Source organism: Phragmites australis, chromosome 9 (assembly GCF_958298935.1).
Source record: "Phragmites australis chromosome 9, lpPhrAust1.1, whole genome shotgun sequence".
NCBI lineage: Eukaryota > Viridiplantae > Streptophyta > Magnoliopsida > Poales > Poaceae > Phragmites > Phragmites australis.
Genome location: NC_084929.1, coordinates 6,758,420 through 6,830,239, shown reverse-complemented (window position 1 = coordinate 6,830,239; position 71,820 = coordinate 6,758,420). Strand labels below are relative to the sequence as shown.

Sequence of the window (71,820 nt, the reverse complement as noted above, 5' to 3'; positions counted from 1 at the left end):
AGCAAGATCAGATTCCTCCTAAGTCTTAGCACTTACCGCACACCCTCGAGTAGCACATCATATCTATCATACATCTTCAACCTGATGTTGTCAACTCCCATGACATGGTACCCCATGTCATCCCCCAAGTGAGCAAGACAAAGATTGCCCTCAGTGTATGAAGCGAACCATTATTTCTTAGATGTTGCATGATAGGAACTTACTGAATCTAATAGTCATACTTTATCATAAGACTTTTCACTTGATAGTAATAGAAGATCACTATCGCTCTCCGAGTTATTTTTCTTGGAAACCACAATATTTACCACACCCTTCTTTAGTTATGAACAATCTTTCCTCATATGTTCCTAATCTTTGCACTTATAGCACTCTAGCCCCTTCTTCTTTTTATTGTCAATCTCCTTGTCTCGATTACTCTTGACCAATAAACCATCTACTGATGAACCATTACCTTCATTGTTCTTCCTCCTTTGATCATAAGCAAACAACGCTACAACAATATCATCCACTTTAATTGCCTCTTTGTCCTACGTCAATGTAGTGACCAAGTGCTCATAAGACCTTGCATTGGCAAGGAACACAGAAGAATAATTGACTTGTCTTCATCATCAATTTTCACCTCCACCTTCACATGGTCAGCTACAACTTGATTGAAGATGTTTATGTGCTCAACAAGATCCACCCCCTCTTGCATCTTCAGGTCACACAATTTCTGCTTCAGATACAGATTCTGGGTCAATATTTTTGATATGAATTGATTGACCAATTTATCCCAAATCTTCTTAGTTGATGTCTCATCCATGATATGGTATATAATCTGATCGGAGAGACACAACTGGGTTGTTGTTGTCGCTTGCGCTTGCATCTCCTCCCACTTGTCATCATGTACCATAGCCAGCTTTGACTCTCGAAGAGCCTTCAGGATACATTGCAATGACAACAGATCCTTAACTCTCGTATACCACAACCCGAAATTGTCAGTCTTGTCAAACCTCATCACCATGAATTTAGACGTCATCTACCTATTGACACAAATCGCTAAATTCCTTCACTCGCGTGCACTTCATGTGTACTGAGTGCACCGCCTGTACACTATCTGTTGCTCTTGAGCCTCGTCAACAATCACGCCTCTCGCACATGATGAAACTGACCCGCTCGAGTTTCGGCCACGGTTCACCGTCAACAGTCATAAGTATCGGTTCACAAACAATCAATTACAATTTTAACGCAATCTTGTGACTTCCTTGTCTTGGTTGATTCTGTTCGGCGTGCGGCTATCTGTTCCCACTGTTCCCACTTGAATATGTGCGAACGCGCTCATCCCCAGCCAGTTCGGTCTTCAGTAGCGGCCCCCACCTGGACTCACCGAGTCCAAGTCATGCACCTATGATAGAAAAACAAAACAATCATGCATGCATAAGGACTTTTTAAATCCAACTATTGTACAATGTGGGTTTCTTCTTGTCCTCTGTGTACCTAACATGCATGCATCCCGCTTCGCACATGCAAGCACCAGTAGCCACCGGAGGAAATTCCGAACACGCACGACCGCCATCTGGACACAAGTCCTTCATGCGCTCGCCATGTCCAACCTGCCTGCTGTTACGCCAGCCTAGACGCTGGTTAGCAGTGCCAAACCGTACCTGCACGCCGAGCCCTATCTGCGCACGCAAGCCTGGACCGCACCGAGACCACCCGAACGGCATGCCGAGCTGCACCTCTGGATCGTCGTCATCCTGCGACTGATCGCCCAGATGCCTGCGTCACGGTACAGGACCGCGCACACCACGTATCCGTGACACCTCCGTGTCGTCTCCCGCTGCGTGTCATCCGTAAGTCGCAACTCTCGAACACCTTCATCAACCTCCGAATTCACCATAACATTTGTGATCGCTGTTGCTGCTCCACCTTGAGCAGCAATAGCCATTCTGATCTCAATACAGCACCTGTCAATTAGATTGTGAATCGAAACGCTCGCATACGTTCATGACATCTTTCAGCCGTTCCATGGAACCTGACCATCACATCTGACCGACCCTTATTGAATAACAGTCTTAATGCTTATTACTACAGAACTATATACTGGCCCATCACTGTCGGTTCCTCATAGACCGGCAGTGATGGGGCATCACTGCCTGTTTATTAGTCGCACGGGAAGAATCAGCCATCGTGGCTTATAAACCGGCAGTGATAAGAGTCATCATTACCGGCTGATGGATTGAGCCGATAGTGATAAGGGTCATCGTGGCTTATATTTGCTCATTTGCTTTTTCTTAATTTTTTTGGCAAGTGAACGCTGGATTTTTCCCTAACAGTAAGCAAGCTTTTAGCAGGAGCCTCTTGAGGTTAAGTAAGTTAAAATCCCTAAGGTTAATCCTATATTTAGCATTTTAACTCAAAATATTACCTGAAAAACCAAAGCTGATCTTATCCCTATAGAGACCCAGGCAAATCTTCAAAGTCGATCCTGATGAAACATAGAAATAAATTTAGAAGTCTATATAGAAATTTTAGGTATGAGCATCTTTATTTTTGATTTTTAATGAATTATAAAAATTAGCCATGGTATTTAGGTATATAGCAAGATTCAATTGTATTTTTTATATTTTATTTAATTAGCAACCTCCAATATAGAAATTTTAGGTATGAGCGTATTTATTTTTCATTTTTCCTTAATGATTCCTAGATAAGGGTTGAATAATAAAAATATGGATGGCACCAATAAATACTCATCGGAAGCGGACGCGAAAGCATACAAAAGGCGGCTCCTCCAACCCGGGCCAATTGCCGGTATAAGATGGCGAGGTAATTTATTTATCAGTGATCGCAAAATCTTCTAGATATTTTGAATTTGAATTTACAATAATGATATAATTGTAGATGGACAGAAGATGAATGTACGATGCGAGCTATGTGAGTGCGGAGTACAAGAAGGGCGTGAAGGGTTTCCTAGTAGCAGCCGCGGCGCACAAGTCAAATACACAGTCTCAATACATGTGTTGTCAATGCTTGATTGCGAAAACAAAAAGCAGTTCTCCACCACCCAGCAGATACATTCCCACTTAATGCCAAGAGGCTTTATGCATGGCTATACCTGTTGGACCGAGCACGGTGAAGCTGAGATCGTATAGGAAGGGCAATACATTGGAAGAGAAGATGAAGACATGTGCACCAATATGCCGGTCGATGAATATATCGATATGCTGCCTGCCGGAGATACGTTGGTCGATGATAATCCAGATGAGATGTTGGCTGACACCGGCATCGATAATCTGGAGTAGATGTTGCATGATGGGGTGGGCAACTTCACCAATGAAAGAGTATTTCAAAAGTTCCAGCGTATGGTAGAGGACTTTAAAACACCATTGTTTCTGTGCTGCGAGAACGAGCACACAAAGTTACGTACCGTGCTTTTACTGCTGCAATTGAAGGCAAGTAACGGGTGGTCTGATACAAGCTTCACAGAGTTGTTATTGTTCTTAAAGAAATTGCTTCCAAAGAAAAATGTGCTACCAGAAAACACGTACCAGGCAAAGCAGGTTGTTGGGGATCATCTCCTGCCATCCCCGTACCCGAAGACAACTGCGAAGTTAGTTGGAGGGGCTGCGGGACAACAGCCGTGTTGGTTGCATCTTCCATAACTGAATTGGCGTATGCGAAGACTGATCTGTCGACTGTTGGGCGAAGCCCCAATTCGCGTCCCGCGCCCTTCGCTTGGTGCGAAGACAAGACCAGGCCTTCGCCAGGAGGCGGCGAAGGCAGCTCGTCAAGAGGTCGGACGGAGAGGGTTTCGATACCCTTCGGTTGGAAAAATAGCTGGACAGTGGGCCCAATTGTCATAGGCACTGTTGTAATTATGGGATCATGCTTATTTGTACTATATTACCCCCGGATATTCCTGGAATGTAGCAGGTTAGGGGGTAATATGTGTAAACCGGGTCCGTGATCACCGGGTACGGGCTATAAATAGAGCCACAGTGTAAACATGAAGGGTAACCGAGACTGTTCTACTTCCAGTACACGTCACCGTAAGGAGCCTTCGCTAGTTTCACCCCCGAAGGCCCATCTTGTCTGGGACTTCGATCCCAACACAGGTTGTGTGCCCATTAGGGTTGAAAGTACAAAAAATACATGCATATCCAAACGATTGCATGTTGTATCATGGAGAGCATGCAGACTTGTAAGCGTGTCTCGTCTGTGGTGCAGCATGGTACAAGTGTGACGGTGATGATATAGATGGTGAAGGAAAGAAGAAAAGGCATCTTGTGAAGATGATTTAGTATTTTCCTATAATCTCCCGTTTGGAGCATTTATTCGCGAATAAAAGGCACACCGAACTGATGCGATGGCACACCGATGAGCGCAAGGATGATGGAATGCTGAGACACCCCGCTGATTCTACGTAGTGGATAAACATCGATAGGAAACATAAGAAGCCCTTTGCAGAAGATATGAAGAACATATAATTTGGGTTGAGTACGGATGGGATGAATCCATTCGGCAATATGAGTAGTAGTCATAGCACTTGCCTATGACTCTATGTATCTACAATCTTCCTCCTTGGTTGTGTATGAAGCGGAAGTACATTATGATGCTGGTGCTGATACTAGGGCCGAGGCAACCTAACAATGATATCAATGTCTACCTGAAACCATTAATAGAAGGTCTTGTAATATTGTGGAACGATGGTGTACATGTATGGGATGCATACAAACAAGATAACTTCACCCTACGCGCAATGTTGTTCGTAACAATCTAAGATTGGCTAGCCCTTGCAAACCTATCGGGCCAGACTGTCAAAGGCTACTATACATGTGTGCATTGCTTGGATGAAACAGAGAGCTTGTGGCTGAAGAATAGCCGAAAAATGGTGTACCTAGGTCATCGTAAATTTCTTCGCAAGGATCACCTGTACCGCAGTAACAAGATCACCTCCTAAGCATTGCACTGGGAGACAGGTATACGAGATGGTAAAGGGACTTAGGTTTATCCTTGGAAAGGGACGCGGGAGTACACCAGTTCCGAAATCTAATCTTAGAGCTCCTATGTTCAAAAAGAGATATATCTTTTATGACTTAGCATATTGGCCGAATTTGGTGGTTCAACATGCAATCGATGTCATGCACATTGAGAAGAACATGTGTGATAGCTTGATTGGTACGTTACTAGACATACCTGGTAAAACAAAGGATACACTCCAAGCACAAAAGGACCTAAAATGTTTGAAGCTCAAACATGATCTACATCCCGAAGAGATGGAAGAAGACGACAAATATCTTGGCCTCGCTAGCTACAATCTGAGCAAGGCAAAGAAAATTGCAATGTGCAAGTGCTTGCATAGAATCAAAGTTCCATCCGGTTACTCCACCAACATAAGAGACTAGTAAATATGAAAGACTTGAAATTAACTGGCATGAAGACTCATGATTGTCATGTGATGATGACACAGATGCTTCCAATTGCAATTAGAGGTATTCTGCCGCCGAAGGTCTGAAACCCAATTATAAAGTTGTGTTCATTCTTCAACGCGATATCACAGAAGGCCATCGATCCAACCAAGCTAGATAAGTTGTAGGAAGACGTGTTCGAAACTCTATTCTAGCTTGAGGCGTTATTCCCTCCATCATTTTTTGATATCATGGTGCATCTCATTGTTCACATTGTGAAAGAGATACGGATTCTTAGCCCCGTGTTTCTGCATTAGATGTACCCTTTCGAGAGGTTCATGGGAGTTCTTAAGAAATATGTTCATAACCAAAACCGGCCAGAAGGCTGTATGGCCGAGGGCTGGGGAACCGAGGAGGTCATTGATTTATGCGTTGACTACATGAATCTCAAATTGATTGGTGTGCATGTATCTCACTATGAGGGGAGGCTACAGGTGCAAACTCATTCTGCACTAACGACCTCGTTTCATTCACACAAGCACATTTCGCAGTTCTGCAACAATCAATTATAGTGGACCCGTATGTCGAAGAACACCAGAAGATGCTACGCACCAGAAACCCAGGGAAGTCCGATGTTTGGATCACATGAGAGCATCGAGATCATTTTGGTGCTTGGTTACGTAGATAGGTGATAGATAAGTAGATAGAGTGTGCTCAGTTGAATATGTTGGCTCATGGACCGTCAACTACAATCTTCATATTCCAAGGATATGACATAAATGGCTATACATTTTATACGAGAGCTCGGGATAATAAGAGCTCCAACCAAAATACCGGTGTCCGTATAGATGCCTAGGACTGCAATGGAAATAGGGAGACCTACTACGGATTCATAGAGGAGATCTGGGATCTCGACTATGGAGTGTTAAAGGTTCCTCTTTTCCAGTGATAATGAGTCAAACTCCTAGGTGGTGTGAAGATCGATAAGTATGGTATGACTACAGTGGACTAAAAACTCGTTGGATACAAGGAAGAACCATTCGTACTTGCGAATGATGTTATGCTAGTCTTCTATATAAAGCACCCGGCTAACAAGGAGGAGCACCACATGGTTCTTCAAGGAAAAATAAGGATTGTCGCAGTGGAGAATGTTATTGACGAGGAAGACTACAATCAATTCGATGCGCTACCTCCTTTTAGAGAGGATGTCGACCTAGGTCCCATGGAAGACACCTACGAACTTCCCTATGTACGCGATGATCACATGAAGGGAGAATCGTTAAGACAAAGTAGCTAAATTGTATTAATTACTATGTATGAATTTGTTTTAGATGCAATTATACCTTACTTTTGTTATGGAAGCTTCAATTTGTAGTGGTGACGGTGGAAGATGTCTTTATTATTGAGCATATTGATTTTTTATTTTTAATAATGAATTAGCAATTTTTAATGATTTAAAATATTTATCAATGAAATTAAGATATATAGGAAGCTACAATTATATTTTTAAATTATACTTCACTTTTGTTATGGAAGCTTCAATTTCTCTGCATGCGTGTGTGAAACTAAAACAAATTTTTTGCACCCCGCGGCACCAACACTGAAAGCGGTTTCACTGCCGGTGGACATATTGGGCCGGCAGTGAAACTACTTTCACTGCTGATGGATTTATTGAGCCGACAGTGAAAGTAGTTTCACTGCTGGTCGTCCTCCGGAGCCGGCAGTGAAGGTTCCTTTCACTGCCAGTGAGCATATTGAGCTGGCAGTGAAAGCCCTCCGCGATAAAATGGCTCGACGCCCGTGCCCTCTGATACTTAGAAAAATTTTCCCCTTCCCTCCCATGCCCTCCAACGAAATGCCTCCCGAAGCCGAGGAGCCCACATTGCTGAAGGACCATCAGCCCGAGCCTGCTGTCCCTGTCCTCCTCGACACCGTCGTCCTTCTCCCCAGGGTCGGCACCATCCTCCTCCCCAGCGCCATTCCCATCCTCCTCAACACCATCATCATCCTCCTTGGCCCGCGCTCCTCCTGACTCCAACCACCTCCTCCCTGGCCCACGCTCATCCTCGGCCCATGCTCCTCCACGACTCTGGCCGCCTCCTCCCCGACGACGACCGCCGAAGCCGTGGTGAGTAGCCATCCCCCTCCCAGCCGAGCTGTCGTAGCCAGTGCTCCGGCCGAGCCGTGTGATGCCCCTCTCTTCTTCTCTTTGTGATGCCGGCCATCATGCCACTGTGATACCCGGCCATCGTGTCGCTGTCATGTCGCATTGTGCAATAAGGTGCATTTATATATCACATTTGCTCATATTTTGCCTAAATTGATGGATATCTATCACTTTGTTCCTAGTGAGCTAGAAGGGCTTGATTATACAAACTTGAACAGAATGGAGACTAAACCAGGAAAACTAAATTATAGTGGCTTCCTTGCAGAAATTTGATGGCCTTATGGGCTTACATTGGTTTCTTTTTTCTAGTAAGTTGTGAAGATTCTTCTCTAGTTTATTGTTTTGTATGTTTTATTTGTTTTGAAATGCAGTGAGAATGGCATGTAGATATAGGACTACTGACTTGGAGTTGTGCTAGGCACACCTATTTGGATTACCAAGCTTGCCTTTATCCTGTTTGGATTTCTTTGCTGGTGCTATGCAACCTAATTATTCCTTGGGAAAGATTTATTTGTTTTCTGTGTTTTAAGCAATTGGAGCTTGACTTTTTAGTTAAGCTCAAATGTTATTTACAAGAGGTGTCAGTTTCTGCATATTGATATGATAGGATAGTGGAGGACATTGGTGCAAATTATCGAAGTCCTAATAAGGCCACACTCTCTACGGAGAAGCAAACATTTCTTTTGAAATACAATAAAATAGTGGGCAATGATGATATGGCTCGAGGCCATATTTTTTTATTACTTCTAGGACTTAAGTACTAATTACCTGTTCGGAGAGAAAGCTAGCATTCTTCTCAAGTATTGAAGTCCTAATAAGGCCATTTGCTTCCTTTCCGAATAGGTAATCAGTACTGAAGTCCTAATAAGGCCATTTGCTTGAGCCACTGTGCTGTAATGTAACATGAACACTATCTTTTCTTCGCAGTAATATTTTTTTTTGTGTTAGTGTGGTTTGTATAGTATATCATTTTTGCATATTCTCTCAAATTTAGGATTGCTATGACATGGTATGTTGTTCAGCCCTGGCATAGTTCAACTCCTGTTATGTGTTGTATTAAAAATTGCATTGTTTTCATACTTGTTTTACGTTTTTTGCAAATGATTAAATTGGAGAACTATTTACCATACATATGACTACAAAGCTCAACTGGGATGGTTATTACACATGCACCGCTACGTCTTTTCACTATCCCAGTCGAGCTTGCAGTCGTATATAATTATCTCCATAATCTGATATGGATCAATCAAATAATAGACTCTTTGTTGGATGGTGGTTGCATATGATGCTGGTGACTGATTTTGTTTTTGTTTGTTGCTTTTCTTCTTACACACCCTAATGTATAGATACTGATGCTATGCTTATCTTAGTACTGATCAATGCACTGTCATGATGAGTTTGTACGAAAAGCACTGCCCAATATATCATTTATGCCTATTATCTAAAATTTAGGACTGCTATGACATGGTATATTGTCCATTGTGACCGGAAAAGTGGAGTGTTCTCCAGTTGGGAGGAATGCCACGTACAAGTTAATGGATTCAAAGGAGCATGTTACAAAGGATACAAGTCCAAACATAAAGTTGTTGCGGCATACAACAGTCACGTCATCCAAGCCGAGCTAAAATTGGCTAACTTCAAAAATAAGAAGAAGTGATTTCACATATAAAGATGTCATAATCCTAGTTCTAGCTGTAATCATCATTATTTTGCTATGTAAGATGATGTGACTTATAAGATTAATGTGTCAATTGTTACTACCTTTATGCCTATTTTGCTACGTTAGATGTGACTTTTTTTGTTAAATGTGGTTCTAACATACTCAATTACAATATAGTATGTGTATACATTCTATCTATCGACTCCTTCATAGTTATCTCACTCTTTCGATAGCCTCTCTCTCTCCCTCATTAGCTTTATCTCTATCTCCCTCCTTTCTCAGCTCTCTATATGTAGACTACTCAATCACTCGTCGTCATCGTATGCAGAACTTTCAGGAAGGAATGGCACCACCAACTACCGATCCAGCCTAGTTACCAGAAGGAGATGTAGTGCCGCCGTCAAACATTGAAAAAGGTAGCCCCAGGCACTACCTCAACCTAGAACAAATAGACGTCTGTGGAGGCGATGAGGTAATTCATAAGTAGATGATTGCATCTGTTCTACATATTATCGTATAGGTTCTCAATAGTTTTTTTCGCTTATGTGCAGAAGCTTGATGCTCTGGAGGGTCACAACAATGAGCAATCCTAGGAGCAGCATCCCGTCCGAGGTCCCTCGAAGATGCCTACGAGACGATTTGTGATCACGGAAGTCTCACCTACAGGGGAGCCAACTGCACCTGAGAGACTTCTGGAGCCATACAAGTTAGTATGTGGGATTGTTGTTAAGGATCACATGCTCATCACCTATAGATTGTGGACTGGCGAACGAGGTGATCTGCACTCAGTTCCTGATTCGATCAACAACGACATCTTGTGGCCCAAGATATTAGAGAAGTTTGACTTCCCTGAAGGGACAGATATGAAAGTAGTTAAGTGTAAGATGCTAATAATCATGGGCACTTCATTTAAGAATTGGAAGGGCACATTGAACAATACATATGTGCAGAAAGGTACAACACCAGATTTCCACAAGTGGCCGCAACTAGAAGATCATTGGCAAGCCTTTGTGGAGTACTTGTCGTCGGAAGAAGCACAGAGGTTGAGTGCGGTGAACAAAGCGAACTCAAAGAAGAATCTCTACCCCCACAAAGTCGAAAATTGTGGGTACGTGAGGAAAGAACAGCAGTGGCAACAATAGCTAGATCAACTGCGCGAGAGAGGTGTCACGCCTGAGACAGAGGGCTGGAGCGATCGATCGACGCGCTTACTTCTTGGGAGGGATCCTTCTTACTCGTCTGATGGAATCTTATGCTTTACGATCTCCAAAGACCAGGAAGTGACACAAACTCTTGCAAAAAAACTTATGGAAGCCCACGAGCAGTCTGCACAAGGCTCTTCCAAGCCAGACAGGGATAGGGAGGAGCTCACCTTGGTCTTGGGAAACAAGGAGCACGGTAGTCGCACACAAGGCGTTGGGGTGATGGGTTGGAAATATGGATTCTCAAGCGACGCCGACAGTTACAAGAGTCAAAATATATCCCAAGCAGAGCGAGATGCAGAACGAGAGGCAGAACAAGCTAGGATGATGCAAAGGCTTGAACATGCGCTACAACGTGAGAGGGAACATACAAACGAAAAGATAGCACAAGTGGTACAACAAGCCCTCATGCATGAATGGGCCGCCATTGTGAGCGATCAAGAATGGCCTGCAGCGTCTCCTAATGTTGTGCGCTCCAGCCCCGGTGCTCGTCGGAGTAGCTATGCATCCACGGGAGTTCCAGAGCTGACCCCATCACTTATCATGTGGACCTCATTATAGCACGGACACCGTGTGAACTGCACATTGGTGCTAGGAACATTACCATCAAGGTGGCTTCTGGCATGGCTTATCCCCGTGGCTCCCATGAACATTTGCACAGACGTCCGATATCAGAGGGCTATGTCGTGGTTGAAGTAGATGAGGCAGTTTACCAAAACCATCATGTTGAGGTGGACTACCCCGTAGAGGAGGGGGCGAACACTATAGGAGAGAACGAGCACACTTTCATCGCATAGGAGAAGGCCTACATAGTGTTTCCACCAGAGACAGCTACCGAGAATCTCTACTCTCCACTACACCCCGGGCCGTTGTCGCCTCGAAGATCTCCCTCTCCTCAGCCATCTCTCAAAAGAAGTCCACCTCCTCAGCCATCACCTCGAAGAAGTCCATTGTTTAAGAAGCCAGCACCATCAATAAGCCAGCCATCAGCTCGAAAAACAAGATCAGGTTCTGCAACATCCAAGCAGACGACATCGTCTAAGAAGTCAGTGGCATCTAAGAGGTTGGCAGAACCCAAGGATATCTATTCACTCAGTGTTGAGGAAACCAAAAGGATTGAGGACGCCATTGTCATGACTCATTTCCATCCTCCACCACCTCCACCGAAGCCTGTTGTGCCTGAAGATACCATGCAATTTTTCATGAATATGGCCAAATCTAAACAGACAGGGGCGGCTTCAAGTAAGCCGTCGAGTGACTACGAACGTATCAGTAAGAATCAGGCCAAGAGTAGATCAGCTCCAATTGTTCAGGATTCTCTAAGCATTGGGGGCTTCTGGACTACTTCTGGACTATCAGTAGACGAACTAGCCCGGCTTACTGTGGGAGCGGATATTGCAAAGTTGGATGTTACATGGCCGTTTGAGTTGACCAAACCTTTGGTCAAACCAGATATAGAAAGAAACCTTACAACTCAAATGCACCGATTACATCAGTGGTACTTGGAGCAATCCAGACAGGATTTGCAAGCGTTCCCCGTAAGATACACAGATGAATATTTTCTCAATGGGGACGGCTCCTTCTTGGTGTATTTCAAGGACTTGTATGAACTGTACAAGGAAGATGCCCTCGATGTAGCTATAGTCAGAGCATGGACTCTGTAAGTGACGTATGCATATAAATCATGTTATATGATCTTGTACCTTGAAATTGTATGGCTAACTTCTCTATTTCATAGAATGGAGAACCACGCATGCAGACAACAATTTGATCGTAAAGTAGGATTCATCGATCCTGGGCTTGTGAACCAGACACTTGTAAGGGAGAGTCCAGACTTCACCGAAAACTACATATTGAAGTGTCTGCTTCACCACCTATACAAGAAATCATACTCTTACCCTACATCTATGAGTACGTGCTTGCGCGCTAGGGCGTTCTGCTTTATAGGCAACTTGATTCTAGTACTAATTTACTATGGTAACATAATATTCATGCAGCTTTCATTGGATCCTCCTTGTCATCCACCCAGACTTGAGCAAGATCGTTGTCTTGGACTCACAAAAGAGAGCTCAGACGACTTACCAAAACCTCGTCGACATGCTAAACAAGTAAGCTCGATCATTTCATCATCTCGACGATTGCATCTAAGTTTAATTGGTATTCATATTCACATACAGGGTGTACACAAGATACCGTAAAAAGAGTCTTATTCACTTTCCATTCAGGAAGGAGTATAATGTAAAAATTGACTTTTCGGTACGCATGGAATTTTCATGTCTTGCATTACCTTTTGAATAAAAGGTTCAATTCGTTCCACTAATGAATCATTTCCTCTTAAAGTGTATGAGACAGCCACCTGGCAAGAATCTCTGTGCATTTTATGTTCTGTCAGGTTCGATGATCTTGAGGTATGAAATAACATATTGATGCATTCTTTTCAATTTCTAAACATGTTCAAGGACTAATTCTTTTGATTCTTCAAACACAGCACTCCAAACTATGCACAAAAGAGTTACAACCTATAGAAATAAATGCCCTTCAAGAACAGATCACCGGGTTCTTCATGGAACATGTTATCAATCCAAACAGCGAGTTTCATCAACCAATCGTGACGTCGACCAGTGACAAACCTTCATATTATGTCGTATCTTCTAGTACAGAGTATGCGACAAGGAGGAAGTCTACCAGAGGATTAAACATCTTATATATTACCAAATGACACCATTTTAATGAAGGACATTAATTACTATGTATTAATATAGGACGTGAATTACTATATATTAATGAAGGTGTATTTCGAAGTTGGTACCGTAGGACGACTCTTCGACAGAATGGCTTTCTAACGATGATGCGAAGGAGGAGCAAGAAGCAGTGACCCGTCAGTGCGCCTAAGAGGAGGATGAGAGGCTAGCCCGTCAGTTGTGCGCTGTGGAGGAGCAAGAAGTAACATCCCGTAAGTGTGCCCAGGAGGAGGAGGTCGAGAGGGTGGCCCATCAGTGCGCTGCGGAGGAAGCCGAATGCTCAAACCGTACTAGCGTTCAGGAGTTGGACTTCGATGCCTTTGCCACGCCGACAAGCCTAGAGTTTTGGCGACGTTGTGGTCGATCAGGCGTGGTCGGGTCATCCGCTCCACCACCATCGCCCCCCCCCCCCACCCTCGTGTCCCCGCACGTACACACACCATCAGTTGTCCTCATCATGAGAGAGGTAGAGGGATACTGGACTGGCTCAACTTGACCGACTTTTCGGGGGTTACCTTTGAGAACTATTATGTATATATATGTGACATGAATTACTATGTATTAATGAAGGTGCCTTTATTATTGATTTACATTACATATGTCTCATTGTATGCATGTATTGAGTTGGAGAGAGATGAAGAGATCGAGCAGAGAGAGGGAGGACAGGGCCAGAGTAGAAGGGGGGAGGCACAACACTGCCGACTGAAACTTTCAGCCGGCAGTGATGTCTTGGGAATCACTACCGGCTGAAACCACCAGCCGACGGTGATAACTAGGGAATCACTACTGGTCGAATCCTTCAACTGGTAGTGATAACCCCTTTCACTGCCGGTCCACGGGGCCGGCAGTGATAGTCCCCGGCTATCACTGCCTGTTACCCACTGCCGGCTCCAAAACCGGGAGTGAATGGGGGTTTAGAGCCAACAATGATGTACTATTCTGTAGTACTGGCTCCACCCTGCGCCATGTGTGGCCCATGGACTGTGCGAGCTTTGCGCGGTGTGAAACATCTCATCGTGCTACTACGTGATCTTTCTCCATGGCTTTGGTACCACTTATTAGAGTATGTGGAAGCACAACCAAGATCGCAAAGGCAAACACAAATCAATGACAACACCGGAGGTACGATGTTTGTTAACAAGGTTCAACCAAAACATACATCTCCAAGGCATGACTATGGGCGCTCCTCCCCACAATTATAACATCGGCCACTCTGGGTCTCGACAGAACTGTTGTTGCCCCCTACGAACCTTTTGTTATGTTGTCATGTTCAATTATAATGGTGGTGCCCAATATTTATTGTCCCAAGAATCACTACAACAGAAATGGTCATCAGTGCCGGCTCAAAAGCGCCATCAGTAGTGGTTTTTGAACCGGCACTAATTACTCAGCACAGATAGTCATAGACTATCAGTGCCGGTTTTTAACCTGACACTGATAATAAGTATCAGTGCCGACTAACAAATAAAAATTGGCACTGATACAGAGAATATCAGTGCCAGCTTTTAGTACCAGCACAAAAATATCACATAAAGCACATGCACATATAATCATCTCAGCGCATAATGTATCACACACATACATAATTCATTCTCATCTCATCTCATTCATGCATATGTAATCATGTTATTTCACATGTCATTGACTACATATCATAACTAATAATAGTTTGCAACAAAAGCTCATAATTAACAGAAGTATACAACAAAAGGGTAAGAAACGATGCCATTCAATTTTTCTTGTTGACCGAGGACCCTAAACTACGTTTTTTGCCATTTGAAGAATTAGGTAATGAACTCCATGGGTCTTGTGAAGGGACGGCTTTGGTCGAAATACACCATTTGGAAACATGGTACCACCCGGATTCTTGAATGACTTGGTCATTGATGAATCCGCAGAGTTGTTCTTGAATTGCATTGATTGTCAGCGGTGTGAGGATGCCTGTTTCCAGCTCGAGGTCCTGCAGTTACCAGAATTGAAGAAATCAATATATTTGAACACTAGTAGGACTGAAAATTAATCGTCAATATCTATACCACTTACCTCAGCTTTGAGAATGTCACTATAATTGCTTTTGGTCCATCCATGCATGAAGTCACATACATAGTAGCCACATAAATTGTTGCCCAGGGTCTGAAGCCTACAAGGAAAGTCTGTTACGATTTTCCATTCCTTCTGGAATGAAAAGTGATGTCCTTTCCTCTTCACATAGCGCATGTACACCCTGTACGAGTGTGATTATTGACCATAACTAGACTTAGATTCAATCAATTCTAAGTTTACTAAAGCGTTAATGAAATAATTAGTTTACCATTGTAGCAAGTCTATGACAGGTTGGTATTCGGCTACTGGATTTCTTTTCCCGTTGAGGACAATGATAGTGCTGTAGTCAGTCTGGATGACAAAGAGGGCCCAGTGAAATCTACACATATGTCACCGTAGGTAATTAGTCATAAGTCCTAACGTCGTGATGCTCAAAAAGAGTAGTACAAACATGGAGGAAAACACATACCCAAAGTTGTAAGGTAAGTATGTATCGCTTTAATTGGTACGTTTGAATATAATCAAGTGCATAATCCTCGGTTTCCTGTGGCTTGGTGGCGACCATCGTCTGGTTTATCTTCATTGGGTCAAGGAATCCTACTTCGGTGATTCCCTTTTGACCGCATGTATGTATCTCCATTCTACATACATAAGAAGTTAAGACATTCGGTCTAATGACACAAGAATATATACTGTGAAATATACATGTAAGACACTTACAAAGTCCACAAACTTATGAGTTGAACGCTGAGGGTGTCTTGGTGGTACATTTGATACATTTCGTCGAAATGAATCCAGACTTTGCCGTCCCCATGAAGGAAATCACAACGTCTATATTGTAACACGAACATTTGTCTACCGGCCTTCGATTGTTCCATGTACCAAGTATGGAATCTCCGCATTTGGGTTGTTAGCTCTGAGAGGGACTCGATCTGTGGTTCGCCAAGCTTAAATTGCCATATAGTTTTTGCCTTTTCAACCTTGGACTCGTCATAAAGTGCTTCTTTTGTCAATCCAAACGACATTAGAAAGTTTCTTTCTAATTCTTCCTGTCGTTGTAGCGCTCTTTGTTCTTGTACCTTCTCAATCGACGCCTTCCTCAACTATTTTTGCCCATGATGAGCGCATAGTTAGATTTTTGTGGTGGAGGCACAGGTCTTGTCAAAGATCGAAGAAACTTGGCGACCACTACTGGATTGAAAGGAATCTTGTTTGGCTCAGTACATTTGAAGTGTGCAGTGACATAGGTGCTCACTTTCCTTCTGGTTTCCTCCTCAGTTAAATCATAAGGCAGAAGAGATGTTGGCTTCTTAGATCCTGACTGCCGCTTCTTAGCTACTGCTCGCTGCTGTGATGAAGTTGATTTCTGAGATGACATCGACTTCTGAGCTTGTGCAGGTGCTACCGGCTTCTGCAGCGGGAAAGGCGGTGGCAGTGAAGGGGTTGGAGATTTTCTTGGTGGTTGTGGAGGCGGTGGTGGAGGTGGAGATCTTCTGGGTGGCTGTGGAGGTAAAGGCGGAGGAGGCATAGATCCTCTGAGTGGCTATGGAGACGAAGGCGGAGGAGGCATAGATCCTCTAGATGCATCCGACGACTCCAAACTAGACCCAGACTTGTCTGTGTCTTTGCCAAACAAAATATCACGCTTGCTCCATAGGACGTAATGGCCTACGTTTTTCAAGAGCCTCGTTTCCCCCGCCTCTCCAGGGTAATCCAGCTTGCTTTTATGGTACTTATGTGTTACAGTGCCCACATGTTCCCTGGCGTATCCCTGTAGTATCGGACTACCGTTGAAGAGGGTACCTTCCACCCATTACTCAGCCAGACCCCTAGCGACCGTGGTGGGAACACCCAAGACTGGCACGACAAGCTTGCATGGTGTGCTTTCTGCGATGTCGTCCATGGGGTGATGGATTGAGGCTTCTCCTGGAAGCCCCATGGACACGCAACTGCTCCGGGGACCACCAAAGCTCAGCACCAAAGTATTATCTATGACGGCTAACAGCTCATGACTTGCTTGTTGCCTGGCTTGCTGCATAGCTGCTTCTATCTTCGCGTCTGTCATCTGTCTCTCCTCTGCAAGTTCTTCTTTTAGCATGGCCATCAATTCTGAAATATTTTCTATTCTTCATTTCTTGTAAGTGTCAGCGTTTTGTTCGAATCCGACCTTCCAAGGCCTCAAACCCTTACCGCATGTGCGACCAGTGTGCTCCTTGTTTCCCAGTGCCAATGTTAGCTCGTCGTTCTCCCTGTCTGCCTGGAAAGAGCCCTGGGAACACTGGGTGTCGGCATCTCTAATCTTCTGCATGACTTCTAGTTCTCGTTCGCTTTTGAAGCATAAGGTTCCATTAGGCGCAAGAGTCACCCCTCTCCCATACAGGTAGTTCTTCACTCGTGGAATCAACTCAATCATCATAGGTGTGACATCGTTTTTAGTTACATCTTCTTCCATCTTTTCCCACTGATCAAGTTTCCTAACGTACCCGCGTGAGCTGTTCTGTGAGGGTATATGTTCTTCTGGGAGTTAGTCTTGTTTGCTTCACTTATCTTTTTTGCTTCCTCCGAATCCCTGTACTCCACGAAATCATTCTAAAAATCTTTCACTATCGGATAATCATCCCAGTCCGGCGTTGGACCCTTCAAATGATAATCTCTGTACAATTTACCCTTAAAATTCTTAAAAATTCTGCCCATTATGACTAGGGCCTGATGCTTCGCTATGGCCATGTTGCATCCTTCAGGGTACTCGAACTTTTGCGTCAACTTGCCCCACATGAAATCCTTGATAGTATCAGGAACCGCCCACTTGTCACCTTGTTTGCCTTTCCAAGTTCTATAAGTGATTGCGACGTGGTCCCTTACGAGACACCCGCATGCTGTCTTGAACGGCCAGAGTACGTGTCAAGGTTTTATGGGCTCCCCGGCTGAATCGACCTCCGTGATGACAAACCGGCCTTCAGGCATCTTGTTGGGACCTCGGCCACGCCTCGATCCTTCGGACGACTAACCATCCGACGCAGAATCAGTGGTCGGACCCTCCAGAGCAGCATCAGTGGTCAGACCCTCCGGAGCAGCATCAGTGGTCGGAACCTTTGGAGCATCATCGTCAGGTTGATTAAGGTTGAGGTATGCACTTGGGCTTTCCTCCTGAGCATCAACCGCGATTGGATCCTAGTCAGAGGAGGGGCCTTGTATCAGGGAGCACGTCCGTGGGTGGTGACTAGATTTTGTACGAGCCATTCCTACATAAAAATTACATCTATTCAAATTTCTTGCAACATTGACATTAGCATAAATGCTTAAATGCATCAAGTAGATATTTCAGCATACTACTAGGATGACCAAATAAATCATATTGATTGCGCTAGTAAAATTTAAGGAAACAAAGAATAAAGTTCACAGAACAATGAAGCTATATGATTTGAGAACACTACTTCCTTGTAGTGAAATTGTATGCCTTATGTTCTAAATTATATACCTATGAGTTAGTTCAGTCGTCTATTGCCAAAGCATATGCATCAGTTAATTGCCGGTTGCTAATTTTTTTTAAATAATCACAAACTTTTTCTTTGTACATCTGCCAATACAGATGTTATCTGGACATATATGCAAGTACATGTTGTAACTAGCAGGCGCTCCGCGCTTTGCCGTGGGCGTGATGAACATAAATTGTTTCCATCTACAATACAGTCAAATACAGTCATCCATTTCTCAATATCAAGGATATTTCTTACAAAATTGGGAATAATATGAACCTCCGTACCAACACATCATAATGTAGCCCAAAAAAAAAATATTTGGCCTTTACCGGACAATCCTATCTGAACTTCAACAGCACATACATATCATAAAACAATGGGTTATCTTGTTTGTGACACCATCGCCAACAACCTCAAACATTACCATAAGGGGAACAAAAACTCCATAGCCTGTACCACCCAGAAGGCTCGCAACAATAGGAAGTACTGGCAATAGGAGCAGTTGTAATGGCAACAATATTCCGATAAGGATCTTCAACAATAAAAAAAACCCTTAGAAATGACATCATCATGCATACCAGAAATTTTTAATTCATACTCCCCTATTTTCACATTTGGTTTTATCAGAATATTCATCTTCTGCAATAATTTATGCAAATTTGCCAATGCAAAAGAAGTTACCATACTTGAGCACACAGTAGTATGTCCAGATCAAATGTGCAGGCCACATACCAATAATAACAGTAGTGTTTCCAAAGAAAACAATGGCAACCGCAACTGGGCCAATTTTCACATCTAACACGATGTACAGAACCCATGCTACACCAATTACCATCAGCTATTCAAATTAGTATCCAATGTCATGCGTCAACAGCAAAATATGTACAGACGTTACTTTTAGGCTAAAGTGAGATCCATTTCACTGATTAGGATAATGTATAGTACTAAAGTAGTGTAAGAATATTGTGACTGATAAGATGTCAACGAAATCCACTGCCATCACCTAAGGTTCACTTGTTGACTGCGGTACGAGTCTCCACTTTTTTTTAATCTACAAGCAAATTTCTAGTAACAGAGAGAGCAAATTTGCATTAGTTTACAAGCAAATCCATATTAACTCAGAGAAAAATTGTCCTAATTCATAAGCAAAATCTATAGGATTTTAGATGGCAAATTTATTTCAATTTACAAGCAATATCATACGAACTGCGAGAGCAAAAAAAATTTCAACTCACAAGCAAATTTATATGATAAAAGAGCAAATTTGATTTGATTTACAAGCAAAGTTGTACAAACTCAAAGAGAAAATTTGTTTCAAAAAACAAGCAAATATATACGAATCCAAAGAGAAAATTCATTTTACTTGACAAGCAAATTTGTACAAACTCAGATAGAACAAATCCATATATATTCATAAACAAATTGCTACAGATTGGCAAGCAAACCAAATTTAGAGAGAGATGCATAAAAATGTAGCAAAGTTGTGAGTTCCGCTCCTCAATCTTGTTGGTCGCCAGGAGGATGGGCAAGAGTTTGCTGCCCTCCATGGTCGAGCCTTTCATTGCCATCCTCAGCCAAAGAATAAACACATCATCAGGGGGCAAAATGATATCAGAAAAAACTATCAGGTATGGACACATGATCTTCCACAGGCAGTTCGGCTTTTTTTTTTTTGGCAAAAATACAAAATTAGATAACATATGTGAGCGTATTTATCAAAATAGATAATATGTAGTTGTATTCACAAATCTAGTATCCGTATTCGGCACACGATATACCGAAAATCTATTTTCGGTACACGGTGTACCGAACAAGAAATTTTCGGCACACGGTGTGCCGAATATGGCACTGTTGGCCGTATCTGGCATATGGTGTGCCAAAAATCACCTGTATTCAGCACATCGTGTGCCGAATACGGGTAATAGTGTGTATTTGGCACACGGTGTGCCGAAAATGCCTGTTTCCTGACAATTTTTTTTTGCGCGTGTTGTTATTTTATGTAATTGCCAAATATGGTCGTGGCCGGCTGTGATTTGCTTCTGTCATCTGATGCCGGCATGTTGTTATTTCATGTAATTGGCAACTTTCAACTAAATTTGAAATTATTTGCTAATTTAACTTTCATTTTATGCCCGTGAGTTGGCACTTCATGTAATTGGCAAATTTCAACAAAATTTAAAATTATTTACCGGTGTGTTGTCATTTCATGTAATTGTCAAATTTCAACAAAATTTGAAATTATTTGCTAATTTAACTGTACATTTCAAATTGCGTGAGAAAGAAAGCATGTAGTCTCTAAGGCGGTGGGCAGCCTTAACACTTAGGTATGTATGAACATGCACAACATTAACCCTTGTATCATTGAGCATCTCAAGATGGTGGTGGAAAGTGACGATGTAAATTAGCAAAAAAATGCCAGTTGTGCCAGTCAAGGCTATCAGGGTAAGATGGCTGCCGTCTCCGAGGTGGTGGTTGGAAGTTGTGAGGACGGGTACAAGGAAATCCAACATCATTTTCATGGTCATCACGGTCCTTCGGAGATGAAGGCCTCGAAGGGAGGGAGCGAGATGGCATGAAATCATCATCGTCATCATCTTGAGGTATCACGGTAGGAGCACATCCTATTTTGTTGTTGGTTGGACACCATGTCGATGTGGTGTGTGAACGTCCTCTTGTAGTGTTCGTTGAACCTTCTCCTGTATGGCTAGTGGAACGTCGAGGCATTGGTGGCATGAAATCATCGTCCGCATCGGCCTCGTCATTTTCAGGTAGAATAGTAGAGGGCGCTCTTGTACCCCTTAGGTTCGCTGATCTTCATCATCTTCTACACAAACCAGGTATCACACCCCCGCCGAAGAGCATATGCATCGCCAAGAAGTGTGGGATTTCTTTGTTGATCAACTCTACGCCTTCTGGGAACACCTAACGCAGAAGAGGAGCATTCGAATCAATAACAATAAAATAAGTAGGGTGACCAAATAGAAAATGATGAACCTATATGTGAGATGCATACTGGTCGGGTAACATCGCCATCCTTCTTTGCCTCATATAGAAACCTAGCACAGGAGGATGGTCGGCTAGTTTGCACACCCTGAGGTATATTTGGCGACGCTCATGCAAGAGGGCCCTAAGGTCGTCGGTTATTACATGTAGGAGCGGAACGGTCAACGCAGAATAGTGCGGTCTTGCATGCAATTTGGACACAGCTTAGATTAGGTTGCTCTCATTGAAGGGATCATCCTTCCTCCATGCACAACCTGCAAGGAGTTATTTAATGCTATATCGATCATTATAGGTATCCATGGATAGCCTGTACTAGAATATCCCACCATATATGTATTGATCTTTGACTGCAACGTTCTTGCTCTGCACGAAAGCACGAATCCCTGATTATTTAATAAACATTAAACATGTATTAAATATCGTAATTAATATATACAAATGCTTAATAAGTAACTCATAAATAAGTTATGTGTCCTAATTATTTGATAAAGATTATGTACATTAAATGTAATTACTTTAACACTGCAGTGCAAAAGATATAGTACAGATGAGTACACAATATAGTGAATAACACATGTGTCAGTAACAAGTGCAAGTGCACCGAACAACTGCACTGGCTCATTAACAACGACGACGCTGCACGCAATCCCCAGGAGTGTAAGCGCCTGGCAGGTGTGTGGCCCTCATCCTAGCGGCCTGCGTTGGCCCCTGCCACGTGTGCCCTTGCTCGTCATCATCATCACCGTGTGGTGTTGCACCTCCACCGAACGTGTATCCAGAACCGCTAACTGGGCCCTGCATGTACCACGATGTAGGATCCTCATACGGAAGTGTGGTTGCCGGTAGTACATGCTCCGATGGAGTCCGAAATGCCGAAGTCTCATCATGCTGGTACCACTGTAAACCCCTAGGTGCATCGAGATATTGGGGGTACTGGCCGCTTAGTAGCTCGGTGAAGCTGCCCGCCTGCAATGCAGTAGCCCAGTCAAAATCTTGTGTGCCGCTCCAGGTTGGCGTCTGCTGCGTGCAGTCAATGACGTCCTCGTGATGAGTTGATACTACTAGTGGAGGTGTCTGCGTAGTCTGAGGAGGTTGTGTCCACTGAGGGGGCTAGGAACCCAGTGTACACTACTCGGGAGCAGGAGCCTCCATGAACTCCTAAGCTTCAGCACAAGAACGTGGCACATGATGGGCTGTAGACGAAGGTGCCTCCTGTGATTGTGCCTCATGGGCACTTGACGAGCGCCTGCTGTGGGAGGCATGGGACTGGTCCGTGGTTGGTACGTCGTACCCCCTCGAACGCGGGGCACAACCACCTAGACAACGTAACGCGGACAACAAGCGAGACCCTCTCATCCTCATGTAGCCCCGAAGAGGGTTCTGATCCCTCCGCGTTGATGACCCACTTGCTTCCCCACATGCTTCCTCCACCTGTGTATGCATTTTGTACCCCACTTCAGTCTATATTTGTTGAGGGTCATGTTAGTAATACGGATGTATAACTAATGAAAATCGTTCGAAGTACAGCATCACTTACCACCACATGAAGAAGACAGGCACGATCCTCGGGGAAGGGTCTAGGGGCTGGCGGTACGATTCCGCTGAGTAAGGTGGCACGCGTGCTGAAACGGAACCACAAAAGGTACTCCCAGTACGTGTCATCGTCGTACTATCCTGCAGGAACGATGACATCCATTGCGCCTGACTCCGTCCACCTGTTTATGTGCTCCACATTAATCTCAGACCTACCATGCGTGCCTGCGTTCCCCTGTGCACTCCTCCTGTACGTGACAAAAACAGTTATAATTTCGTAACATGGATCACATAATGTAATAATGGTACGTACAATAACACACTTACTCGTGCGCCCGACCAGCGTCTCGTGAGGGAGGTACTGGCACCAACTGTCGGTGATCGAACTGCCTCTGTACACGCTCAGGAGAATACACTTCCACATTGTTCATGTACAACAAGAAGCATCTGGTCATCCATAAGTCCGAGTCATAAAAACAAGACGATGAGATGAGGCCTCCGGTCGCAATTTCGGCCACTCATTCCATACGCCATGGATCCCATTGCATGAGATCGGTGCTAAGGACGTCCAGGTCACTGATCACTCGGAAGTAGTTACCATGGTCTTGCTGGTGAGTGCATCTCAGCCTGGCATGAATCCACCGATACCCCATCGTAGGCCTCATATCATCAGCAACGCTATTGGAGATGGGGACTGGATAGTAAGTCTTGCTCACCCACGGTCGACAAACCGGGAGGTACTCCCAGCTCCAGAGCTGTAAAAGGTGTAGGCAGCCAGAAAAAGAGCTCATCTTCTTTGACCGCTGGGTTACGGCACACAATCCTTTGTACGTAGCAACCAACACAGCAGATCTCTAACTGTAAGATGTCGACTCGTAGGGACGTAATGCGACCTGACCCGCTAACCACACAATATGAGGAAGTACATAATCGTCTGTCGTGTTGCAGAACATGATGTCTCCCAGCAAGATGTACAAGTACACCTCGTAATGGTGCATAATTGTAGCCTCATCCGCATTCAGTGGGCAAGGACCAAACTGTGGTAGCCCATGAATCCATAACATGGAGAGCCCAACATCCTTCATGTCATATTGCACACCAAACCTACAAGATGCAGAGACTCAATGAAGCATCCATAACACTAGAACATATGAAGTGCATTACGTAACAAACAATTACCTGGCATGAATATAACTCTTCCACTGCTCCTTTGCTAGTCGTGAAAGTACTAACGGGGTGCCCCTGATCGGCAGCCCGGTCAACATGGTCACATCCCGCAAAGTTACGGTCATCTCTCCACAAGGAAAGTGGAACGTGTCCGTCTCAGGATGCCAGCGGTCGACGAGGCCTGTGAGCAGTGACACCTCGATCGGCGGGAGGGGAGTCCTGCCACCGCCCTCCATGGGAGCTCCGACCATCATGAGAGCGAATGGTAGTAGCCCTGCCTGTGCAAGTGGCTCATGGAATCGAGGATCTAACTCCTTAATCTTGCGCACACTCCTGGAACGCAACGAGACCAACTGCAAAGGTATCAAATACATTTATTGAGTAAGTACCAAGTTATCAGGGTAATTGAAAATCACGTATTATCATTGTACTTGTTGCCCTGCGAAAATCATCCTTCCCTTGTGGTTCTCATCATACCATAGCTGAAGAAGCTCGGGAAGATGAATGTGAGCCATGCCAATGATTTCAAGCCACATGGTTCAATAAAAAAAACAACTAATAGGTGCCTAACAAATTACAATACAAACCATGTCTGTGATTAACTTTATAAAACAAACTAAATTGCAACAAATCTAATACATTCCAGTTCGATCACAGCCTGATAGTTTAACGCCGGGACGGACAAGTCCTCCTGTCATGGCCAGATTGTTTGCATATTTTGCACTTACGTAGGCCATCAACAGCATCTGCTGCATCCATGTCACCTTGTAACCTCGTGGCTCTAGGCCTCCCAAGATCCGTGCGTCGTGCTCTGGGATAAGGTACCCACTTAGGTCCCTCGATTGCTTTGTAGCTGCTTCCAATGTTGAAGGAACGCATCTTTGGAAGCCATATTCTCCTCAATGCATCGATCGTGAAGTAGGGTGATATGTATTGTGATCTGTCATTGTCGTCCATGTCCCTGCAAGTGGCGAAGACATGGGAGCACGAGATATGGTGCAGTTTTGGCTTATTGCATGTGCACTTCACCTCGTGAGGACCAATTTGATATTGTTGCACGATGTCCCCTGCACTATACCCTGAAGTGTACCGGCTGCGACACATGACCTCGAATTCATTGTTGACCTGGTCGTAGATCCTAGTCCGATGAAATTGTGTCTTATTCCTCCTTCTGGATATGATTTCCTCCACCTTAGGTGCAAACCGCATGCTGCACTCAATTGTAGCTATACCACGGTCTTGAAAGTAGTCATCCATTCTATAGAATATGAGCTCAATGATGGCACACAACGGGAGGCCGCGTACACCCTTTAGGACATTGTTGAACGCCTCTGCTATGTTCGTTGTCATGATCATATACCTAATATGGGAGACAACAATTTTAGATGTGATATATGCATAACCAAGAGTAAAATACAATCATTGAAACGCTATGTTCTAACCTGGCACCGTGAGTGTCATGGATTAAGGCCCAACGCCCCGCCGGCTTTCCCGCTATCCATTGGCTAAACGTAGCACGTGAACGGCTAATGATGGTTTAGCCCCCCCCCCCCCCCCACCATTTGTGTCCGCGGATGGTCCTCCTATGCTTCCTGCTCTATCGTCATCTTGTGAGTGGTCTCATTTAACTCTCACCATATCTCGTTGAACTTCGCCTGCTGGTTCTAAAGACACAACCCTTTGAACCTCTTTACAGGACCCTTGTTGCGGTACCTTGAGTACAGGTTTGCACCTAAGTGTCGCATGCATCACCTTCTCTCCACATCAGGCCATGCAATGGAGTAGTTTGTGCTATCATGCAGCATGTCCAACGCATGCAAGAGGCCCTTGTTGCGGTCTGAGATGATGCAAACATGTTCCCTATTGCCAACAACACGTGTCCTCACCAAGGTGAGGAACCACAGCCAACTTTCATTGTTCTCACTCTCAACCATTGCATACGCGAGAGGAATGATCTGATTGTTTGCATCCACTACCATCGCTGTCATAAGGTTACCATGGTACTTGCCGCTAAGAAATGTGGCATCCACACATACAACCAGTTTACAATGTCTGAAAGCTTCAATGCATTGGACAAAGGACCAGAAAAACCTAATGAGGTATCGGTCAATCCTGCTACATGACACATCCTCCAGCCTGATCGGTTCATCCGCCATGGCCCACTAGGTCCCTGGATTCGTCATGGCAATCTTCTGCAGCAGCCTCGGGGCATAGTTGTAAGACTCTTTGAAACTTCCAAACAACATCTTCAATGCCTTCTGCTTCACTCACCACACGATGTGATAATTGATCAGCATATCCGTCTTAGTCTGCACCTCCTCCATAATGGATTTTGGCGACAAACATATGTTCGTGCTAACAAGGGTGATGAGGAGTTAGGCTATGAACCTCACATCAATGGCGTAACTCACATTCCTAACAGCCTCTTTGCTGCATGTATGTGGGGTGTGTCTACTCAGCACATATTGTCCTATTTCAATAATGTTTTCGTCTATACCTATGGCTTCTTCTTCTTCTTTTAAACAAGAAGAAAGAATTAGACACATGCATTCTTTTTTTAGAATACTAGCTAGGCCTACGTATTCTCACAAAAAGAAAAGAAAAGAAAAGAAGAATTGGCAGTAATTTGCTGATCCCTACTAGGGACTATATGTTAGGGACAAACGAAAGCATGTTCACATGCCTGCATACAGAGAAGAATGATGGCTCATCCTTCAGACCACATAGGGAGAATGATTAGTCATCCTTCAAACTCTGGCTCTGATTTAATTAAGTCCATTAACTTACACATACGTGTCCGTTATTAATTTTGATATATTTTTCTCCTTTTTTCTAGGTAGTACATATAATCCAATTAGTATGCATGGCCCGTCTCTGGTACAACTGCTGCTACTACTCGTTGCGGTAACTTTTACTTTTATTCAGAAAAGGCTAAAAATATTAGAAACACACACAATAGTGGTACAGGGTATTAACATGTTATTCCCATATGTACAAGGTTAAGTGTACTGAAAAATGCTGGGCAGTGATGCATTCAATAAAACTATACAGCCGATTTCAACATTTTGTATGTGATTTGTTAAAATAGCACATTATTGGATATCTTGATTTTTTTTCAAATAATTCAGAATACATTTATATTGGATCATGTTTATTGCATTAATTGTGAGAAACATCGCCGTATTGTGAGAAACATTGCCGTCCAAACAATTTTTAAAACAGACACCCCTAATTTGAGAGCAAAATACATATGTAGTTTGAAAATATATATCTCAAATCCATCCCACCAACCCCTCCTTGCTCCACCCTTCCAACCTACACAGGCCAATCATATAACCTAACTGATATGAATTACCGCACCGGTCGACTGAAATATAGGAAGTATACTGGATGAGATCTCTGGCGGTGGGAAACTTCATGATCCTGGTCGACCTCTTCCTCTCCACTAGTATGTAATAATACACGCGTTCACAATTGTATAACTACAATTTCTAAATTATACAAATATCTTTTATATTCCAAATAAACATAAATCAAGTAACTAAATATGATAATATTTAAGCCATCATATACAAATAGTTAACAAAGCATTACAAGCACAATAAAGACTAGTTTTAATTTAATCATGCTATATGCCTACAACTACTACAACAAAAAAATACATCTAATACAAATGCAATATGTCTCACCACTCCAATAAATCTTTGTACAAAATATTCAAAGAAGTGATGTTTTATACATTTCGGTATTGCTCTTTCTTTCTAAAAAAAATATGAATCTTATAGCAAAGTAGTTAATATTAGGTGGGGAAATTTTGTATTAACCTAAAAAGGTATTTACAATTCAATTTGCACGAGCCTATTAGGTGGGAAAGAGCTACCACTCCCATATAAAAAAAATTAGAAATGGAAATGTACAATATCTTTGAAGCATCAATTTTGACAACTTTGCAGTGGGTTCACCTCACCAATACAAGGAACAAATCTGCAGTACACGGCACCACGGCACGATGGCCGACATCACAGAGAAGGGGGGGAAACACGGTTGGCCGGAGAACCGACTACGACGGCTTGGCCGGGAGGGGGAAAAGGAGCTACTCACCGGCGGCGCTACACCACGGCACGATGGCCGACATCACAGAGAAGGGGGGGGACACACGGCCGGCCGGAGAACCGACTACGACGGCTCGGCCGGGAGGGGGACATGGAACTACTCACCGGCGGCAGCGGCTCCTCCTCGGCGCTGTGGACCTCGGCGGCGGAGGCTCCTCCTCGGCGCTGTCGAACTCAGCGGCAGCGGCGGCGGCGACGGCTCCTCCTCGGTGCAGTCGGCCCTCCACCGGCGGCAGCAGCAGCGGCTCCTCATCGGCCCTGTCGACCTCGGCGGCTCCTCGACGCGGTCACACTCGGCGGAAACAGAGAGCGCGGTAGGGGGACGGAAGGACAGCTTGACGGCGAGGTCGATGTTTTCTGAAAGCACTAGGGTTTTCGGGGCCGCGCGCGGTTATATAAATAGGAACGATTTTCACAGACGGTTGACTTAAGAAACCGCCTGTGGAAATCATTTTCACAGGCGGTTCCTTCGGTGAACCGCCTATGGAAATGGATTTTCACAAGCGGTTCACCTATTTTCACAAGCGGTTCACCTAAGGAACCGCCTGTGGAAATGTATTTTCACAGGCGGTTTCTTAAGTCAACCGCCTGTGGAAACCTGTTGAATGTTTTTTTTGCTAGTTTGGGAAATACTATTCTATTACATATTAAAGCATCTTAAATATTCTATTACGTACTAAAGCATCTTAAATAATCTATTACATATTGATGCATCTTAAATGCATACAAGTCCATAATACAAATTAAAGCTTATCCTAATTGTATACAAATTTCAGGGTTCTATCACATTAGAAAAATAATTCGCATAACATTGCACTATTTGCCTTGAACTGTTTTCCCTACACCATCGAGACGCATGTATGGCATCACAGATCTATCAAGGGTTGCTTCTACAAGTTTGATCTTTTCTGGATCTCCAAAAGGCGGCACGTCATCAAACTGATTGTATTCTTCCGCATCCTCCACATTCTCGACTCCAACAGTTCTTTGTTTTCTGGCAACAACTACGTGCTTCTTTTCATTTGCGGGGTCGATTATATAGAAAACTTGTGCGACGTGATCAGCGAGTACCCACGAGTCATCTTTGTGGCCTACAATACTGAGGTCGACAATTGTGAAGCCGTAGTTGTCCACCGCCACGCCATTTGGGTGTTTGACCCATTTGCACCGAAAGACAGGGATCTGCAGATTCACTCCGTAGTCGAGTTCCCAAATTTCTTCTATGAACCCATAGTAGGTGACATTTTCCCCTGTTGTGTCATAGGCTTCTGTTCGAACTCCGCTGTTTTGGGCCGTGCTCTTCTTGTATTTTGCTTTGGTATAAAACGTGTACCCATTAATGTCATACGCTTGCCATGATGTAACTAAACTTTATGGACCACAAGCCAACATTTTAACATTTTTTTTATCTAGAGATTCACCGTCCGGAAGGTTTTGGTTCTTGAACCATGTGATGAAGCGACGCTTGTGCTCTTTCAAGATCCAGTCATACGAGCGGCCTTGATTTTTTGTGTACAGCTCATTTAGGTGTTGCTCGACGTACGGCGCCACTAACTGGATCTGCTGCAATATGGTGAAATGTGCTTCTTCCACTGCTTTGTAATCATGATCGATGAATCTTTTCTTTCCTTTGGTCCCTCTCCCAGACAACCTCCCCTCATGTCGAGATACAGGTACACCAATGGGATTAGAATCTTTTATGTAATCGATGCAACACTCAACGACTTCCTCGGTACTGTAGCCCTCGATCATTGAACCCTCTGGGTGAGCACGATTCCGTACATAGCCCTTCAGAATGCCCATGTACCGCTCAAACGCATACATCTAATGTAAGAATACAGGGCCCAGCGCAATTATCTCATTCATGATGTGAACCAAGAGGTGTACCATGATATCGAAAAAGGATGGAGGGAAGCACATCTCAAGTTGGCACAAAGTCTCTACCAACGAAATATGTAGAGCACCCAGTTTTTCAGCATCGATCACCTTCTGAGCAATTGCATTGAAGAAGTGACACAACCGTGTGATGACCACCTTTATGTATCTCGGCTTGATACCCCTTATTGCAATAGGGAGCATATGCGTCATCATCACATGACAATCGTGAGATTTCATGCCGATTAGCTTCAAATCTTTCATCGAGACTAGGTTCTTAATGTTGGATGAGTAGTCAGTCAGGACTCTCACCCCACGTAAGCACTTGCACAATGCCTTTTTCTCCTCAGGTGTCAGAGAGTAGCTAGCCGGCGGAAGATAATGTTTCTCATTTGGTCTGTCTTCAGGGTGTAGCTCTGGCCTAATTTCAAAATACACCAAGTCCTTACGTGACTTGATTCCATCCTTTGTCTTGCCTGGTATGTCCAGTAAGAGGCCAATGATGCTATCACACACATTCTTCTCAACGTGCATGACATCGATGCTGTGACGGACGTCCAAGTCCTTCTAGTAGGGCAAATACTTAAAGAAAATTGGCATTTTCTTCCACAGCGTGCTGGTCGGTGTCTCACTTTTCTTCTTCTTTGTACCCTTCGGCGGCTTCCCAAAAACAACCTTGATGCTATTGACCATTTCAAACACTCGTGCCCCGCTGCGAGGTTTCGGGCCAGTATCTTCCTCAACTGTTTTGTCAAAATGTTTCTTCATATTGCGGTATCTGTGAGTTCTGAGTAAGAACCGTCGGTGGCGGGTGTACACTACCTTCTGTGAGTACGGAAGGTACACAGATGCGGTTTCATCCAAGCACACTGCACATCCTTGCTTCCCTTTAACCTGTCCCGATAGGTTAAAAAGGGCGGGATAATCATTGATGGTAACGAAAATCATTGCTTTCAGCGTGAAGTACTATCGTCGGAATTCATCCCACACCCGGACCCCCTCGTTCCACAGTTTCGCCATATCTTCCATCAAAGGTTCCAGAAACACATCTATATCGTTGCCTGGTTGTTTCGGTCCTTGGATAAGAGTGGACAGCATAAGGTACTTCCGCTTCATGCATAGCCATGGAGGAAGGCTGTAGATGGCCAGGACCACTGGCCAAGTGCTATGTGAGGTGCTCATGTCACCGAAAGGATTCATTCCGTCCGTACTCAACGCGAACCTTACATTCCTTGGTTCTTCAGCGAACTCTGGATACATGGCATCGAACTTTCTCCATTGCCTAGCATCTGCGGGGTGTCGAAGCTTAGTTCCATCCTTCTTACGCTTATCGAAATGCCAACGCATCAGTTCAGAGTCCCTAGGGTTCGAGTACAAGCGCTGCAAGCGGGGTATCACTGGTAGGTACCACATCACCATCGCAGGACTTCTTCTCTTCTTCTCCGCGTTGGAAGAAGTGTCTTCTTCGTCACAACCAGCATTACTTTTCTTCTTCTTCGTGTTGGCGGAAGCAACTTCGTCCTCACAATCATCATTCCTCTTGTACCGACTCGCATTGCACACTGGACATCTATCCAAGGCTTCGTACTCTTTACGGTACAGGATATAATGGTTCGGACACGCGTGTATTTTTTGCACATCCAATGACAACGGGCAGATAAGCTTCTTCGCCAGATAAGTGGTGGTGGGCAAGGAGTTAGGCTTCAGAAGCATGTTTGCCAAGAGACTCAACAGATCCGAGAAACTCTTGTCGGACCATCCATTGCTGGCCTTCAACCTTAGAAGTTCAAGCACCGAATGCAACACCGTGAACTCCTTATCACAGCCCTTCGATTCCTCATACAAAAGTTCCTTCGATGCCTTTTTTAATGCCTCAAAATTATCTAAACCTCTCGTATCCCTTAAAACATGCGGTTCAGCATGGCGCAGCATTTCCTCCTGATCAAAGTCAGCATCATCATCCAGATCAAAATCGGGTTCATCATGCATCATAAAATCAGTGTCGCCTTCGACTGCTCCCTCATCATCACCATCTACTTGATCAGCAGCGATGTCCTGGTTTGGTTTGCTTGTACGTTGTTCGCCGTGATTGGACCAACATTTGTAATTCTCAACAAAACCTCTCAAGATCAAGTGCGATTTGATTACACTTGATTTGTCCCACAATTTCTGGTTCTTGCAGTCAGAACATGGACAGTACATTTTCTTTGTCTTCTTAGTTAAAGCGTCCTTCTCTGCGGCTTCAATAAAAACAGAGAGTCCTTTGATGTATATTTCTCCATGTCTTGGCGCATCATACATCCATGCTCTGTCCATCTTTAACTTCAACCACAAAATTAGATACATTAATTAATTAAATAATTTATTTGAAAATCAGAATTAAAAAGATTATTATGATTATAATATGTCTACGCAATTGAATCTACATTAACATAAATTTATGACTCAAAATAATGTGAATTCATTACTCTCTCTCTCTCCCTCTCCCTCTCCCCTAGATCTAGATCTAGATCTAGAGAAAATATCCCCATTCATGATGAAACCTCCTAAGGCTAAACATCACATTCTAGCTACATTTTTAAAATATAATACTAGAATCATGTGAATCTACACAATTAAATCAATATTACAACAAATTTGAGCTAATTTGATGATCAAAATAGCAAGAACCATGAGCATCTCTAGATCACATTGAAACTCTAATTTAGCCTTAAATCTAAATTTAAATTTCAAAAAAATGCAAGCTAGGGATGAGATATACATACCTTATTTGGCTCCTCCAAGAAATCAAAAACAAAACCTTCCCCACCCTATTTTCTAAATCGGCCGCCACAGTAAATGCTTACTGTTTCGAACAGTAAGTCTGTCTGAATGGAGCTGGCCGAGAAGAAGCAGTATTTATGGAGTATTTTCACAGGCGGTCGACTTAATAAACCTCCTGTGAAAAGTAATTTCCACAGGCGGTTCCTTACGTGGACCGCCTGTGGAAATGACTTTTCACAGGCGGTTTATTAAGTCGATCGCCTGTGAAAATACTCCATAAATACTGCTTCTTCTCATTTCCACAGGCGGTCCACGTAAGGAACCGCCTGTGGAAATTACTTTTCACAGGCGGTCCTCGGCCGCATGGGGCCGCAGCCACTTTCTCAAGCGGTTTTTCCTACGAACTGCCTGTACAAATCAATCCTAGGTGTCTCGGAAAATAGGTTTTGTAGTAGTGTGGTGGAGGTGGAATGATCGGATGCAGAAAGGAGTAAATGCTCAGGGGATTTTTAGACAGGTTCGGGTCGCACCGAGCGTAATACCCTACTCCTGTGTGTATGCTATAAATGCTCTGAGAATGCCTCTCTGAGTATCCACTGGGTTACAAGAATATTTGTCTAGTCTAGAGCTTCGTGCTCCTTGTTCTTCGGCTAATCTATGCTTCGGTGTTCGTCCTCTGTTGTCTTGATCTTCAATCAATCGAACTGAACTCAGCTTGAGCTGAACTTGACCTCTCTTTCTCCGGGGAGCCCGCCCTGCTTATATATCCGCCAGGGCAGTAGCGTGCCCAGAAAGGATGGCGAGAGTTCCAAGGCACCATAAATGGAAAGCAACCATCATGGGCTGCTGCGCGAGGTGACGGGGAGGATTGAAAACATACCCCCGTCCGGTCTTGTTCGTCATCATGCCGCTTTTCAACGGGCGCTGCGGGGAGGGCCCACCGGGTAGCCCCTGAGCAGCCCGGCGTGCCCGCCCGGTCAAAACAGATCTGACACAGCAGGCCATGGCAGGGACTGACAGCAAGCGTGGGGGGAGCAGTTAGAAGTGACTAGCCACGCGCCCTCTTAAATGCAGCATCGGGCCTCTCACCAGTTGACACCTCACCGCTGGGACTCTGTGGGGACCACCGGTGAAGGACTTCTCAGGCCCTCGGGGAACCGAGCGCTCGGGGGCCACTGTTCGTAGCCCCGAGCACTCTCTCTCGGATATGCCTTTTCTTGGTCCTCGGGGAACCGAGTGCTCGGGGGCCACTGTTTACGGCCCCGAGCACTCTCTCCCAGAACTGACTGTTCGGGTCCTCGGGGAACCGAGTGCTCGGGGGCCACTGTGCATGGCCTCGAGCACTCTCTCCCGGAACTGGCTGATCAGGTCCTCGGGGAACCGAGTGCTCGGGGGCCACTGTTCACGGCCCCGAGCACTCTCTCTCGGAACTGGCTTTTTTTGTCGTCGGGGGACTTGGATGCTCGGGGGACACTGTTCGCAGCCCCGAGCACTCTCTTCCCGGTACTTGGTCTTCTCGGGTCATTGGGGAACTCGGGTACTCGGGGACCACTGTTCATGCCCCCGAGCACCCCCTCCCGGAACTTGGTCTTCTCGTACCTCGGGGAGATAACCCCCGAGGGAGGGCGCCACGTGGCACTCTGCTGTTCTGGCCTCGGGACTCAGGGACCCCCGGTTCCTGTGTCACTGACAGTGGCGTTGGCTCTAGGGACGGGGACGGCGGAGAGGCGGCCTTGGCGACGGGGAGGTGGTGTCGGCGACGAGGAAGGGCACGATGGGGAGGCGTCATCGGCTCCGGGGACGGGGATGGCGGGGAGGCGTCCTCAACAACGAGGAGGCGGCATCAGCGACGAGGACGAGCACAGCGGGGACGGGTCAGCGGGGAGGCAGCATCAGCTCCAGGGACGAGGACGGGGGCGAGGCTGCCTCGGCGACTGGGATGGTGGGAAGGCAGCATCGACGATGGAGATGGAGACGACGGGGAGGCGGCATCGGCTACGGGGACGCCGGGGAGCTGACGTCGGTGACGGGGACGAGAACGGCTTGGCTCCGAGAACGGCGGTGTAGGGTAGATAGCGGGAATCAACGCGCACATAGGAGGAATGGAGAGGCTGTGGCTAAGTCCAGCTTATATAGGGATAGACTATCAGTTTCGGTTGTATACCACAGCCAGCATTGATAGTAGAAGTATCAGTGTTGGTTTATTGATCCAGCCGGCTCTGATACTTGGAGTATCAGTGCCAGTTGTAAAACTAGCCGACACTAATAGTAGAAGTATCAATGCCGATTCTTGCATACAACCGGCACTAATAATTATTTTTTCCCTTGAATTACAATAAATAGTTTTTAGCTGATACAAATTACAATTTTCAGCTCCTTACTTTAACAGTCAAAGCATATACTTTCAATATTTAGATACAATATTTAATTTGCTTTCTAATGATGTTTGAAATGGTCATTGACAGTAGATCGATTTCAAGTGAAATAACACAAAACATCAACTTGTTTGGTCAAAGCCCCAATATCGGCCTCACTTGTCGGTATTAACTCCACCTGGGAGAGTGACCCATTGGCACCGGAACTGGGGGACCTTCAACTGTTCTTCATATTGAAGAGCCCAAATCTCCACTATGAATCTATAGTAGGTCTCCCTGTTGCCACTACGGTCGTACACATCAATACGGACACCGCTATTTTGGTTAGTGCTCTTGTTGTCTTGTGCTCTCGTATAAAATGTATAGCCGTTAATATCGTATGCTTTGTATGTATGAATCATAGTTGACAACCCATTAACCAGCATTTCCAACAGTGCATCATATGTATCTTTATCCATCATGTGCCTACGTAACCAACTGCTAAAATTATCTCTGTGCGCTCTTGCAATCCAATTGTCTAACTTTGTTGGATATGTGGACCGTAGCATTTGCACGTGCTTATTGATATACGGGTCCACTACAGTTGCTTGTTGCAAAACTGTGAAATGTGCTTAGGTGAATGAAACATAATCGTTGGAAATGACTATATTATGACCTAGCGTCCCTTTCCCCTTAAGCTTTCCCTCATGGCGAGATACAGGCTAACCAATTGCTTTTAGATCCATGTAGTTGATGGCGAACTCAACGACTTCCTCTGTTCCCCAACCTTGGGCCAAGCAACCATCCGGCCGACCTCGGTTACGAACATATTTCTTTAGAACTGACATGAACCTTTCGAAAGGATACATCTGATGCAGAAACACGGGGCTAAGGTACTTTATCTCATACACGATGTGAACAATGAGATGGGGCATTATGTCTAAAAATGATGGAGGTAAAATACTCTCAAGCTGGCATATAGTATGGACCACGTCTTCTTGCAGCTTTGTTAGTTTGCTCGGATCGATGACCTTTTATGAAATTGCATTGAAAAACGAACACAACTTTATGATTGGGTTTCAGACCTAATCCGGCGGAATACCTCTAATTGCAATAGCAAGCAACTGTATCATCATCATGTGATAATCATGGGACTTCATGCCAACTAACTTCAAAGTTTTCATGTTCACTAATCTCTTTACGTTGGAGGAGTAACCGGTCGGAACTTTGATTCCATGCAAGCAACTGCACAGGCTCATCTTCTCTTCCTTGCTCAGGGTGTAGAAAGCCGTGGGAAGTTCGTTTGACCCGTTGCCTAGGATTTTAGGATGCAGAATTTTCCTTAGCTTCAGATCTTCCAGGTCCAACCGTGCATTGAGCGTATCTTTTGTTTTGCCAGGTATGTCCAGTAAGGTACCAATCAAGCTATCAAACACATTCTTCTCCATATGCATGATGTCAATTGCGTGTCGGACCATCAAGTGCTTCCAATAGGATAGGTTCCAAAAAATTGATCTCTTCTTAAACATAGGAGCGAGTTTTCCAGTTGGGAATTTTGTACTGCCTTTCCCCTTTCTAAGGACAACTCTAAGATTCTTTACCATCTTATATACATGCTCCCCAGTATGAACCTTCGGAGCTCGACGAGTCTCCACTGTCTCGTCAAAAGCTCTTTTATTCCTGTGACACGGGTGATCCGGGCGCAGAAACCTACAGTGACCCATGTAGACCATTTTCTTACAGTTCTTCAGCCACAGCCCCCCTGTTTCCAAGCACCATACACATCCATTGTAGCCTTTTAAAGTCTTTCCCGATAGGTTAGCAAGAGCAGGCCAATCTTAGATCGTTACGAACAGCATTGCACATAGGTTGAAATGTTCGCGTTTGTATTCATCCCACACCCGTACGCCATCTGTCCATAGTACAAGGAGATCTTCAAGCAATGGTTGGAGATACACATCGATATCGTTGCTAGGTTGATTCGGGTCACTGATCAGCAAAGACATCATAAGGAACATCTGCTTCATACACAACCAAGATGGAAGATTGTAGATACAGAGAGTCACGGGCCAAGTGCTATGACTATTGCTCATATTGCTGAAAGAATTCATCCTATCCATACTCAATCCGAACCTTATATTCCTCACTTCAGCTTTGAATTCCTTGTATTTTGTATCAAAGTTCCTCTATTGCATTCCATTAGCATTGTGTCTAAGCATTCCGTCTTTCTTGCGCCCTTCGGTGTGCCATCACATCAACTCGGCATTCGCTTTGTTGGCAAACAATCGCTTTAGACGGAAGATTATAGGGAAATACCAAACCATCTTAGCAGGGGGTCTTTTATCATTACTCTTCTCCCCTACGTCATCTCTATCGATATTGTCAATGTTGCGCTTGTACCGTGATGCACCACAAACTCGACACGCTTCCAAGTCCACATCCCCGTTGCAAAACAACATGCAGTCATTTCGACATGCATGTATTTTCTCTACTTCCGACCTCAACGGACAGATAATCTGCTTGATATGGTACGTGTTTTTAAGCAACTCGTTGCCCTCTGGAAGCAAGTCCCTCACGAATTGTAACAACTCGTTGAAGCTCTTATCAGACAAACCATTGCTAGACTTCATTTGCAGCAATGTCAACACAACATGCAACTTGTTGTGCTCTTCCTTACAGCCCAGGAACACTGGTGTTTTAATTTCCTCCATCATGCGCTGGAACTTTTCGTGTTGCCTATCACTGGTGAAGTCTCCCTCCATATTGCGCAACATTTTGTGAAGGTCGTCATCATCATTGCTGACAAAAGTATCTTCAAATGCCAACATATCGATGTCTTCGTCAGCCATCATATCGTTGTCCCTGTCTTCCTCGACTATGGGCTGCTCTTCATGCACAACCTCCTCATGTTCACCGTGCTCGGTCCAGCGGATATAGCCAGGCTTGAAACCCTTGCGAAGCAAGTGTGCACGGATCTGCTCTATGGCTGAGAACTGCTTCTCATTCTTACAATCAACGCACGGACAGCATATATAGTGATCATCACTCTTATTTTTTTGGCTTTCTGTACACCATGGTAGCCCTAAAAAAGCATCCACACCATGAAAGAACTCTTGGCCGCGACAGTCAGACTTGTACATCCATGTCCGGTCCATCTGTAAATTTATGATTATCATTACGTTTTAGTAATCAATAAAAAACCAATGAAATGATAACCATGCAATATTTCAAAATGCACATCTAATTTATTGAATTACCTCGCATCTTGATTGCTCCATGTTAGATGGCCCATCACCTTCCGGCACTTGGTCTGGGTCGAAGGACCCACCTTCTAAATATTGTCGCATCCGCTTGCGACTATCGGGTGGATTTGCCATCCCTACAGCACAATATTCATATTCAATATGTTGATCTTATTAGAGGTGATTTTAATCTTTTTTTACTAATTCACCGTATTCATATTCAATATGTCAAAGCACACATGCTATAAGACACATGCAGTTGAGAGCATGAGAGACTTCGAGTTCAGAGGTTGGAAAACAAAATAATATTAATCCTCTCTTTTCGAAAAACAAAACAATATTAATCCTCATTATTGAGGCAATGAAGTTGAGCCGAGTCGGGTCTAAATCGAATCGCCACAATAGACTTTCATTGTACCTACTTAAAGAAGTTTACAAGGTAACCTAAATTTGCATAAACTGAAAAGAAATGTGGTAGAATTTCTGACAAAAATGAGCGAAGTCACTAAAGCTTGATCTCTTCCCAGCCATCTTTCACAAAGTCACAAATAGGCAGCTCAACACTTGTATCTCTTCCACATAAATTCCTCCACACAGATGGTGCTTTCAAGGCATAGATTTCCAAGTTCAGATAAGTTGCAGCCTGCCTCTTCTCCATCTCCTTGCCGAGCTCGCCGGCCCATCCATCCATTCATTCTGGCCGAACTCGCCGATGACGACAGCGTCGCCGTTTGGTCGGTGTCAGCGGCAGTAGCATCAGCGCAACCACGTGGGTCCGTTGGAAGCACGCGTGGCCGACAGTGATAACTGGAGCACGACCGGCGGTGTGCAAGGCGGCACTGGCTTCGGGCCGAGGGGAAAAAGAGGTGCGCAAAAGGAAGAGAATGACCCCGCGAAGCTCAACGTGTGCTCGGTTGGCGCGAAGAGACGATGGTGAGGCGGCTCGACGAAGAGGGGCGCAAAAGATTGGCGCGAAGAGCTTCGAGAAGAGTTGGCACGAAGAGCTTGGGGAAGAGGAAGATGCCTTTAATTGACAGTCGACTTATTAGTGCCAGCTCGTAATATGAACCGGCATTGATACTCATTTTCAGTGCCAGCTCATAGTTACCAGCCGACACTGAAGTATCAGTGCCGGTTTGTTCTAAGAGTCGGCACTGATACTGAGTATCAGTGTCGGTTTGACCCGGCTCGATGTTGATTGAGCGCGGGAAGTTATGAACCGGCACTGATACTTCATCAGTGTCGGTTCTATCATAACCGGTATTGATGGGGCGGCACGGAAGACCGATTCTGTTATAGTAAATACAAATCTGACACAAACTCTATTCTTAACCACCTAATACAACTTAAGTCAATACGTAAACTTACATCTTCTATACGTATTTCAATAGTATCAATGGCACCGACACCGATGACCCGTGCACCATCTTCAAGGTAGTCATGGCCGTTCTCTGGCAGTGCCGCACACACGTGGTCATGCCTGACCCCGAGACCCCCCGCCCCTCTCATTTTTGCAGCCAACGTACGTCAGCTATGGCTACTGCTGAAACTCTGCATCATGTCAGCGACGGTTGTTCCAACGAGCAGAGAAGTGGCAAACGATGACATCGACGATGTGGTGAAGCTGATCAAGCATGCTAAGTAGTCAATACCACACGAGTTCAAGAAGAAGAACGTCACCAGTGAAGAAGGTGACGGCCTGCAGGAAAGTGTATCCATGGTGTTGGGTAGAGACACGAGCTTTAACATATAAAAAATCCTCCAATAAAGAGTAAAAAACCACGAAAGGCAAATATTATTAATTGTACAAGATTACAAGTATAAGAGGTGATGTTGATATACATTTTTTGTGAAATCATATTCGTCTAGGACTTTGTACTCCTATAATTATTGAGTCGTTGTGATGTTCGGGTACAACGCTTTCGTTGGCGGAACCTCGGCTCGGACGCGGTGGACTTGGCGGCCAGAGGCTGGCGAGGGTGATGTGCTGCTTGTGTCGCGTGCCTGCCATGCAAGTAGAAGGACGAGGCCAACGTACATGTTGGCGCTCTGGGTCATGGAGGAGCACATGGACGTACGCCTGCTTTGGGGAGGTGGCAAAGCTCATGGGATGACATCTCTTGAGATTCATGCAAAATAAGTTCTTGGCTCGTTGCCAGTTGAACGTGTTGTGTAGCATGTTGTACCTGTGTCATGAGAGTATGTAGGATATTATTTGTTGTTGCTTATCATCGTTTATTGTTTGTAGCGGGCAATTTTTGTAGTGTTCTATGATAATCTTTTTTAACAGTGTTGTTACAACATAATATGATCTTTGGCTAAATCTGTAATTAACCATCAGCTAAAGGGCAGCATTATAAATTACGTGATTAGGCTTCATTAAGGTTAATTATCTAATACATCTTTGATTGGAGGGCTAAACGCCTAGGTTAGTTAGTGCTATATTAAGGGGCAGCCCTCCAACCTATGGCTTAATCATGTTATTAGTGTGTGTTAGCTACTGCTCTCAACGAAAACACATCCATAAATCATTCTGGAGGGTGCTTTGCTGATCCGAAGAAAGATCCACGCCATTGGGGATTTCCCAAACCGATCGGGGATCTCCTGGACTGATTTAAGCATCTATGCTGAATTCAGGTTCTTAACTCCTATCCTGCTCCTAAGATTATTTTATACTAACATTTGGTATCAAGAGCCTACGGTTACAACTAATCTCATGAATCATGCCGAATTTGCCTGAATATGCCCTTAATTCCCCTTCGGGTCTGGACCGGTTCATGAAATTTTGATCAGTTTTTGTACATCCTCTATTAAATGCAATCAGTTTGCTACTTTTTCCGCAAAATTGAGGTAGCAACTACACAGAAAATGATAGAAAGGAATTAAAACCTAGCATTTTTTCAATTGCACCGGTTTTCCCCCAAAATATCGAACCCTAGCATGACACCCAAATTCTTGAATCAAGTGGAATAGGAGGGATTAATACCTCTTCTCATCGAGCTGAGTTCCTCTCGGTGTCCCACCGCTCCCGCCTCAATATCCCTCGCTGTTGCGTGCATCGCCACTGTTACGTGCATGGTTGTGGTCCTAAACATCGCCTTGCACGCTCAACACTGTTACATCGCCTTGCACGCTCAGCCAAGGTCCTGGACCTCACGTTGCACACATCGAAATGGCATCAACCCTCCATAGGTGCACACACCACGGAAGCCCATCACCTCGCGTGCTCAGCCAAGGTCCCAGTCCTCGTGTCACGCACATTGGAACAACTTCCCCCCTCCGTGGGTGTACATCATCGCCATTGCGAGCACGTCATTGCAGTCGTAGCCGCCCGAGTCATTGCCCGTTAGGGTTTTTCATGTTTTTCGTAGAGAAGTAGCAACGAAACCATATCAGGGCTTTAAGGTTTAGATAAGGGCGGCGACGGATTCGTCTAGGCTGGGCCGCACATAAATGGGCCAGGTTAATAGCATAAGGAGGCCGTATCACACCGTGCATTATTGGGATGGCTTTAGGAATAGATTAGACTTGCTGCATTTTAGTCTGGACCAGAAATTGATTTGTTGGTTGCTTTTTCCTGAAGGGCCACAATACCTTTATGTAATTAGCTTCCTTTCTATTGTTTATTTATATTACCCATTTAATTAATGTTTGTTATTATTTATGATTATGTGATGTTTTATTATAATTCCTAAGCTTTATTTGTCCCAAATTGAGATGAATCCAATGGGAAATTTTAATTTGTGACTAGAACTAACTTTTTTGGGAGAATAATGTAATTAATTTTAATGGTCCATGGTTGTAAGCTGATCAAAGTTATTTATAATCTTGAATTGTTAGAATTAGATCCCCACTAATAAAATAATTTTGTTCCTTTTTGTTTTTGTCCAACGGTGATGCAAATTAGGACTGTTAATTTTTTATATCATTACCATGTTATTAATCAAACCAAAGTAGGGTTAATTTGATGCTAAATGATTATTTGTTAATTTTATGGACATTTACATAATTACTAATTTAGTGTTTAAATTCAGCCATGAATCCTTCAGTTGTTTCTGGGTACCTCAATGGAGTACAACAACTCACGGGGGCTATTTTCCTACTTGGAAAGATCATATTCTTATTGTTCTTGGGGTTATGGATCTTGACTACGCACTTAAGGTAGTAGCTCTCACTAAACGAGCCTTTGATGCTCAGAACCTTGCTGATAAATCAAAGATCTATGAGGTTGCTAAAGAAAAATGGAAGAGGTCCAACCGCATGTCCCTTATGATCATGAAGAGCACAATATTAGTTAGGACTAAAGGAGCAATCCTTGAGTCTGATTGTGCTAAGACGTACATGGCATGAATGGAGGAGCAGTGTAGGGGCTCCTAAAAAATTTACACCAGTACACAAATCATAAGAATGATCACCACTAAGTATGATGGTGCAATAGCGTTGAGAGCATATAATGACTATGAACGAGGGCATGGACATGGATATTTCTAAGGGATTTTTGGTTCACTTCATTATGACATTACTTTTTGCAGAGTATGGTCCATTTAAGATCAACTATAACATGAAGAAGGAAAAGTGGACTATAACTGAGCTCACAGCTATGTGCGTTCAGGAAGAATAGTAGCTAAAGGCTGATAAAAGAGGATTATGCTCATCTTTCCACCATGAGTCTCAGGAAGGGAAGGTTCAAGGGCGAAGTTAAGTCTAAGAAGAAATTGTGCTTTTCGCCTAAGAACAATGCAAGCAAGTCAGAGCCTTTAGGGTCTAAGTCACATGATCTTAAAGGCCCTAAATGTCATTTTTGTAAGGCAAATAGGCATGTGATGAATAATTGCAATGGCTTTAAGGAATGGCTTGCCAAGAAGGGTAAAGATACCGTGTTCATGGTTGATGAATTCCTTTTTGTCCCCTAATACTTAGTGGATTGATTCTAGTGCAATCGTGCACGTTACTAATTCCTTATAGAGATTCCATACCATGAGGACACTCCAAAGGGGGAGCGAAGTCTTAGAGTTGCAAATGGAAAGGAGGTTGATGTTGAAGATGTTGGGACTCTTCCATTAGTGCTAAAGAGTGGTTTTACTCTCCAACTTAATAATATCATTTAAGTCTCTACTACGAGGAGGAACCTTATTTCTATTTCTCTAGTAGATGACGATAGATTTTAATGTAATTTTGGGAACCATAAATGCTTTATTAAGTTTAATTCTAATAATGTTGGTCTTGCAGTTAGACAAGACAAACGCATATGCTTCCATTTAATGAGTCCTTTGAATCCATGAATGTGTGCGATATCACAAATATGCGTAAGAGAGGTGATGACAGTTCATCAAAATTGTGGCACTGTCATTTATGTCACATTTTGAAGGGGAGAATGGAATATCTCATTAAGGAAGAAATACTCCTTGACTTCTCTGACTTTAGAATCAAGGGAAAGTATATGAGACAAATTAAGAAAGAGCCACCCACAGCACATGATTTTAGAATTAATTCACACTGATATTTGTGGACCTTTCCCTATTACGATTGTGGATGGATATGACTTATTTATCATGTTCACTGATGATTTTTCTCATTATGAATATATTTTTCCAATTCGTGATTGATCTGAATCGTTTGATAAATTTAAGATCTTAAAGTTGAAGAATTAGCATAATTTAAAGATTAAGGTAGTAAGATTAGATCGATGAGGAGAATATTATGGAAGACATGCACTTTATAGATAAATTCCTGGTCACTTTGCTTTATTCCTTCGACAAAATGGCATAATTGCCCAATACTCAACACCTGGCAAGTCTAAACAAAATGGAGTAGTTGAAAGATGTAACCATATACTTATGGGTATGGTATGGAGCATGATTATAATTCCAGTTTGCCAATTAATTTGTGGATGGAAGCATTAAAGACAGTCTCGCACGTATTTAATTGGGTTCCTAGTAAATCAGTACCTAAGACATCTTATGATGGATTGAGAGGGAACCGAGCTTAAAATATTTACCTATGTGGGGTTGCCCAACTGAAGGTAAGATATTTAATCTATGCATAGAAAATTAGACCATAAGATCGTTAGTTGCCATTTTATTGGATATCTTGAAAGATCCAAAGAATATCGCTTCTATTGTCCAACACGTACCACTAAAATTATAGAAATAAGACATACTAAATTTTTAGAGAATGTTGATATTAGAGGGAGCTCTGAAGTAAGGAAAATCACACTTGAGAAAATTTGGGTTTATGTACCATTAACGATAATCCAAGAGAATATTAATCATTAGCCGTCAATTGTTGTACCTTCAGTTGAGAATTCTGGGATTAATAGTACAATACCTAATAATGAGTCTCATATAGATAATGAGCCTCACACATATCAATCTCATGTGATGATTAATGAGCCTCAAACGGATCAGTCTCCTATGATAACTAATGAACCCTTTGCATAGATCATATCGAGACAGAAAATCTACCAGTCCAAATGACTATGTCCTATACATGAACGAAGACATAAACAACATAGGAAAAATAGATAATCTCATTTCCTTTAAAGAAGTCGGAAAAAAAGTAGATTGTAAATAAGTCTACAAAACTAAACATGACTCTAATGGAAATATTGAAAGATTTAAAGCAAGACTCTAAACAAAAGGCTTTTCGTAGAGAGGGGGCATATACTATAATGATACATTCTCTCCTGTCTCAAATATTCATTGAGAATTGTCAAAATTGCATTTTGACTTGTTTTAGTCCATTAGTTAAAGGGCAGCATTACTAATTACATGATTAAATTATCATTAAGGGTTAAACGCAAAACCAGTTAGGTCACAGGTCAATTAGCTACTACTCCTAACAAAAACACTACTCCAAACCATTCTGGAGGGCGCTTTGCTGATTTGAAGGCCAACCCACGCCTCCAAGGATCTCTCCGGACCGATTCAAGCATCTACACCGACTGAAGGGGCCACCGCTGAATTTAGTTTCGTAGCTCCTAATTCCACACCAGTTATACACTGTGTTCATGTGATTAGTTAAAATCCTGCTCCTAAGATTAATTTATACAATCAGGTGTTCCACGAGAATCGGTTGAATAAACGATGCCTAAATAAAAATGCAAGCTAACGGCAGGCGCTCTCTCGTTTAGCCCCAAAAAGAAAATGGATGGATTTGCTATATTTCATAGACAGAAATCAATGAACTTCAGTCGAGTTCAGCAATACCTCTGCTCTTGTTCTCCTTCCCCTTTGGCGGCAGAGGATTCGATGGCACCCCGCTGCCGGAGTTGTGGAAGGAGAGGAAGGTCGTCGGGCGGGGTGGAGCGCGAGAGTATTAGGGGCCAGGTGGGGAGGACATGAACCCCAAGCTGGCGTTATAGAGCGATGGATAGCAACTAGCATAGTCATAATTGGGCCGCTCGCAATGCCAATATTCCACAGAACATTTGTCTTCCTTCTATGCTGCTACGATTTAATACCACGTACAAACGGTCATGCATGTGCGACAGCATGAAACCACAGATACCGGGGCGAATTAGAGGATACATAAAAAGTTAGCAGTTACAACTCCACATTGTCAAAAACTAAAAATCCAACCAGTGTGTAGTTCAATTATTTACGGCAACGTGCTGCCTCAAATTTTCATGTCACAAGCGAAGCCAAAAAAGCATGGCCTAGGTTCCCTAGTAACTATATAGTATCTCACAAGCTTACAACTTTAGCAAACAGCACTTCCTGCAAGCAAAGAACTTTAGAAAAGGCTGCAGCTCTTTACATGTTTACTTATAATAATGAAAATCCTTTACATTCCGGTGGGCATGGAATCTAGATATATGCTTCGACCTCGACATCGAGCAGAGAATAATTAGCTGACAGATTTTAAGGAGGTGGACCTGCAAATGAGCACGCAAGAATAATTAGTTTCATCTTTCCACCAGATCTAGGTGCAAAAGAGAATTTGTACGCACGTCACAGAAAGGCTTAGAACTTCAAACCTGCTTATCTTATCAGAGGAATCAGCATTGTTCAATAGCGAATCAATGGTGCCCTTGTCATAATTCCCTGATTCTATCGCCAGTTGCAACCCCTGAAATATAATTTGGTATCCATTATAACAGCTTGCAGGCTAGTTCAATAACAATTGCAGCACACCAACTAAAGGCTACTGCCTTGTCAAAAATGTAGTAACTAACCTGTATGAATTTTTGACCTGCGAAAGGCTTCCGAGTCACTTTTGGGCCTTCCTGTAGCAATTCAACAAAGAAAGTTAGAATATTACTGCCCAGAAAATATCTTAGAATATTAACTGGAGTGCAGGAGTGAAGTAGGGGAACTACAATTAGTTTTAAGTCATAAGTGGCAATATGCTCATACCAGGCGTTCTGGCAGCTTTCCACCATTTTGCTCTATGAATTGGCATAGGTACATCACACCGGCACATGAGAAATCCTGTTGATAGAGTACTTTGGTCAACATAAGAAAAACCAGTACAAGGAACTTACCATATTAACTGAATCATCCCACACCCATTGTTACGAAAAGCATGCATGATGCACTTTTTTAATAAATCTCAATGAAAAAAAAGGGATAGAGTGCATGTTATATATTCACACATGCTAAATTGGAGGAGCAATCTTCCTACCTAACACATTATTTCAAACTTTGTTTCATGTAAAAAAAAGTAAACTGAAGGACTGAAATAATAACAGAAACTTTTCAAAGTGAAAGCCCACCTGTTTGGCTTCCATTGAATCAATTTTCCCATCCTGCAGAAGTACAAGGGGATTAATGTAAAAAAACTCAGAAATAACAATATGGGGTGACTTGTATATCAGGTATACACTTACCAGACCCCAGACCAAATCTTTGATGTTCTTAATTTCTGAACCAATATTCTCAAGCTTCAGTCGTGCATCAGTAACCTGAATATCAAAGTAGATATTTCAAAACCATATGAACAAGAACAATGCACTTTTTAACAGATGCCAATAGGTCAGTTCAGTATAACAAAATTAAGGGTAAACAAAACTGCAGCAAATAGACTATTGATATCTAACTATTGCACTTAGGTATATGCTACTTTGGATTTTGAACAATTAAACTCATGAACTTTCAAGAAATGAAAGCATGTTGATGCTAGATGCAGATCCATATGAAGGTGCCATATTAAATGAAATGTACATTATCTCTTATTTGTCCGGATAGAGCCTTTTGCTGATCCAATTTATCATCCAACTTTTCAATGCGCTGTGTCAAATGCCTTTTAGCAGCCTGCACAAACATGAACAAGGTTTAAGTTTTTGAGAACACATAGGTTGTATAACAAACTACCAAAAGATCTCGACAATGACAATCAAACCATGCGGCAGAAATACACAGCCAATAACTTGAGAGAAAAATCTTGGCACATAGATTTCAAAGATTTAATCCAATAACAGTTCAAACACCGAGCAACAGATTGCTGGCGAAGACGGCTAAGAAAACAAGACAGTAGTGAGGGAACACTTCAGGCAAATCTTACTCTGGTATCCAAAAATATGGTCCTCACTTTTAAAAATATAGTCAAATAAAGCAATATCGTTTGTTGCCTTTAACAGATTACCTTTTTAATGCAACAAGACAATTTTAATCAACAATGACCTAATCAGTTGGACAGTTAACTAAGTACAAGCATAAGAATAGTTTTATGCCTGAAAAATGAGTATTAGGTTTAATTGTTATTTGAAAACAATAAGAGTACCAAACTCAACAACCTAGCATACTAGTATCATACTGGAAAAGGGCAAATTAGCAGTCGTAGTGAACTCAAAACTTAGCTTAACTATCAGTACTTACAGCAAGAGAGCTTTGCACTTGCTCCAAATGTTTAGTCATATTTGAAACAGCATTTGCCATGTTGCGCTTGGTGACATACATTAGGTCGGAGAACGAGATGCCCTGGACAAGAACAGTAAAAAAAAAAAGAATCGTTCTCTAAGTAAATTGATGTACTTTTGAATATCAGATGATAGAAGAGCAATTCAAGAATAACAGGTGCAAGTTAATGCCTTAAAAAAAGATAAATATAAAAAAACTAGCAAATCGGATCTGGTTTTTCAAAAGAAAAGGAACATGATCCACACCTAAATTAGATTAAGTTCATGACAACAAAATGATGATGGTAGAAATGACAGAGAAAAAAGACAGATCCTACATTTTTGGCGGTTAAACTGTCAACATATTGCTAGCATCAAAGAAAACAAAAAAGCTATGATAGAAGGGGAAAAACATACTTTCCACCACATATAACCATAACCCAGTGCTCCCACAGTTGCTGCAGGTACTATCAGGCCTGATACTCCTGCAAAAGATTAAGAAGAATATTATTACTTACATGCTACTAAATCACCAAGCATCTAGGATAACATGTTGAAGACTTAAAGTCTAACAATTTTGTCAGTTGACCCCTTTTTATAAGTTCAAATTCATAACTAGCTAGACAAACCTGTTTGTCCAGAAACTCCATTAACAACAGTTATTGGACGCGAAGAAGTAAGTTGTCGGACCTCCATGGCTAAGCGACGCACCTATCAGGATTGGAATTTATGTTTGACATGAGAAAACTGAATGAACATACCCATTAAAGATAAATAAAATCTGTACTGAACAAACAATTGTGTAGATAATTGACAAACAATTGTGTAGATATTCAAGAGGTATACTATTGGAACGATTGAAATACCACATGCAGAAAACTGAAATTGCATACAATGCTAAGTTCCATGCTCAGCTTCATTGATCACACACTATTGCTTTTCTGGATTATAACTGCAGCATGACAGGGCTGGTCATGCACTGCATTAAGGCCTGTGCACAAGACCCACATTGCTGCAGCAATGGGCGCACACCAAGGATTGAGAATGTTTCCTCTTACCAACCAAGGTATCTATTTCGCTAAATAGTTTATTAGTTCACCAGTGAATTGACTAGATATTTGGATCCTATCAATTAGTCGGTTAAGTTAATATTTAGCCTGATCTTATCTACAATTGTTACAAGAGCCGTCTACATAAGGAGGCCTACTACACTTGTTGGCATCAGGCAAGAGGTATAAACAATTTTCAACCCAGTTTACAGTCTAATTTCTCTCCTAAACTCCTTTTCCCTTCAGCGGTCTCCATGTGTGTTGTACACCTCTACTTCATAATGATCTAAGAATCAATGCAAAGCTAATACACACTTCCAAAAGTACTAAGAGTTCTCAATTCCATGTGCGCAAATGCAAACCCATCACATTGCATCACAACATGAAACATAAACAACAATAGTAATAGCAGAATCATTATTATAAGTAAGTTCCTGCTATAAGAAAACAGGTCAAATATTAACCTTCCAAATGTTAATTTGAATCGAACTTGCTTTAGGTAATCCAAAATTAAAAAAAAAAAATCAAATGCACCTTAAGTTCTGAATACAACACAACTGGGCTACAATTAATCCCTCCTTTTAGAGAAAAATCAACATTGTACAAGAAAGAATTCACTGAATGAACAACATGTGGGAGGCAATGATACAAAGTTCATTGCACTATTGTACACTACTGGGAGCCCTTGACTAGTGCAGATAAAAGGATTTGATTCTCATGGTAACGGTAATTGTTGGAGACAAGCATGTGCTTGCAAAAGAACAATATTAGAAGAGACGTACGCAGGTGCAGTGATGGACCGACACAGAGAACTGTGGGGTCTATTTTGATATTAGTTAAGATATTGATGAGTATAAAGAACCTAGCAAACATTACAGGATTGAAATCCTCAATCCACCACTTTGCAATAGGCACTATACCAAAAGAGGAGCTCGCACCAGAATAACGTGATACAATCTCAGCAAAGCAATGTGTAGTCAGCTTTAGGATCTAGCATATTTGCTCTCCCCTGATGTTTCCCGTCTAAGAAATGGAGTAGAAGACAATGGTAAGGATATTGTTATCATTGGAACATTGGAACTACCGCATCAATAGCATATACACCAATTGACATGGATGCAGCATAAACTCGAAACAGACCAGTTGCATTTAATGCATGCCATGTTTTCTACTTTCTAAATTGGGCATTCACAGAGGTACAGTGTATTAAACTAATGGCAAAATTACACAATGTTCATACCAACTCAGAATCATTCATTGGTAGCAATAGGTGCTACCGCATATTCGTGAAAAAGATGCTAGCTAGAGTATGGCACACCTCAGCCGCACCCAACATAGCAAACTAGTCATCGGAAGGCAGGGAGATCACACGCACCTGCGAGGTGAGCGCTTCGTTGAGGTCGGCTTCCCCTTCTCCGCCCCCCTTCCCCTTGCTCCCCTTGTCCAGTATCTCCTGCAAACCCACACAGCACGTATCATCAGAACCAGACCAACCGGATCACACTCTCCCTCCCTGGATCAGGACCCGGGATCACAGGCCACCATCAAGGGGGGAGAGCGGCCCGAGGCCACGAGACGCGACGCACCTGGAGCTCGCCGAGGATCTCGGCGAGGCGGCCATTGCGGAGGACGACGGAGCCGGCCACGCCGGCGCCGACGAGGACCACGATCCGGGTGAGGCCCATGCCCGCCTGCACCAGCGCCATGGCTGCGCGCCGGCCGCGTAGGAGGTGGCGGTGGCGGTCGCGGAGGAGGAAACCCTAGCTTAGGGCCGAGTCGTCGGGTACTTTGGGGACCCGGGGTGCGGCGTCGACGGGTTGAGCTGGTTTGGAAGGTAGCCGGTGGGGCCTATATGGCAGCGTGAGGTGACCTGCGGGTGGGGCCTATATGGCAGCGTGATGTCTAACTTTGTCGTATCACCTCTTAGGCGTGTCATATATTTTTAGTATATATCCGATTTAACGTTATAATTGTAGTTTATCAAATTTTCTTAACTCTTTGTCTCACATGTCATAGACTTATTTTTATGACAAATTTTTCCATAAATGTGACCTATTTTTTTAACCACATTTTATCTAACCTTAATTGTGGCATAGTTAGGCACCAACCAAACAGACTTTAATATACATACTAATTCTCTTTAGTTCAACCGGCTACATTAATTGAACCAAAACCATGCCAATTTTAAAAAAAAATAGTGTAATTAGTTCAACTACAAAGGATTAATGAATATCCTTAGATTCATTAATTAGCAACCCTACATGCGAGGTTCAAACAACACGACACCACGCGGAATAAGGGGCTAGTGTCATCATACTAAATCAATCGATAAATCAGTCTTTTTGAAAATAGCAATGATGCCTGACTACATGTTAAATTTAGATATTTTTGCTGTGCAACTTTGTTAAAACATTGTTGTTGGATCCTCTACGGCGGTTTTTCAAAAAACTTTTGAATTTGAAGGTCAAAGAAAAGGATTTGGTAATAATTCTCTTTTGAATATGAATTTGAAATGTTCCACGGAGCTCTCCTTAATTTTCAGAGATTGCATTTGAACATCCTTTGGAAACCGATTTGCTAGACGATCACAGCCTAATTATCTTTTCAAAAGCTGGCCTGGCCTTTTGGAAATTTGAAAGCCATTTAAAAAAATATTTAGGCCAACTCCAATGGAGTCCTCAAATTTGCATATTCCAGTGCTACAGTACTTTGCGGTCTACTATAGCACTGGAAATTCATCTCCAACAGATCCTCTATCCAGTGATACAGTACTGCTACAGTGTTAGTAGTAGGGGATGTTGTAATAGTGATAGTGGATACTGTAATAGTATTTTGAGGATAAAAAATTTAAGGTAGCTGTTGGAGATGATCTTAGAGAGGAAAGTAAATGCCTTAGCTGCTAGGTTGTGCCTCTGAACAGGTTGACTCAATCTAACAGGTGGTGGAAATAAATCCGGTTTAGCTTTTCAGATACTAAAATGAATCTTAAGATAAATATCCGGCTTCGTAAGCAAGATGTTTATTCCTACCATAAGCAAACATTTAGTTTAATACGTGTTTTGTGGTTGATGTTAGGAGAAAAGTGACGGAAATCTGCTTTAGGATTCCATTAGAGAGCTTCAAAGAGCACGTGAGTCATGACTAACAAAAACGCGAGAAAACAAATACTTGGAGCAAATTATGCTACTACCAGCAACGTAACCCGCTCGCGAACCAATCAGCATTGGCACTTATACCCTAACGCACTACAATTTGGGCAATCATTTTTAAGAAATTACGGTTGAATATTCCCTCGCGTGTAATTTGAACAATTTGCGACGTGATTGGCCCGATTTTCAGGTAGATCTCACATGCCTGGCCGACCCTTAAAATTGTATTCTCTAAAAAACACGCAGACATGGACTAATGGCTCCTGTATATAGATGGGCATTATATCGTGCAGTAGCAGATATGGTTGGTGTACTGCCAGGGTAGTGTATATGTTTTCAAAGCAGAAAAGATTAACGCCATGTTTTCGGCACACAAAATATTAACGTGTTTTATGCCTCTATTTAATAACACGACAAAATGAAAACAGTGCGACACACCCATCAAACGTCCCTAGCAAAGCAACATTACTGATTATTTGGGAAAAGGCTTGGTATTCCAGGCAAGTAAGCAGCACATAAGAAAGCACCAGCTCCCACGTACCAACACTAAATGCTGGAGTATCTAGTACTACGAGATAAGATAGATCGGATGCAAGGTTGAAAAGATAAGGTAAATTGTGCCGCCCTTTTGACACTGATCGCTAAACAATCCAACAATCCGTTCCGTCAACTGGCAAAACGTGCAACCTTCACGCCGACCCATCGCCGGAGCCCGGAGCGGCTGCACTGCGGTAGGCGGCGGACTCTTCCGCGTAGCGTTGCTTGTCGACTTGGGACTGCTCCACGTACGGCTGTCTCTCCTCAGCTGCAAAATCAGACGAGCGGAAATGATTACAGCAGATGTTCTCCACTTCTACCATGATCGTTTTTGTAAACAAACACGATGACCAACGTGATGAATACTAATGTGCTACGGCGACGTCACAGTGACTTGGGGCATGTAACACAGAGATCTGGACTGTTACCTGTCATCTTTTGCCACCTCTCCCCGAGCTTCTTTGCGATCTCTGTGGTAGCCAGTTCAGGATTGCTGCTCTTTATATTCTGCAATGGGGAAGTGTCAGATAATTTTTTAACATTGTCTCCCTTGTCTGCTTGATTTGCAAATTCTATAAAAGAAGGGAGGAAGCGAAATTTCAGGTTCCATTAATTGCTATGAAAGTAAAATCAGGGGTTCGATAAATGGGCAACTTAAAGTTTCTCCTAATAATTTCATTCAGTTTTGTCAACAGTATGGCCTCTGAAATTCAGTGTTATAAGTAACTTACAGCTCGCTCAGCCTTTGAGAAGTACATGAAAGGAGCTATCGCTCTTTTAGGAGCATTCGGATCTTTCTTCTTCTTTGGCTTTCTTTTCTCAGAACCTTCATCAGCCCCACTCTTGTGCTTCCTCTTCACAGGCGGCTTTGAGCTGCTAGCTTCCTTTTTGGAAGGTTTCTGGAACAAGAAGTTCAGTAGCGCAGCGTATTACTATAGATGTTCTGGTTCAAACTGAACAAGTTATTTGGGGATACTGTAAGGGAAAATGTAGTCACCTCCTTTTCTCCTCCACTCAAACTAGCATCAGAGCCACCCTCATCAGAATCATCAGAAGGAGATCCACTATCGTCCTTGTCCGCCACAAAATCTTCATCCTAATGTTGAAGAGAGATTAAACAAAAATGAACATGCAAATGACTGAACGTGATCTACATCCGATTATCAATTAAACAGGGGCAATACCTCTTCATCACTTTCCCCATCACCAGCCTGATTTTTAATTCTCTCCAGATGTGGATCAACGGAATCATCATCAGTGCTCTGAAGAACAGCTGCAACACCACCAGTTCTAACTTGGCCATCTCCAAGATTCAGAATTTTCAAATGCTTACCACTTGAAATGTATAAAAAGAAGCACTTATTAGTTCCATAAAAATACAGTGGGTATAATGATTAAATCAATAAAAAAGGTAAATACCTGATGAAGTTGAATAAGTTATGGTATTCATTCCTTTGGATGTTTCTGAAGAGATGTTCTTGACCATTTTTCAGCTTGACCAAGAGGTCAAAATACTGAGATGACATACTAGCACCGCCAGCACCATGACGCTCAAACTCAACATACTCAATCTGTAGCAAATAACAGATCACCATTGGACCAAAACAAATGACTGAAGAACTACCGACAATTTTCTTTTTTTTATACCTTCTTTTTAATAAACATACCTCCTCGTGAAGAATGAGTGTAGGGGGCTTTGGCAGGAAGAAGAAGCCTTTTTCAAGTGGATAGAGCAAACCATCTTCAGCTTTAAGTGATGATTTGACTGCATATCCATCTTGGCAACTGCGGAATGTACTTGGCCTTGTCACTTTAGCACCAGATAGACCACGAAGGACCTTGGAGAATACCTCATGTATTAGACCCTACAAATAAATCACTCATTTCTGTGAGCTAATTAGTCTAGGGGACACAAAAATCAATACCCCAGGAAAATTGTAGATTAAGAACAAAGTTAATAGGTAGCAATTGAAAATGAAAGTACACGCTATTTGCGTAATAAGATAAGGATCTACAGTAATTATTCAATAAGTAATCTATTCAACATAAAAGACCCTGGAACACAGGCACAGATGTAAATAACATAAGGATCTACAGTAATTGTTCAATTACAAAACTTAACCAAAAGCAGTTAATCACCACCCTATTTGCATGAATAGATTACTTATTGAAAGTGAGTAAATATATCACCCTGTAAGAGCTCTCAAGCCTATCCTTGTACTTTTCAGCCAAAACCTCCTCACTTAGTGTCAGGTCCCTTTCAACCACTGCCTCTGTCTCAAACTGCTCACAGAATAAGGAAATTAATTTTCTTTCGAATGAACATTTTATCCAATTTAATGTGAAAATTGAATTGTGATACAACACCTGAATAACAATGTGAGGATACAATGTTTGTCCTTTGCGAATTGGTGGATCAAGTGTGATAACCACAAAAGTATGAGGATTGTGTGACTGCATAGGTGAAAAAGTAAAGGATGAAATCATATATTAGATTGCAGTCAGCAGTATGCATAATAAAATATCACAGAAAATAAAATAAATATCAAATAAATGTAACCTTTGGCAAAACAAAGAGGCGAAGAATACTGCTATACTGGATTTTGAAATCCGTAGCTTGTCCTTGCAGTCGCAAGAATGACTGATGAAGCTCAATACTGTATCGACCTCTGAATTGAAATGAAGCCGTTAGCTATTTTAGCAAAACAAAATAAATATACATTAAATAACATATTCTTCATTTTAATGAAGCAGACGCTCTGTAGCGGTAAGATTTTCCCACCTTGGTGTAAGAATTGCAATTCCATCAAATGTAACAACAGCCGCCTCTGGACCGCTACCACCAATTTTATCTGAGATCACCTCCAATAACATCTGAAAATGAGAGAATATTTCACCATTTGCACCGCGCATGCATGTGTGTTCATCATATTGTTCTTCTCAGCAACCTCACCTGAGCTGAAGTACGATGCTCATCTCCAATGAATTGAGTATTTGAAGTCGGTACATGAAAACTTACATCCATCAGCGAATCTTTCTGCAATCAAAACGAGGGAAAAAGGAGTTGAGCTCAGCTGTATCAACAACAATAATAATCAAATATAGACCATTAAAATTGCAGATATCCTTAATGGATAAACTTAAACAGTATTCATCAATGCATATGCTAAGCGCAGACTAGAAAATTTATCGAATGGCTATATGGCCAAACCATGGGAGCATGTTGGCTTATAGAACCCCTAAATAAGATTGAAAGAGCATCTGTGGCAGCATATCTTTTGTTACACAGTTGAGGAACAAGAAAGAGACAATATTAAGTATAAAAGAGTACAACAGTTTCGGTGTCCTTCATAGAGATTTGTATACACAAATAATTTACTTCTAGCTTTACACCCAGAAAACAGCAAGGCAACCAAAAAGCGTGAACATGGATGAAGGAAACATATTCAGGCAAACCAGACCTCATTAGCCCTAGTAGTATCATCTACATGGAACTCCAGAACAACATCTGTTTTCCCTTGCATCTGAGTCTGTGACACATCTGCTAGGGAGACTTCAAATGCTTCATTCGCACCAACATTAAAGCAAAGCCTATTTCCTGAAATGGAAAGAATAGTTAAAGGAAACCAGACAGTGGTTACCAAAAGGTAATGGAGTACTGAAAATACTTAAATATCACAGTAACTTGGCTGACCATTGATTTCAACTCCACCCCAATTATGCCCGCTAATGGAAAGCTGCTTCTCCTCCGGTGAGATTCCCATGCTTCTTTGTATGAAGTTAGTCAGATTGCTAACATCCTACAAAGAAATTAACTACTTCTGGAGTTACAATATGGTCGATAGAAACATAGACACTGGCACACATATCATATCTATGAAAAAAAAAATTCCATATGCAGCTGCATTCTTCTCTTATATTTCAGCTTTTTTCATTAGACATATACACTAGGAATACCTAAATCCCTTCAGACAAAAACAATGGAAGGAATATCACCTGTTCACGGAAGCCAAAGAACCTGTAAAAGAGGCCCTCCTTTGTCCCAACATCAAGCTGGTAAGATCTAGGGATCTTCATCCATGTTACAGAAGTGATATCAGCTTTATCAACCTCAATGATCTTTCCACCACCATGCTTCTTCCATGCAAGCCCTCCTGAATAAAGTTTAAACTGTCCAGGGTACTACAAGAGCACAAGCCATCACAGCACAAAAGAATCTCAGCATCACAAGGATGTAACCAGTTATGATAATAATCGTGCAAAAGATGGACATATTATTGGATCTCATTTACTGTACTCTATTTTTTCCAATAAATTTTTTTGAATTGGTTGTTCCTCAGTTCCCAAAATATTAGCAATAATGAACAGAGGGAAAATACACAATTCCAATTCAAAAGAATGAAGTCCAACATGTGCTTATTGTTCCCCAGTTTCCAACATATTAACAATCGTGAGTAGAGGCAAAATGCAATATTCTAATACACAAGAATGGAGTCAAACAAGTGCTTACATCATACCTAAGTAGGATAAACACCGATAAAGCAAGCATGATAAGAGTAAAAATTCTAAAACAAGTGCGAAAATTCAGAATAAACAGATTTTAAAAATACTAAACTTTTGTCAATGACGGAGGCCATGGGTTGTATCTTGCGAAATTGTGCAGTGGTAGCCCCAATAATCAGAAGGCCGGTTTGGAACGCAGGAATGCAAAAGTGCAGGAACAGGAAAGAAACAAGAAATGAGGTGGCTTATCTCATTACTCCTTATCAATCCCGAAACACAAGATTTTAATACTTCACAGGAAACGAGTACAGGATCTTGGAAACAGACTCGAGAGATAATTTATTTGAGGTTAGACCTAACAGTTCCATAGTAATTTTCATTGTTCCATAAGGTCTACATTGGAACTTTTCATATAGGATTGCATTGATCGAAGATTGGAAACTGTTCCAAATTGTTCCATTTGATGCTCATTCCAGCGCATTTGCACGAACAAAAAAAAAACTCAATCGTTTTTCCTATAGCCAAAATACGTCTATCAAACAACTGCAGGTCGCAAATTTTCCCCTTTGCAACAGTACTCGTGCCCTAGAAGAAGCCCTAACGCGTGATCCCCAGGGAAATCAAGGGCCGCACGCAGTAACGCCAACACGAAAATCCTGGAGCCAAACCCACCCGCTAAATCGCCGCCACGAAACCGAACGTACCAAGCGGTAACCCTAGCGAAACAACCCCTCAACTCGCATCTAAGAACGGCGAAATTAACACGAGATGGGATTGGGGGGGGGGGGGGGGAGCACTCACGCCGATGCCGCGGCCGCCGAGGGAGATATTGTTGAAGTGGTGGACGTCTGTCATCTCGCCAACCGCCGCGCACAGCCGGTGGCCGCCGCCGCCGCTAGAACCGTCCCGGCTCGCTCTCGCGTGATCTCGCGCACGCGTCGCCTCTTCAGCGGGTGTCTGTGATCGTGTAGCTCCGGGTGGAGGAGAGGACGGCTTTGGTTTTTGGGTGGGGGAAGGGGGCGCGCGGCGCGTTAATATAGGCGCTAAGATGGCGAGCAGGGCTAGTCTGACAGGTGGGGCAATCGTCTCGAGAGCAAACGAAAGGTTTGTCTAATATTGTAAGGGAGATTTAGCACCCGGACGGCCGACGCTTCAACTATCTGTTGTCACATCGAAAATTGATATCTACAGTATCTAAAATTAACATTTGCAGTATCAAAAGATACATCAAAATAGCACACGGATCTGGATAAAAAAAATTATTCAATTGAGTTAATTCTTATATTTCGTATCTCCAATATTTCAGACGTAATGAAAATTTGTTGCAAAAATTATTTTCGTTTGTTACACTCAATTCATACATCAAAATAGCACACAGATCCGGACAAAAAAAATATCCATTTGAGTTAATTTTTATATTTTCGTATCTCCAATATTTCATATATTCAAATGTAATGTTTCAGACGTTATAAAAATATGTTGCCATAGTTATTTTTTATGTTGCATTCAACATCCAAAGTCTGATTTTTTTTATCCTTCGGACGTTTGGAGCAGAGCATTACCGATATTTTAATGCTCGTGCGGTTGTAATGGTTGACTATAATTTTTACCTTGATTATCTCTTAAATCCACCTCTAGATCTGATATTTGTATGTGGATATAAAGTAATTTAAATATATATTTTAATTTAGAATATAAACAAGATGACTTATCCAAACATCTCAAATATATACTCAGTTTCACCTTCATAAATTTTTAGAGCTACAGATACCTAGCTTTAAGAATTTTTAGAGCTAAAGATCTGGCAAACAGACCATTAATATCTATCTTGTTTCTCATGTTAAGCGGATAAAACATAATGTTTAGGACAATACACAAGTTCAGAATGTATAAATGCCCTACAATACATAATCCTAAATTACTAATATACTTTATTTACTCAGCCTTATCGCATCTTCTTTCTGGACCGCTAGACCCATGTTTGAAGCAGTATCATAACTTCCCCTCCTGCCTCAGGTCAGGCCATAGGCACACCACCATTCCCTCTCTTCCGAGCATGCAGAGCGAGGTCTATTTAGTCGTTTTAGTCGTGCACATTTAGGGCTGCGACCACTCCAACCCAACCCAAGATCTCAAAACAGTCATTCATGTTAAGAAAAATCTAGATGGATTCAAATCATATGTGATGAGAAATATGAACAGTATGCAAGCATCAGACTAACATGACATGTGAACATGTATAGGGCATCTCCAGTTTTTTATTAGAGGGGGGTGGGGGACGAGGCACGACGAAACTGGTGTTATGACCGAGTACTTCTCAAACTTGCTGATCGGACGGATTAATCGTCACGAGGCCTAGTAATCAGAATTTAATGGACGATTGTATCCTCATAATATTATATCTTTGATATTTAAATTTAATAAAAAAACTTGTTTGTTAGTGCATATGATAGTAAGTTATATCATAATTAATCAAAACTTTTATTTTGTAGTTTACATTTCAGCTATGAACTTCAAGAAGATTTTGTTGTGATCACATGAATTCTTCACCTTTCTTCGTATATTTTAGTGACTAATGACAACAGGGACAGAAAGGGAATGAAGAAAATTGGTGATAGGACACCGCTCCGTCACTTTCCTTTATTATATTTGAATTTTAACATAGGTGCACATCAATATAACTATCTGTCCTACCAGGAGTATTGAGACGTTCAGTTGGAAATCCTGATGTATCATTTCTTCGATAGAAACTCAGATACAAATTCCCTATGTAGCCGATCATTTGACTCCATTTTGGCTGCTAGGATAACATCATTAATAAAACTCTTATCTGGAAATTTATCCGGCACAAGGCTTTCTATATATATCAAATTGCTCATCTGCTTCTTTTTTGTCTAAAAGTGCATAAACAATGCGCTGCAAAACAAACACCAGACAGACACAGTCCACAGTCAGAATCAAAATAAAGGAACTTCAGGAATCAAATCCACAAACGGTCAAAGAGTACCTGGCAAAGATGAGGCCGAAAATCTCGAGGATCCTCATTTATGACATTTCGTAGTTTCTCAGATGCAACATCCAACTGACCCTGTGTGTCACCAAAACTTTCATTTAGACACCACAAATTACAATGGATTCAGAATTGCATGTTATTTGAATATTCATTACCATCACAACATGCATTTGTGCAATCAAAGGCTTTATGTTGCGCTCTTCTGGGACCCTTTTCTCAGAAATCGCAAGTTGCAAAGAATGTTCAAGCATTTCAAAAACAGTAGGGCCTTCAAATCTCTTATGCATACACAGTGTGAGCCCCTGCAATAGTGTGAGGTGTTACCAGAGAATGGAAATATTAACAGTTTAGCGAATATGACATAAAAAAGGACTATAAAAAGAGAGTTTAAAGAAAGTCTAAAGACTACATTTGGGTTGAGAATCTGCTGCATAAGCCTGAACACAAAATGTGGAGCAGACAAGTTAATAAACAGAAAATTAGCTCTGTTGCATTTCTCACAAAGTCACAAATAAATCTACTGTAGCTTCATTTTACCGAGTGAAAATTTGCAATGCTCGACTTAATCAGTTATATAAAACCACAGTACAATGTTGGCAAGAGCCTCCTTACGCAGTTAATATTTTCCACCATCTTAAAATGAAAAATACAGCAAGTGACTATCAATGCAAACCTACACAGTGCCACCCCAAACCACCTTGTGGAAAGGCAACTGGGCTGTGCCACGACTCTCCCCCAAATCCTCTTGCATTTGAAATTGTTAGCATGTGAGCCGGTTACCTAATGTATCGCGAAATGCATTTCTTTTCCTTTTTTGAGGATTGGAGCATTAAGACAATATTCTGTGGACTTATGGGACAACTCTAGCATAGATTAGAATGTTAACTTATCTTCCCCTCACCACCAATGCCGTATTGCAATTGATACAACTACCAGTTTGAATTCTCAATGTCATAACCATTGTATGAATGTATGATCATTGATCACCACCAAGGCAGACAGAAAGCAATTATGGTAGCATAATCTAATATTGTGATGTGTGCGATGTAACCATATCAACAAGAACAACAGCAGTTGCTGCACGGATCAGGAGGAGAGCATGTATGCTATACCCACATGGAGAGCCCGGACGAGGAGGGGCTCCCGCGCCAGGACCTCCCTGAACCGTCGCTCGGCCTTGGCAAGGTCCCCGCTGAGCTCGTGCAGCTGCGCCTCTATCAGCCGCCACTCCACCTCCCCGGGCTCGGCGTCACGCAGCCGCCGCGAGTACCGCAGCGCGCCGCCCCAGTCCGCGCGCCTCATCTTGGCGTACAGCGCGCACTTGAGCGCGTCGCCCGGATTGCGGCTCAGAATCGCCGAATACATCCGCACCTCATCGTCGTTCTCCTCCTCCTCGTTCTCTTTCACCTCTCTCTCGTCCTCTTTCGTGTCCTCAACCTCGTCCTGCTGCTTCCTTTCTTTGGATTCTTGATGCTCGTCCTGCCCTTCGATTTCTTGCGGTTGTAGTGTTGACGAGGGAGCAGAGGCGAGGGCGCACCAGATTTGAAGATTAGGTATTTAATATTAAAAGAAAAAAATTCAATCTAAAATACGAGAAGTTGAAAGTAACGTAAATTTTAAAGTATAAATTATTCATAGTAGAGAAGTTTCAACTAATTAAGAAAAATTATAAAGTACTTAAAGAAAATTATAATTTAACTTTATGTTTTCTTATGACTTAGAAGCGTTTAATGATATCATTATCCTTAACTTGCACAAAAAATTCATGCTCAACTGTTGACTGCCGAACTGCGCAGTCATAATATAAAGATCATGAGCTCCTGATGCTTGTTGATATGGTATGAGAATATGGGCTCTTTTCAGTTAATAGGTCGAGTGGAGGATGGATAGTAGCTTGGGCTCACGATTTGTTGGATGGTCTGATGGATTGAAGCAGCAAACAAGTAAGTTGGCCTAATTAGAGATATATATACGTAGTATAGCTGTTATATACTCAATTTTTTTGCAAAAAAATTGGGTATTCAGTTGAATACCCATGGGTATTCAGTTGAATACCCATGCATCATGGTGGATCCGCCCTTGGGGAGCGGGCAAACGCCGGAGAAGGAGAGGGAGAGAAGGCCGGCAGCAAGCACGAAGATGAGGGTCCTCGAGGCGGAGGCGACGGACGAGGACGCTCGCGGTGGGAGTCTTGCAGGGGGGGAGGGGAGGGGATTCTAGAGATGCGAGGTGGTTTGGGAGGGATCCGGCAGTGGGAAGGAAAACGGTGGAAATTGAGGGGGACGGAGAGGGAGGGGCCGGCGGCCGGTTCGAGGTGGGTGGGGAGGATGAGGGATCCGGAGGCAGTGGTGGTGCATAAGAAGAAGCTCATCGCCATGGCCGAGGTTCTGTCGGGAGGAAGGAACAAGAGTGGTTCGCCGAGGCAAAACCCTCTTGTTTCTCTCCGATCCTGGAATCTGCACCTGGAGCCAGGTTGCCTCTACTGTTTGAGATGCTACACTGGGGAAGGAAAACAGGTTGCATGAACTGTTTGAGGGCCTATTGAAATACATGAATTCAGTAGAAAATCTTTATTGAAAACAGTTTATTTTTTGCAGAAACTGGAAAAGTTCTCCATGTCCAAACCAGGCCAAAATCTCCGAGACAGTAGTGACACCATGTTTGGAATGGAGGATTTTCAAAGGAATTCTATTGGACTTGTACTAGCATGTGAAGATCATGTAAGGATTTATTTAGCAGAGGTTTTGAACTAGCCCTCGGAGTGAAACCAGTAAAAGCTGTATTAAACAGCAGTTTATAGTTTTCAGCTCTTCGAGTAATTTCGTGAGAGTGATTTTTTAAAATAAACTAAATGCTGGGATCAGAAAAATCCCAACTTTCTTCTATTTATCTCCTCATAAAATCACTTTCTCTATATAATTTATCTTAAAAAATTATTTTTCGCTACACAATCATTTTCTCCAGAAAATTACCTCTTATTATAAAGAATTTAGATCAATAAAACTTTACCAAACAAACCTTAAATTCCTGTAACCCAAACATGCCATATATTTGTGCTAAAGTCCAAATAGCTCAGAAAGAATAGAAACGAGTTTCCGAGGAATTCCAGGAGAGATTCCTTTGTTCAGGAAAGTTTCCCCCGGAATCCTGAATCTGCTCAGACATAGTACATATTCAGACACCATGGGCAGCACAGGAAATGCAAACAACTGACCGAACTCTTACTTTAGGGCCCAGACTTGGATAGTACGGATTTGACCTGATACTTTCAGTTTGACTTCGTAGGGAAATTAGCTTTCTTTCCCTCCAAATCCACAGGGGTCAGGCCTGAGCCCAGGTTCCAAGCAATGTCTGCTCAGTGTTGGCAAATGGTAGTGCACAGTGGCGGATCCAAAGTCAAATTCCTGAACTTCTTTTTTTTCTCCTTCATCTCCTCTTTTTTCTCTTCTTCCTTTTACTCTTCTTTTTCCTCTTCCATGCCAAAAAATTGTAGTGGGAGGGGAGGGGAGGGGGGGATCCGCCCCTGGCAGTGCATCACAAACTAAGTACAAGAGACCAGCCGTAGTCAGCTGCAGGCTGTAAACTGAACATGTAACATGTCATACAACCACATCTTTTCCTTCAGGGTTGCAGTTTGGTGATGAACAAAATCGACAGTGATACATCTTGCTGTTATGCTAATGGAATTTGGAGAGCAGTAGTTTTTCCTGAGCTTAAAAGGAGAAAAAGGTAAACTAGCAGGCCTCATGCTTCTTTCTTGTACAAAATTAAGCAAAGTGTGCCTGCACATGTCAAAACTAAAATGTCTCTATCATTTGCAATTTTTGCTCTCTTGCATCTGCGTTTGCAAATGTAGCCTCCAGTCTAATTGCTTGAATCTTTCTTGTACATCTCGGGCTTGAGAACTCCAACATAAGGCAGGTTACGGTAGAGCTCTGCATAATCCATACCATAGCCAACAACAAAGTAATCTGGGCACTGAAGAACAGAAACAGATTAACGGTTGCAAGGAGGGAAAGGCAGTGTTAGGAGAGCTTTTTTATAGTATTTGTTACCAATGAAAGAATCAAAGTGTAGAGCGAATGTAAACCCAATGATACCTCGCAATACAACATTAATACTTCAAAAAGTGAGTGCCATATAGCACGGTATTAAAGGAGACGGTATCCATACCTCAAAGCCACTGTAGAATTTCCCATCCCCTACTAGCTGAATATTAACTTTCCTTCTTGCTGGTTTGTCAAGGAAAGTGCAAACCGATATGGATGATGCTCCTTTCTTTTGCAAATGAGCAATGAGACAGGAGAGAGTATTCCCTGTGTCCACAATATCTTCAACCTACCAAGATATGAAATCATTGTCAAATTCCATATGCCAGCTGAAACAGCCTCACCAAGATGTAAGAGGTCATCTCATATTATTATAGTAAGTGTATGCCCCCATAGTATCATACACAGAGTAAATGCCTCAATTGAATAGTATCCTTAAACCTTCACATATACCAAGCGATTAGTGCCAGTTTAGTCAAGGAAAAGCTGGCTCTAGAGACACATTATATGATTCCTTCACCACAGCATACACTCAGCACACAAGGGAAAAACGTGTATGGGTAAACTTAGGTTGACATTCCACAAAGAACTGACTCGTGATGTAGCTGCTATGCACGCCTATATTTTACTGTTCAAAAGCGCAGCAGGGTTTAGTTTTTAAAAAAACACAGCAAGGTTGATTTTGTCATTAGCACCATTCACAAGTCACTGTAATCATGTCCATCATTTTCATCTATATTACCATCCAAGCTGCTACTGATTTAAAGTTTTCACCAAGTGAGTAATCATCAAACTTCCAAGAGGTACTTTTCGGAAGTAATATCAAAGTCAATATAACTATTGCCTTTCCGACAGACAGTGCTCTGTGCTGTGCTGTCCTGTCCTAGAAAGGCGGTATATATGTTGATTGTTGAATCCTAGTGATTATGGTGCATTTTTAATTACATTACACCAGTTTCTCGTCAAAGGAAAAAAAAGAATCCCAATAAGCAACATTATTGCGACAAGTTCCTTCCTAATTCGATGGACCGTGGACACAAGTTCCTTCCTAATTTCAATTAAAAAAAGGAGTTAATTTCTTGCAAATTTTTCAATGTAGCCAAAATTTAACACTAGTCCTTGCGAAAAGAATTAGTGAAAGGATTCCCAAGGAACTGCGCTGTGCCAACAGGTGGTAGACAATACAACATCAATACCAGATTGTTAGCACCTTGTCTGATCAAGGATTCTCTTCCTCATTCAGAACAATTTCGGATCAACTTCTGTACAACCATTCTAATATTTTCAGGAACCTTCAAATTACATGCAACAGAGAAACATCACGCCCGAAACGTTGCAACACTTATGCAAGCTAATAACAACCAAAGATAGATGAGTATGACATTATTTTGCTAGCATTAGAACGGACAGAACTCCTGTAACTGAATAAAAACACTTGCAGAAAGCTACTGAGCAGAGTAATAAACAAGGAGGTAAACGATGTAAAGGAGGTCACGTGAATTATCCTAGATAGAGTCCGTCCGCGAGCAAATGATCAAAGTGAACAAATTCTTGGCACAGGACCACACCAAAGGCAAGAATAGCACACAAAAAAGACAAGATTTTTCCACAGACCACAGCAAAACAAAGCACACAACGCGTGCACACGTAACAGCACCGCAGCCACACACACAAAAGAGGATTAAAGAGAGGCGCTCACCACGACGACGTGCTTCCCGGCGACATCGACCTTGAGGTCGGACGTGATCCGGGGCCGTCCGCTGGACTCGGTGCCGCCGCCGTAGGACTCGACGCGCACGAAGTCGACGGCGAGCGGCGCGTCGACGCGGCGGACGAGGTCGGCGAGGAAGAGGAACGCGCCAGTGGCAACGCCGACGACGACCGCCGGCCCCGGCAACAAGCGCAGGTCGGCCGCGAGCTCGGCGGCGACCTCGCCCACGCGTGCCGCGACTTCGGCCTCCGTCCACAGCACACGGTCGATGTCGGCCTCGACGCTCACCATGGCGGCGGCGGTGACGGTGGTGGAGAGGGCTAGGGTTCTGGGGCAGCGGGCGCGAAGCTCGGGGGATTTATGGGGTTGATGCGCTGGCGCGGGCGGCGGGGTGGCCCTGTTCCGCGATTGGAAAGCGGGGTTGGTGGGGATGCGTGGCAGGATTCCGGAATCCAGCGCCGTCACCACCATGCTGGCCATTCCAGAATATGTCTACAGTAGCACGATGCTTTTTAGTTGTTATGTACGGGTTATAGATGCACAGTAGAAATGGCTATGCATGAGGAATCTAGCGCGCGATTGAATCCTTGTCCAGTTTTGCTAGTTAGGTTATTTTTAGTAGATATTTTAAAAATATATTCAATATAATATTATTATAATATTTTTTATTTTTTATCTATAACAGTTATCTTATTTTGTATTTTTTATTAATTTTTTTATTCCTTTGGATCCACAATCATCATCTATAAACAGTGATACGGATAGAAGAGAAAATCTGCAAATTAATATTACCTCATTCTCTCCTCACACTACTGTAGCACTAGAAAATGACTCTCACATGGAGGCCGTGTTGGTACTGTAGCACTAGAAAAACATCGTCGCTGAAGATGGCTAAGGATAGGTGTGTGGTAACACTCTTAGAACTTTGTCAAGCAAGCTAGTTTCCTATGGTAAGAAAAATCTTGCAAGGCAAGCGAGCCGATTTGGCTCTCTCGCTCTAGCAAGGAGTGCACATGATACAATGGAAAAGGATGTAGTGTTAGACCATCTTTAATGGTTTTCCTTCGCGAGTTCACTCCAATGGTCCAACGGCTTCCCTTCACGAGGGGATTCTCTCATTCTTTTCCTTCACAAATTTCTTCAAAAGGAAACTGTTAGAGATGAGAAAAAATAAAGAGTATGAAAACAGAGAAGGAAATTAGAAAGAGAACGAAATAAAGGGTATATAGTTGAAGATGATCTTAGAGGTGTAAGCGTGGGTTGCTGTTCTATGCCGGATTATTTTATTGAGGACTCCTTTTATGCATATTTGGGTAGAAAAGTCTAAGGTTCATAGTAAATAATTGTTGCCACTTACTAAGCAAGCTTGCTCACCAGCAGTAGCGGAGCTAAAGCCAAATCCTAATAGAGGCTGGCTTCTTCTTTCTTCTCGCCCACCTCTTCCTCTTCTTCTTCTCCACCTTCTTTTCCTCCCTCTTTCACCCCTTCATTTCAGCGGAGTTGTAGTTAGTAGGGGGCTGGAGCCCCCCCACATGGACAAAACAACCAAACAGACTGTCCTCACTTTACTTTGCCTTGTATAGCTAGCTGAGCAAGGCAAGGCTAGGCTAGCCTCCACTAGCAAAAGATCCAAAGGTGCTCTACAGTTGAATGTTATGTTTGCTTGCATACGGTGAACGGGCTAAGGATGAAAAGGGACATCTCATCCTCGCTTAAAAGATGTAGGGATTTTAATCTATCTCACTACTAAACCAGTCATTCAATGATTAGAAAATCCATATCATATCTATGTGTAAAATGTGCTACATGTGTATTCTTCATGCGCATTTTGAGAGGTCGGGTTTTTGGTATATGGATTGAGTGTTGGAGGAATTGACTACCTTTGCAAAATTGGCAAGTGTTTCCCCTTGCTAAAGGTAGGGTCGTTTTGTTCCTTGTGAACTCTGTTCAACATACTATATTCATACTCTATTTGTATGCTATATAGTATTGTTGAAACTCTGTTTATAATTTCTATGCATAACATTAATTTTTCGTTTATGACAATATATGTATTTATGTGTACTTTATTAGTACATGTGCAAACGCAGTAGACCTGGTCCTAGGATGCGGTGTCCACCGTGGTTATGTAGCGGTTGTTTGGTTGCATATGTAAAGCTTGGCCCGTTGGCTGTGCAATGTTAATGAAGAACTCATTACTGGTTAAAACATATCTAATTTGCTTCGATGTAACTTCTTGCAAATTTTAACCATACTCTACACGTGGGAGTAATCAAGTCGGATTTTAAGCTTGCATATTAGCCTATAATAACATTCTCAATATGTAGAAAATCCATGTCACATCTTTACATAAAAACTTATGCTATATATATATATATATATATATATATATATATATATATATATATATATATATATATATATATATATATATATATATATATATATATCATGGTTGATAGGTCGGGATTGGAAAATTGGTGAAATGTTGGATGCTTGATGATAATACGCAGTGAAGAGGCGCCATCGGAGGTGGAACAAGGATTAGGAATTCACCTAAAGATCGATGAAGCGGATTGGTGCAATTGCCAAGTTGCCCGAAAGCTAAGGCCAAGGTGCCAAGGCTAAGGTCAGCACGTTTGCAAGCTCTGCACTTGTATATATACACCAGCAATACAATGAATTTATGTGTTGCAACCCTATCTCTTACATGGTATCGGTTACCAAACAATCCTCTTTTTTCGCTGCTTCCTCTGCTGATGGCGTTCAGTTCCTCCTCTGCCTTTTCCAACCCCTTCGTTCCTGCTGATCCGATCACCCTGCCTGCTATCGCCATATAACTCGTTAACATCCGCAATCATGTGCCCACTCAGTCTAATTACTCTTCCTGGAGCACTTTCTTGGATGTCACATTTCGTCGGTTCGGTCTTCTTGATCATGTCGACAGCTCCGTCGACACCGTCATGAAGTTTGCCAATGATAAGTGGATCCAAAAGGACTATCGCATCATCTCGTGCTCTACTCCACTGTGTCCCTGGACATCCTTGCCATTTTACTCAAACCGGCGGACACTGCCTACTGCGTAGACGGCAATATGCAGCATCTTCCTCCACAATAAGCTTGATGTCCATCATGTATTATTATTAAAGAAAATTCTACGAGATCCGGTCTCACAGATATGCCTTCTTTTATGTACGATATGTATTCTCCTCTCCTCTTATAAGTATTGTGCCTAGCTGTTGGATTGGAAAGTAATGATACGAGAAAAGGTCTTTTTCAGATCTTTGTGTGAAAGGTCTTACAAAATTTCTTTCGGAGTACTGCACCAGCTCAAGACCTTGGCTGATGCACGACGTCCTCCCGGGTCGCTGATCAGGCCCTTGTCATCAACACCAAATGAAACATTATTCCGTCTTCGGAATCTGAAAATCAATATAGCTAAGGCTACCTCCAACGGATTTCATCTCCAACTGCTGGTTTCACAGAATTGCGCCCTCCTTGACTTTTTTCATCTCATCTCGTCGTGATAACTAAGAAATAAGTTGCAGGATGCAAACATCTCGGCGTGAGAATGCTAGCAGGTCCAGGATGTGAAGAACCAGCAGCTCAAGCTCCTCCTCGTCGTCTTGATCGTAGATGACGCTCGAGCTCTAGTGGTTGCCGCCCGTGGCGGAGGCCCCTGCGCTGTACATGCCCGCATGAGCTCGGTTGCATATATGTACCTATTGTCTGGTCGAAGGCGAGTAAGACCCCGGCGAGCTGGGCATAGTCGACGACGGGGCGGCAGGGCCCCAGGAGCGGCGGCGCGAGGGAGGCAGCGAGCTCGTCGAACTCGACGGCGCCAGGCCCGTGCATCTGCTCCACCACCCAAGGATGCGCAGGCCGGCACGGACGGTGGCGGTCGGAGAACGTGGAGGAGGAGTGCGAGCGCGGCGATGCGACCGGTGGTGGCGTGGCTTCGTGCTCGCGGCCGGGAGGGCTCCGTTTGGGGATGTTTTTTTATGCTTCAATTTTGGGGGTTTTTTTTTCTCCTTTTCTTTTCTTGTTTGATTTTGACTTGTCAATAAGAAGTCTCCACGCTGGCAATCATAGAGGTGGATTTGAATGGCATATTTAACAAGTTCAAGAACCTCAATTTGCAATTTTAAAGTTTATGAACCTGGATGACATTATATGATAAGTTTAAGTACTGCCGATCCATTTTACTTATTTTTTCTTTATCAAACGGCCTATGAAAAATTTGCAACATATTTGGTGCCTATTTGGACCAAGAATACAAAACAATAGTTGTTAAGCAATAATAAAAAAGAAAGAAATCTCCACATTATTAGGTCTCGTTTGGTAGGGATACATATTCCTCTAGTGAATCAGAATCACATCTGAAAATTGTTTGGCTACATGACTCGATTCGGTTTCTTGAAAGAAAAGATAATGGTGTAATAGACCAATTTACCTTTATCTTGATTTGCTAAAAAAAAATTTTAGTGAATATTTCATGGTTACTAGTAATTTTAACATGCAGAGCATATTGATATGGAATCAACAAAATTGGTTTCATAATGTTTAGAGTTATATTCTTTTTACTATTGCATTTTAAAGTGTCTGTGAGGACCGATGATGTTCTAAGAGGGGGTGAATTAAGACACTTAAAAATTAATGGTTTTAAAAACTTCACAAGATAGATATATATAAATTTCTATCTAAATGTGCTCTAGATTTATCTAGTGTGTCTACTCTATCGCTCAAAAGAATTGCAACCTACCCTACCAAGGTAAATTGCAAGTATGTAAATACGAAAATGTAAATAAGGTAGAGAGACAAACTCGGTACAAGAATTTTTATCCTGTAGTATCGCTGGTATACAATCCACCCCTAGTTCACGTTGGAGCTCTACAAAGGATATGCTCCCGATCGTCAAGTCTCTTCCTGTCACAGCTCTTGAACTACCAAGTCACCAAAACAAGGTCTCAATCACGATGAGTCATCAAGTCACCAAAGCGAGGTCTCACCACTAACCTCTCTTCCGGTCACTTGTACGTCGTCTTTACTTCGAAGCTTTAGTCACAAAGACAAGAGCCTCCGTGTCGCTGCACAATTTTCTAGTCGCCTCTTCACACCAAGTCAGAGTATCAACAAGTTACCGATGAGTCACTAAGACTCCAAGGTGCCGGCGTAGCACTCGATACATGTTTGGATCACTCATTGATCCACTCTCTAGGTTGCATCATCTAGCAACTCTTTTC

General features: G+C 42.8%; 4 protein-coding genes across 6 annotated transcripts; all 4 read right to left on the bottom strand.

Annotated features, from left to right (window-relative positions):
* Nucleotides 1-46,285: 46,285 nt before the first annotated feature.
* Nucleotides 46,286-51,439, bottom strand: LOC133928563 (uncharacterized). The gene is made up of 12 exons (XM_062374962.1): nt 51,202-51,439; nt 50,991-51,068; nt 49,196-49,277; nt 48,984-49,051; nt 48,547-48,648; nt 47,893-47,982; nt 47,559-47,633; nt 47,445-47,477; nt 47,086-47,160; nt 46,905-46,955; nt 46,707-46,798; nt 46,286-46,604 (listed from the first exon to the last, which is right to left on the bottom strand). The coding sequence occupies exons 1-12, from the start codon at nt 51,319-51,321 to the stop codon at nt 46,577-46,579; spliced, it is 894 nt and encodes a 297-aa protein (XP_062230946.1). The 5' UTR covers nt 51,322-51,439; the 3' UTR covers nt 46,286-46,576.
* Nucleotides 51,440-53,144: 1,705 nt separating this feature from the next.
* LOC133928561 (FACT complex subunit SSRP1-B-like) lies at nt 53,145-60,672 on the bottom strand. 3 transcript variants are annotated; one of them, XM_062374959.1, is made up of 16 exons: nt 60,499-60,672; nt 57,298-57,483; nt 56,996-57,101; nt 56,763-56,899; nt 56,255-56,338; nt 56,084-56,175; nt 55,862-55,970; nt 55,669-55,755; nt 55,492-55,584; nt 54,969-55,166; nt 54,721-54,872; nt 54,486-54,636; nt 54,299-54,397; nt 54,033-54,200; nt 53,730-53,808; nt 53,145-53,569 (listed from the first exon to the last, which is right to left on the bottom strand). In XM_062374959.1, the coding sequence occupies exons 1-16, from the start codon at nt 60,538-60,540 to the stop codon at nt 53,454-53,456; spliced, it is 1,899 nt and encodes a 632-aa protein (XP_062230943.1). In that variant the 5' UTR covers nt 60,541-60,672; the 3' UTR covers nt 53,145-53,453. The 3 variants fall into 3 exon arrangements, with proteins under 3 accessions (XP_062230943.1, XP_062230942.1, XP_062230944.1); XM_062374958.1 differs by lacking the exon at nt 60,499-60,672 and adding an exon at nt 58,606-59,018; XM_062374960.1 differs by lacking the exon at nt 60,499-60,672 and having other exon boundaries at nt 56,996-57,116; nt 57,298-57,432.
* LOC133928562 (protein SLOW GREEN 1, chloroplastic-like) lies at nt 60,585-62,307 on the bottom strand. The gene is made up of 4 exons (XM_062374961.1): nt 61,934-62,307; nt 60,973-61,119; nt 60,812-60,892; nt 60,585-60,720 (listed from the first exon to the last, which is right to left on the bottom strand). The coding sequence occupies exons 1-4, from the start codon at nt 62,180-62,182 to the stop codon at nt 60,643-60,645; spliced, it is 555 nt and encodes a 184-aa protein (XP_062230945.1). The 5' UTR covers nt 62,183-62,307; the 3' UTR covers nt 60,585-60,642.
* A 2,080-nt stretch (nt 62,308-64,387) lies between these two features.
* On the bottom strand, nt 64,388-67,148 carry LOC133928560 (uncharacterized). Its single transcript, XM_062374957.1, has 3 exons — nt 66,566-67,148; nt 64,991-65,155; nt 64,388-64,795 (listed from the first exon to the last, which is right to left on the bottom strand). The coding sequence occupies exons 1-3, from the start codon at nt 67,055-67,057 to the stop codon at nt 64,682-64,684; spliced, it is 771 nt and encodes a 256-aa protein (XP_062230941.1). The 5' UTR covers nt 67,058-67,148; the 3' UTR covers nt 64,388-64,681.
* Nucleotides 67,149-71,820: the final 4,672 nt, after the last annotated feature.

What these genes read in the sequence shown, in the direction of transcription:
- LOC133928563 (XM_062374962.1), bottom strand. Translation starts at nt 51,321, where the DNA reads ATGGCGCTGGTGCAGGCGGGCATGGGCCTCACCCGGATCGTGGTCCTC. An exon ending in AGATCCTCGGCGAGCTCCAG is followed by an intron (nt 51,069 to 51,201) that starts GTGCGTCGCGTC and finishes GTGGGTTTGCAG; the next exon opens with GAGATACTGGACAAGGGGAG. An exon ending in GAAAGCTGCCAGAACGCCTG is followed by an intron (nt 46,956 to 47,085) that starts GTATGAGCATAT and finishes GAATTGCTACAG; the next exon opens with GAAGGCCCAAAAGTGACTCG.
- LOC133928561 (XM_062374958.1), bottom strand. Translation starts at nt 58,659, where the DNA reads ATGACAGACGTCCACCACTTCAACAATATCTCCCTCGGCGGCCGCGGC. An exon ending in CACTCATTCTTCACGAGGAG is followed by an intron (nt 54,873 to 54,968) that starts GTATGTTTATTA and finishes TATTTGCTACAG; the next exon opens with ATTGAGTATGTTGAGTTTGA. An exon ending in TGAGTGGAGGAGAAAAGGAG is followed by an intron (nt 54,201 to 54,298) that starts GTGACTACATTT and finishes TTCTTGTTCCAG; the next exon opens with AAACCTTCCAAAAAGGAAGC.
- LOC133928562 (XM_062374961.1), bottom strand. Translation starts at nt 62,182, where the DNA reads ATGTATTCGGCGATTCTGAGCCGCAATCCGGGCGACGCGCTCAAGTGC. An exon ending in CACAAATGCATGTTGTGATG is followed by an intron (nt 60,893 to 60,972) that starts GTAATGAATATT and finishes GGTGACACACAG; the next exon opens with GGTCAGTTGGATGTTGCATC. An exon ending in TTCGGCCTCATCTTTGCCAG is followed by an intron (nt 60,721 to 60,811) that starts GTACTCTTTGAC and finishes TTTGTTTTGCAG; the next exon opens with CGCATTGTTTATGCACTTTT.
- LOC133928560 (XM_062374957.1), bottom strand. Translation starts at nt 67,057, where the DNA reads ATGGCCAGCATGGTGGTGACGGCGCTGGATTCCGGAATCCTGCCACGC. An exon ending in CCGGGAAGCACGTCGTCGTG is followed by an intron (nt 65,156 to 66,565) that starts GTGAGCGCCTCT and finishes ATATCTTGGTAG; the next exon opens with GTTGAAGATATTGTGGACAC. An exon ending in AATTCTACAGTGGCTTTGAG is followed by an intron (nt 64,796 to 64,990) that starts GTATGGATACCG and finishes TCTGTTCTTCAG; the next exon opens with TGCCCAGATTACTTTGTTGT.